General features: G+C 35.1%; 3 protein-coding genes across 4 annotated transcripts; 2 read left to right on the forward strand and 1 right to left on the reverse strand.

The window, feature by feature from the left end:
• Nucleotides 1-18,752: 18,752 nt before the first annotated feature.
• Nucleotides 18,753-20,204, forward strand: LOC140882940 (uncharacterized protein At1g76070). Its single transcript, XM_073289203.1, has one exon. The coding sequence runs from the start codon at nucleotides 18,890-18,892 to the stop codon at nucleotides 19,589-19,591; it is 702 nt and encodes a 233-aa protein (XP_073145304.1). The 5' UTR covers nucleotides 18,753-18,889; the 3' UTR covers nucleotides 19,592-20,204.
• Nucleotides 20,205-40,854: 20,650 nt separating this feature from the next.
• On the forward strand, nucleotides 40,855-44,309 carry LOC140881959 (probable prolyl 4-hydroxylase 3). Its single transcript, XM_073287655.1, has 8 exons — nucleotides 40,855-41,252; nucleotides 41,330-41,426; nucleotides 42,140-42,237; nucleotides 42,381-42,478; nucleotides 43,206-43,335; nucleotides 43,430-43,617; nucleotides 43,741-43,826; nucleotides 43,953-44,309. The coding sequence occupies exons 1-7, from the start codon at nucleotides 41,059-41,061 to the stop codon at nucleotides 43,812-43,814; spliced, it is 879 nt and encodes a 292-aa protein (XP_073143756.1). The 5' UTR covers nucleotides 40,855-41,058; the 3' UTR covers nucleotides 43,815-43,826; nucleotides 43,953-44,309.
• Nucleotides 44,310-47,502: 3,193 nt separating this feature from the next.
• Nucleotides 47,503-51,380, reverse strand: LOC140883496 (uncharacterized). Of its 2 annotated transcripts, XM_073289990.1 has the most exons (9): nucleotides 51,279-51,380; nucleotides 50,956-51,082; nucleotides 50,136-50,216; nucleotides 49,933-50,021; nucleotides 49,378-49,452; nucleotides 49,001-49,062; nucleotides 48,859-48,927; nucleotides 48,303-48,479; nucleotides 47,503-47,859 (listed from the first exon to the last, which is right to left on the reverse strand). In XM_073289990.1, the coding sequence occupies exons 2-9, from the start codon at nucleotides 51,076-51,078 to the stop codon at nucleotides 47,783-47,785; spliced, it is 753 nt and encodes a 250-aa protein (XP_073146091.1). In that variant the 5' UTR covers nucleotides 51,079-51,082; nucleotides 51,279-51,380; the 3' UTR covers nucleotides 47,503-47,782. The 2 variants fall into 2 exon arrangements, with proteins under 2 accessions (XP_073146091.1, XP_073146092.1); XM_073289991.1 differs by lacking the exon at nucleotides 49,378-49,452.
• Nucleotides 51,381-72,089: the final 20,709 nt, after the last annotated feature.

Consider the following 72,089-nt stretch of genomic DNA (forward strand, 5'->3'; position numbering starts at 1 on the left):
AGAATCCTTGATTTCAGCGGGCAGGACGACCCTTTTATGTTAGACGTTTTGGGGGCTGTATTGTGAGTGGCCTGGGTGTAGCCGTTTCACCTAGTGCTAGCATACTCCTTATAGTCGCACCAAAGTCTAGAGGATGGAGATACGTAGCACCACCTCGATCGGGAGAGTCGGTGAGTTGTTTACGTGATCTCATCCTCGGGATCCCAAAAGCAAAAGCAGCAATGTTGTGATTATCTGGACTTGATAATCCAAGAGTTTTAAAGACATTCATTTCATTTTGATTTGTCTTGAAATGGCATGGTTGATATTTGAATATCTGAAAGTTGATGTATTTCGATTTAAAATGCTTATTTGATATTGAATGCTAGTCTCTTTTACTGGGAATATTATTCTCACCGGATTATCCAGCTGTTGTCTTGTTTTTGTATGTGTGCTTGGCAACAGGTGGGGCAGGACCGAGTCAGAGATCGCATGACTAGGTGGATGAGTTGATAGAGTGAGGCCTTGTTGTTGTAGAAGTTGAATTTGTATTTGAACTCGTATCGTATTGTATTTTGGATTGTAGAACTTAGAATTGATGCATGTTCTACACTGTTTACGTAATTGAATGCCTCGTAGTTGGAAAAATATTAGTTGGATCATGTTCGAGTCCTTATGGGTATGATATTACACTTTTGGAGTCATTTTTGAAGCAGAAATAGCAGGCCATGCGCGCCCGCGCAGCCTGGAAGGCGTGCCCGCGCGTCCTGCACTCTCTCGGAGGCCCGGACAGGGCGTTATGCGCGCCCGCCCCTCGTTTGGCGCTCCCGCGCGTCCCTCCCTGTAAAAAAAATTATTTCTTTTCGCGACGTGTTTTTGCGTCGCCAAATGTAGGATCTTGCGTCGCTAATTATGCTGGATTATTTCATTATTTGTTTATTGTTTATTGCGAGATTAGATGATTAGAACCGAGGTATCACAGTCCTTCTTCTTGATTCTCCTCTCCCGAACCTTTCTCTCTCAATCTTAAACGTTTAATCCATCAACAAAAATATCGCAGATATGTGTTTACTCCGGCAATGTTGAAGATCAGCATTGACGTGGCTGGAAGGGAATTGCCCATCTTTGCTCTCAAACTGAAATTTTCACAGATTTGCAGGTTAGATTTTAGATTTGAAATTTTTTAAATTTTGGGCAAATAAATTATTGTCACAGCTTGATGTATATCTTACAAATTTAAAATGTTGAATTGATGGAATTGTTTGAGATTTTTTATGATTATAGAGGTGGTGTTGAGTTTTCGTGCATTGCGTTAGTTTTACAGATTAGCTTACCAATATAAATTTTTACGTCTATTGCTGGGAATGCAGTTCATTTGATGAGCATTTGTAATAGATTAGCTGATAATTCGTATTGTTCTCGATTATAATGTTTTAATTCTTAATTTGGAGGTTTTAGTGTGGTACTATTACATTTATAATAATGTGATTGAAATTATTAGAATTAAAATCTAGTATTCTGAAAATTTGTTATTTTGTACTGTTTATGTGTAATATATTATGAAAGAATGTATTATGCTTCGATTTACTGTATTGAAGAGCATTCCCCTTTTGTAGTTTGAGAAAGGAATCTGGAAGTGGTCCTTGCAATCTTTCATTTTTGGGTTGCTGTAAATTCAAAAGGCAGTTAGTTGTTTGTCTTTTCAATATTCAGTGGTTGTATCTTGATGGATGTTTTTGCGAGTCTGTGCAAAAAATGTGCAGAAATATCTCCAAAATCTATTATTCTTCAATACGTAGCTCCATTGCATAAGATGTTTGTGTCTTTGAATGATGATGATGACATTTTTAATATGATTCATATTCATATGTGTGTAAAGCTTACGACGATTGAATTGAAAGCAGAGAAAAGAAATAAACATTTCAATAACTTGAATGATGGGAGGTAAAATACATTTCTTATTATTAGACGTATTTTTATTCTCCTATTTTGATATGTTTAATAACATGTTTAATAAAAAAAATAAAGGTAAAATATTGTAGATTGCTTTGTATAAATTATCAATTAGCTGTTTGAAACCAAGATTAATTTTTAAAGATTTAAAATTTGTTTTTGTGGTTATTGTTCTTTTTTATCTTATTAATTGTATATGAAACTGGTAAGGGTTGATGAGGAAGACACGCAGTCGAAGAGTGATAACGAGATTGAACATGCCCCTTGCTCCAATACTATAGATGTCTGGATTAATTGCATTCGTGGTGTATGACAAACATTCAAGGGTGCTGGTGAATTTAGGAAATGTTTGAAAAAAATTTCTGTTGCTACAAGAATTTCATTTGTATATGTAAAAAATGACAACGAGACGGTTATTGTGATTTGTAGTGAAAAGAGCTGTGATTGGAGAATTTATGTTTCAAAACATAAAAGAGACAATCTTTTTGTCATTAGAAAATGTAAACTGCAACATAGTTATGGTGAGAACAATCTACGTAGCAGAGGGTATCCTAGAGCCGATGCCTATTGGATAGCGAATGTTGTGAAAGAAAAATTGAGAGGAGAGCCCTCTTATCGTCCGTTTACAATGCAGATGGACTTGCAAAGAAATTTTGGGGTAGAGTTAGAATACCGCAAAGTGTGGAAGGGTAAGGAGTTGGCGATGCATGAAATTCATGGCAGAGATGAAGGATGCTATGATATATTAAGATGGTACTGTGATGCTGTTAAAAAGTCTAATCCTGGTAGTGTTGTAGAGTGTGAGACTGAACATTTGACTAAAAAATTCAGACGGTTGTTCATTTGTTTTCATGCATGTGCCGTTAACTTTGTTAGTACTTGTAGGCCATTGATATTTTTGGATGATACTCATATAAAGAATAAGTATAAAGGATGTATCTTAGTTGCTGTGTTGAAATATGCGAACGATGATCTCTTCACAATTGCTTATGACATAGTAGATGCGGAGAATGATGCGAACTGGGATTGGTTTTGTAAGGCCCGGGATTTATTGATTTAATCCGAGATTATTTAATTTTAATCCGATGATATTTAATTTGAGAATTTTTAGAGTTTAGATTTAAATTCTAATATTCTTAAATTATTTAGGATTGAAATTGAATTTAAAAGAGGGCCGAGGACTATTTTGAAAATAATGAAGTTTGAAGGGCCAAAGTGCAATTTCTGCATGTAGTGGAGGACACATTGAGTTCTTATGTGTATGCACGTGTATTTACATCTTTTTCATCAGACTTATCAAATTTCTCAACTTCAAGAATCTAAACCTTCATCTTCTTATGTGTATGTACGTGTATTAACATATATAAACTCAGTATTATGTCATTTATGAAACTCGATAGTCTAATAAAACAGAGACATAAATAAGAAAAAGATAAAAAGATTATTTCAAACCACGAATTTTCAAAATGTTAGCATACTACATATAAGTTAGCAGACCTTGGAAAAAAAATCATAATTGAAAAAATTAACATAAACCCATGGAAGATATTATCAAAAAATTAACATAAACTCATGGAAGATGTGATTAGGGGTGGGCACGGGTCGGGTAGTTCGGGTTTCGGGTAGTTCGGGTCGGGTACCCGATTAGTCGGGTAGTATTTTATACTACCCGAAACTGAACCGATAACATCGGGTACCCGACTCTTCGGGTAACCGATTAAGTCGGGTTCGGGTCGGGTTCGGGTTCGGGTAACCTAGTTTTTTAAAAAAAACAAAAAAATTAATTTTTAAAAAATAAAAATAATCAAAATAAATACAAACTTTCTCTCATGAAAGAATAAGGACACAGTCCCTTCCCTCATTCACCAAATCATGCATATTTTGTACTAAAATAATGGGCCTCATAATAAAAGTCCAAACCAATAGCCCAATTAATTTTTATATTTTTAAATAAAGTAATAAAAATCGGATAGTCGGGTACCCGATCGGGTAATTCGGGTAGCAGTTTGCTACCCGAAACCGAACCGACTTAATAATAGTCGGGTTCGGTTACTACCCGAACCCGATTAAAAAACCGAACAACCCGATTTTCGTATCCGATCGGGTTCGGGTCGGGTCGGGACCCGAACTACCCGATCCGATTGCCCACCCCTAGATGTGATCAATTAGAAGTCAAGTATGCTCCAGATGTAACTTCTCACATATTATACTTCACCATTCTTAAAATTGTGAGTTTAGATACATTAGCACACATCATATTCTTCAATATCTTCTTCAAAGATTGACAAACATATATTTTAGACAACAATTCGAGAAACCTGAAATTAAATTTAACTCAAAATCATAAATAAGAAGTTTGAGTCAAAGTGTGAAACTAATTAATTACACAATAATAAAACATAAATCACAAAATACTTGTGGAATATCATCTGAATCTCCTATGAAGAAAGTAATTGTGTTTAATTAATTTGTATTTAATTAATGTAAATATCAGTCAGTGTGAAATTATGTTGAGATAAGAAACAAAACCAAAAAATACTTGACTATAACAGCGATGACATCAAAGAGATGAAGATTGCTAAGAAAATGCCTCTCATCAGATTCTTGTACAGCAGGATCATCTCAACGAACCATTTGTTATTTCCTGAAGAAAATATTGACCAAGTAATAATAATATAATAAATTACAAATGCGTTAAAAATATAAGAGGATGCACATTTGCTCATACCACTTTGATTAAAACTCAAAATATTTTTCGGTCAACCACGTCGGCGTGGTACCTGAAATTTCACAGTAACTATAATTGTGAGTTTTCTATAAAATTTTGATACCAAAACGAAGCTTACGACATGAAGAACAAAACTCATCAATCAATTTTGAGTTTTCGGCAACTTACAGCGGTGAAAATCGACGGTGAAGCGGCGGCGGGTTTCCGAAGATCGCGATAAAACCGTGCGAAATTGGTATCAAAAGATAGATCTCGTCGAGAGCTTTCCAACGGTATATTTATTTTTGAATTTCGGCGACCGGTGAAGGTAGAACGGTGGCAAGAAGGACCGGCAATGGTAAGAAGAAGAATTAGACGCGAAGAGGAAGAAGATCGGGAGAGAGACAACGGTGGGGTGGGTAGTGTAGAATTTAGAAATGGGGAGAGAAGACGTGAAAGCGGTTTGCTTGGAACGTGATGAGATGAGAGTGGATAAGCCGTCGGTTGAAATGAAAGGCATCGAGCAGAAGTTTGGAAGAGAAGCGTGTAAGAGATCGTGATGAAGAATGCGTGATATATATAAAATGTAAAAGTAATTTCAAAAGAGAAGGATAAAATGGGAAATAATAAAGTTGGTGTCCTCACGGTAGTTTTTATGTACCTCTCATCTTTTATAAAATAATAATAAAGATTTTATATTTAATACACATGCTGATAAACGTTGGTTAATAAAAAAAAACATCTCGTCAAGTTTTAATTCTTTAAAAATCAAGTTTTCCTGGCTTCCTCGAGGTATACAATTGTCCCGACGAATATGAAGGGAATATATAGTTGTAAGGTAGATAAAAATCTCGGGATATATGTCTGTATACTATAACTTAACACCTAAAGTCGATATCATGCATTTTAAATTTAATTTTCAAATCATTCATGTAAAAATCTTTTGTTCAATTTGAATCTTTCGATCCTCCAAATACAACCTTAAAGATTTCGAAAGGAATAAGAAATCTCAAGCAAAATCATATAATGAAAATCAAGAATATCATTTTTTTTAAATTTTTTTTGAAACTGAATAGCATGGTTCTTATATATGCGTTGAAATAATATATAGCCCTTATGAAACATCATGACCCAATTAATCAAATAATAGAAGACCATCACTTCTGATAATATATGATAAATATCTAAATATTGTTATATCATGAAATAATAATATCTGATAAATATCTAATTATTATATCATAAAATAATAATATAGCATAAAGAAAATTTAGAAACTATCTTCGTTATAGTTCATCTGTTACTATTATTAAGAACATGCATAACATAGATAAATTTGGTGTCTTGCTCTAGGCAGTTTTGTTTTCTAATTTTATCATTTCAAATTATAGTATGATCTCTCGTTAATTTTTACAATTTCATTTTAACATTTCGACTTGTAATATGATTCATCGTTTACGATTATGATATTATTCTTATTTGAACATGAATCAAATCAATTATAAAAAAGACTATATAAGTCCCTGCCCGCTCGCACTCTCTTCTCCTGCTGCTGTCCTCCGTCCCGGTTACAGCATTCCTTTCTATTGCGCCTAAAATATCGATTTCTGCTAATATTTCACGTGTGCGGATGCACTACTATATAATATAGCAATCCCATAGATATGATTTCCGTTAGGTACGAACTTTGAGCTTACATCCTAACCTTTTAATTTTAATTTGTAAGGGAAAGAGAGTTGCACATAAACAGATTTAGGTGTTGTCACAGAGTGTTGGCAAAACCTCCAAAAATACTTTGAGTAATATGCAGCGGAAAATAATTAAAGCGTGAATAAAATAAACTAGCAACCACTAAATAGACTCAGATTTTTAAGCAAGAGTATAAAATACTCTTGCAGTGCCTCATAGCAAAACTTTCACTAGAAAACGATCAAAGAGTTTTACAAATCCTAAAACTAGTGATTATTTCAAAAACAATTTTCTCAAACATATGAGAAAATAAAGAATAAAAACAACTCCTAAAAATTCTATGTAAGATAGAATAAATAAACGAAGCAAGGAGTTGGCCCTAGATGCCAAAATACGATCCACGAGAGTAACACAATTCTTCAGTCTTCAGTGCTCTCAAATCTTCAAGACACATAGGTGATCACTACCATAAACGAGCAATAAAAGAACTTCAAAATTCTTCTTAAATTGTACATACGTAAAGCTCTTATAAAAACTCTCACGGTCGATCTCTCTCCGTGTATCTAAGTGCACGTTCACATATATAAAGCCTAGAATCCTTCTTCAATATGTTTCCTTGTAGTCGTAGGATTCTTGATTTATGTTGATCTCTATTCCTTCTTGATCAAATCAAATCTACAATATAAGTAATAGATAAGTTAGACATGAGATAAATAAATATGATAATCAAGTATAATAATATCTCAAATCTACTTAAATGAGAAAATAAATAATTTAAACATGTTATCTCTTAGTTACTTCATGTCCAAGAAAGACAAAAGACTTTAAATAAAATATTTTTAGACTTAAGAAATTTTGGGAACAAAATATTCCTTTAAATCTTCCCCTTTTTGCTTTTCTGGACAAAACACCTTTAATTCAAAAAACAATTCAACTCAACTCCCCCTTGATCAAAACTCCCCCTGAATGTAAGAACGAATTCTCCCCCTAAGTATACGCATAGGTGCTGTCACAGGATGTTGGCAACATCTGGTTACAACACTTCATATCAGCAATCAAGTATAAACAGGAGACAAACAAATAAGACATTCAAAACACATTCAGATCACAAAGAAGAGAAAATAGTTTTTATTAGGAGCAAAGCAAAACAACTTATAAAACAAAAACCAAAAAACTTAAACAAAACAAAAAAAAAAACATCTAAAACCAAATTAAAACTGATTTCTCTCAGATGAGCCATCATCATTAGCAGTAGCTTCACCACTTTATTCTCTACCATCATCTCCCCTTTTTGTCCAAAAGAGGAAACTCCACCAAGTAAATTCTTGTAGTGAGCTTTCAACCCTTTATAATAGGCTAGATCAGCCTTAGCCTTTGTGATCTTTTGATCAGCATGCAGAATTTGAGCTTGAATAAAGGTTGTATCCAGGTTCTTTGTAGTAGAGGGAGGAACAAAAACATCTGTGGCAAGTGAGATGTTGGCAAAATCTGCCTCAACACCTACAGCAACATCTGATTCAGACCAAGGTAGGTCTATTTTCATGTTTCCTCGCAGCAGTGCAGGTGCAATCTTCAGCACTTCACCAGCTTCAGTGAGTGGCTCATCATCATCATTCTCAATCTCTTGATAATTGAGCATTGAATAGATCAGAGAGGGATATGGTAGCTTCAATGTAGGTTGAGCAAAATTTGCAAAGGTCATGAATATGTCAAACACCAGTCTGCCATAATTGAATGCAACTCCAGTTCCATTAGCATACAAGACACGAGCTTGATGCTTGGTGACAACTGTGGAATTTCCAGAGGGAGTCTTGGGTCTTTACAGCTGTTTTATGCAAAACAGCGTATAGGGATGTGAGCTTGGCAGCAGCGAGCTTGTGAGGATGAGCTGGAAAGCTTGTGACCAGTCCACCAGTGATGACAGAATTCATCACATCCAAAGTCTGAAGCTCAGCATCATCAACAGAAGATGTCCTCAGAAAGCCATTAATAAAAGCTGGACTAAACTGGAAAATCTGGCCTCTCATGTACACTATCACATATATCACATATCTTGGATCATTCATGGGTTCAGTGAGATTGCAATATAACTCTCGAACAATCTTCTTATTATACGGACCGACAGTAGTAACAGTGGAAATCAGGTTCCTTACTTCAAAAAAATTTACCATATTCTGAGCTCCATAGATCTCAGAATCAATGTTGTGCTCTTCCAGAAACTCTCGGTCAACGTACATATTCCAGGTATCTGCAATATCCTTGGAATAGAAAAATGGAGAGTAGGCCTTACTCAACTTGTAATCTTCTCCCATGGTGTTGTCCAAGGTGTCGGCAACACCTTACTCAACATCTTCATCTTCTTCTTCAGAGTCATCAAAATCTGACTCTTATTCTAGGTCTTTGTCAGCATCTGATTCTTCACTCGAATCAGAGCTGGAGCTATCAGATTGATTGGGACAATTATCGGCAAATTCCTGCAGCATCTCTTCATCGGGTTCACCATCGGATTCATGAGCAGGAACAGAACCTATGGGCTTATCACCTTTTGACTTCTTCATTACAGCCAGGAATTTTGCAATAGAACCTACCTCATCATCAGAAAACACAAGAGGAGCAGCAGTAGACGTCTCCTCTACAACAGGAACAGATGCCGAAGCATCTTTCTCAGTAGCAACAGGCGACGGATACTCTGACTCTATCGAATCATCTTCAGAGGAAGATTCCTCCTTTGATTGGTCTTCTGTCTCAAAAGGAACAGGGATGGTTGGAATAGATGGTTCCATTACACTCGCTTTTCCCCTTCTGCAATGTACGAGCTCATAGTCCTCATCCGAGCTCGCATCACCAGAGGAGAATTCGATGTCCACAGAGAGGGTCTCAAAGGTTGTCCCTTCTCACTGAATCTCTTTGAAGCTGTATAATCGAGATTGTAACCAGCCTGTCTTTTGGCTCGGCGAGTCAAGGGTTTCGTGGAAAACACCTTGTTTAGTACAGACATATCTGGCAGATTCTCCACATCAAGTGTGTTGCCAGGATCTCCAGGTGCGATGACATCCAGAGGCACATGTTCCTTAACAATTGGAACCAACACTTTCTCTAACACAGGGTGCTGTGATGGGGTGTTGTAACACCTTGATCAGCATCTCCTGTGAATCTCATCTCAGAACGAATGTCATGGGAATCAAATTGATTTCCTGCCATTAAAATTTGCGAGAAATAATAATACGGAGAGAATTTTAGGGCAATATGAAAACAGGGGTGATGAGTAAGTAGAGAAAACACGAAGGCTCAAGCAAAGAAATAATGTATTTCCAAAATCAGATAAACACTCAATTATAATACTCAAACAATCCTTCTCTCACTCAGATTTACACCCCCTAACGGTAACAAAATCCTCCCAATGGTAATAAATGCAAATGGTAACAAATCCGAATTAGATTAGGAAACAAATTTTACAATTTTTGGCAATAATCTAGGCCCAAATATTTCACCAAATATTTTCACAAAAAACCCTCATCAAAGTTTAACACCACTAAAACAAAATTAATCGCAATCAAATTCAAAAATTCAATGGATAGGGCAAAAATTCAAAATTTTGTTCGATCAGAATTTCTAACTTTTCAGCTAAAAATATTCACACAAAAATATGCATGACCTAAAAATGTCTAAAACAGAATGTGACATAAAAATAAAATGCAATCATATGCAAAAATATATGTTGACGAGTGAGATGTTTTCCACGATGTTGGCAACATCTTCCAGCAACACTTCAGGATTCAGAATAAATTTTGGTATCCAATTCATTATTGCAGAAGTGGTAACTTGCACACTAAAGGGACGATCTTCAACGGACCCCTTTAGGTAGCTTTTTCAATTTGCTTCCGATTGTTCAATAAAATTTGATGATTGAATTGATTATTTTTAACCTTTTTGTTAATTTGAGTTTCTGAAATTGCAAATTCACTTTTCACTTGGGACAAGATCATGGAATACACGAATATCCCTCCACTACTTTGTGATTTAGTCAGAACTCTTCTTCAATTAAATCTCATTAAATTGTAAAACATTTTTCAAAGAATCCTGAGTGAAAACTAGTCAATGGTTACAAAGTATCAATCACTTCACAAAACAGAATGAATGCATAAATGCAATATGCCTAAGATCCTAAAAATGCACATGCATGAAAAGGTGTTGTCACAGGGTGTTGGCAAAACTTCTGACAACATCTCAGTTCTGTCTATAATGCACACATACTGAGATACTTTCATAGACTGGAGAATCTCTCGAAATCCAAAGCTTTTGTGAATATATCAGCTAATTGGTTATTGGTTCCAACAAACTCAATTAAGATCATGATTTTTTCGACCAAATCTCGAATGAAGTGATGTCTAATATCAATGTGTTTGGTTCGAGGGTGTTGTACTGGATTTTTGGATATATCAATGGCACTAGAATTATCACAATGCACTATAGGAGTATCATTTTAATTCCATAATCATTCAGCATTTGATTCATCCATAGGAGTTGTGAGCAACAACTACCTACAGCAACATATTCAGACTCGTCAGTAGAAAGTGAGACACAATTTTATTTCTTACTATACCATGATACTAAGTTATTTTTTAAGTAGAAATATCCTCCCGAAGTGCCCTTTCTTTCATCTAAATCCCCAGCCCAATCAGCATCACTAAACCCTACCAAATTTGAATTGGTTTCTTTAGTGTACCACAAACTCAAATTCAAAGTACCCGCCACATATTTCAGTATACGTTTCACGGCCTTTAAGTGAGTAACTTTTGGGTTATACAGACATCTAGCACACAAACAAACACTATACATGATATCACGTCTAGTAACACTCAAATATAAAAGACTACCAATCATGCTTCTATAGAGGGTGTTGTCAACACCTTCGGCAACATCCTCTCTAGACAATTTTTCATTAGACCTCATAGGTGTACGCATGTGTTCAGTGCTGTCATGCAGAAACTTTTTCACCAAATTTTTAGCATACTTGCTTTGACACAAAAATATATCATCATGCATTTGTTTCACTTGCAATCCCAAGAAATAATTTAACTCACCAACCATGCTTATCTCAAATGTAGAAGACATGCACTTCATAAAATCATCAACAAGTTTATCATTTGAAGCACAAAAGATTATATCATCTATATAAACTTGGAAAATTAAGATATTACCTTGCGATTTTTGCACAAATAAAGTCTTATCAACTTCACCTCTTTTGAAACCAATATTGATCAAGTATTCGGTCAATCTTCCATACCATGCACGTGGTGTTTGCTTCAATCCGTACAATGCTTTTTTCAACTTATACACATAATCAAGATGATTTGGATCCTCAAACCCTTTAGGTTGTTTCACATGAACTTCCTCATTTAAGATCTCATTCAAAAAAGCATTTTTTACATCCATTTGAAAAAGTTTCATTCTCATATTACATAAAATAGCAAGCAAAAGTCGGACTGACTCAATACGGGCTACAGGAGCAAAGGTTTCATCAAAATCCACCCCCTCAACCTGTGTATACCCTTGAGCTACCAAACTAGCTTTATTTCTTATGATGTTTCCAGACTCATCGGTTTTATTTTTGAAAATTCATTTAGTTCCTATAACATTACCATGAGCAGGACACGGTACTAAATACCAAACATTATTCCTAACAAATTGTTCTAATTCTTCATGCATAGCATTGACCCAAAATCTATATTTGAAAGCTTCTTCGACCTTTTTGGGTTCAATGTTTGACACAAAGCAAGAAAATCTTACCTGAGAATGCGTAGAGCTCATGCACATCAAACCTGCCATCTTTCGGTTATCTACCTTTTTTTTCTTTCGGGTTTGCATATCTCCAAGCACATCTCCAATGACTTGTGAGGTTGGATGGTTCTTCTGAATTTTACTTGGAATACTCTTTTCAGTTTCAATTACCTTGCTGTCCTCATCATTATTCTCATCAGTAAGCTGTTCAGATTTTGTTTTTGGAATTTCAGAAGGTGTTGTCGGAGGTGTTGTAACACCTTGAACAACATCTAAATTTTCAGAATTATCAAGCAAATCATCAACTTCATCCTCGGCAGTTTTCTTCTTTAGATATGCAAAATCATCAAATACAACATTAATAGACTCAAAAATAGTTTTAGTTCTCAAGTTATACATCTTATAGGCTCGGCTATTTGACGAATATCCCAAGAACAAACACTTATCACTCTTTGCATAAAACTTAGCAAGATGATATCTATCATTCAAAATGTAACATACACATCCAAAAATATGAAAATATTTAAGGTTTGGCCTCTTTCCCATGAGGATTTCATAGGATGTCATAGTATTATCATTCCTCAAATATACTCTATTTGAAATATGACATGCAGTATTCAAGGCTTCAGCCCAAAAATATTTTGTTATATTTTTTGAACTTAACAACACCCTTGCCATCTCTTGCAAAGTTCTATTTTTCCTTTCAGAAATTCCATTTTGTTGTGGAATTGGGAGCAAAAAATTCATGAGAAATACCTTTCTTATTACACAAACTTGAAAAAAAAAGAGTTTTCGAACTCCTTACCATGATCAGTGCAAATCCTAATTACCTTCAGATTATGAATATTGATAATCTTATTGAGCAGTTTCTTGAAGGTATCAAATGTGTCTGATTTTTCTCTCAAAAAATTTACCCAAGTATATCTCGAAAAATCATCAACACAAAAAAAAGAATATTTCTTACCACCGAAGCTTTCAACATCCATTGGACCCATTATGTCCATATGGATAAGCTCAAGACAGCGTGTTGTCATAGATATTGGCAACACCTTGTGTGACACCCTAGCCTGCTTCCCTTTTTTTCATGATTCACACACAAATGGAATGCCAGATTTCAAGTTAGGCATACCTCTAACAGCATCTAACTTAGTCAAATTCTTTAGTGTCTTTAAATTTGCATGACCCAATTTTTTATGTCATAGGTCAAATTATGTCACTTTTGTGTGCCCACAAGACATCTCTTCTTCAAGTTGATAGAAATTGTCAGATGATCTAGTACCTGTCATAACACACAAATTTGAACTATAAAAAACTTTGCATACTTTCTTATCAAATTGCACATGCAAATTATTATCACAAAGTTGACTAATACTTATTAGATTTGCGGTAAGCCCTTCAACATGAAGCACATTACAAAGCTTAGGCAAACCAGCAACATTCAGTGTTCCTTTTCCAACAATGTTTCCCTTTGAACCTCCTCCATAGGTTACTTTACAACTTTTCTGTTCAACATAATCTGTGAGAAACTTCTTGAAACCTGTCATATGACGTGAACTACCGCTATCAAAGTACCAAGCACCTGAAACATTAGTTCTCAAAGCAGTATAAATCATACAACAGTGAATATCAGCTTTTGGTACCCTAACCTTTCTTACAGTAGATCTGTTTCTGTAGATGTTATGGGAGGGTGTTATCAACACCTTAAGCAACACCTTCGATGCAGATCTCTGTCTGTAATCTTCCTGCAACTTAAAATAGTATGGTTTGATATGACCAGGTCTATGACAGTAGTGACAATTATACTTACCTTTCCTTCTAGGCTTTGAAGGAACAGTAGGCGGTGGCTTTGGTTTTAGAGGATCAGTTGGTGTGGCATTTTTGGTTGAGCTTTCTGTATAGCTGCTTTCCTTGACAAAAACAAGGCCTTTTGAAATTTTACCAACCTCAAATTTTCTTTTTTCAAAACCTAAACCAGTCGTACCATCTCTTCCCATCATGAGTAAAGAATCAAGATTGGTAGTGCTTGAATTAAACTTGGTCAATGTGGCTTTTGTTTTTCTGAGTTCTTCCTTCAATTGGCACAATTCCAGATCTTTCTTACTCAGCACAACTTCAAGTCTTGACACAGCAGCCTTTAGCTCAATATTTTCTTTTGAAAGAATAGTGTTCAACTTATTTCTTTCAATCCAGTCAGCATAAAGCTCTTCATACATCATCCGAGCTTCTTCCATAGACAATGTTTCATCACCTGCATCAGAGGTACAAACTTTCTCATCATTAGATGAATTAAAACAAACTGACCTTTGGGATTGACTTGAAACTTCTTTTTGCTTTTCAATAGGGCAGACAAGGCAGTATGACTTTCTTCATCTTCATGTTCTTCATCTTCATCAGACTCTTCATCACTCAAGGATGTATTCATTCCTTTCCTAAGCATGTTAGCACACTTGTTGTCATAATGTCCAAAACCTTGACAAGCATGACATTGTACCGTGTCTAACTTATTTGAAACTGACTTCTTCTTCCCTTCCAACATCAGTCAAGGCTTAGGAGTATCAGTAGGCTTCCTTGGTGACTGTTCTGGTCCAGTAATTCTCAAAGGCTTATTAAAAAACATTGGAGTCTTAAGCTTTTGATCCGATTTCTTAACCTCCTTCATTCTTTTCAAATATTCATTGAATTTCTTGGTTATAAGTGAAATCGTATCCTCTTCAAGATCAGATTGAAGAACATTTTGACGAAATTGAACAAACTACTTATACGATTCATCAGAAGTCTGTAAGGCAATTGATTTTCCTTTATCCTTCTTTTATGCAGTTTTATTCATCTCAAATACTTGAAGGATGCTCATCAATTTTTTCAACTTCATCTTCGAGGTATCCTTAACTTCTTCAAGAGCCCAAATCTTTCCATTAAATCTCTCGGGTAGTGGCCTAAGCACTTTGTTCACAAGTCTTTCATTGACAATCGGCTCTCCAAGATTGAAAGCTTCAGTGACCACCTCTCGAAGTCTTTGATCATATTCAGAAATAGTTTCATTTTCGCTCATACGAAGATTTTCAAATTTTGAGTTAAGTAGCCTCATCCTTGTTCTTTTGACACTCTCGGATCCTTCACAATGCTCTTGTAGAGTATCTCATGCATCCTTAGCAGTAACACAATCAGCAATAAGGTTGAACATCCTTATGTCCACGCTGGAAAAATATGGTGTTAATAACTTTAGCATTAAACTTGAAATTTGTGTCTTCTCGGTTGTCCATGCAGTTTCCGGATTTAAGATATATTCGCCCTCTTTGTCCAATGCCTTAGGTGCACTCCAACCAGTAAGAACTCTCTGTCATGCACGTTCATCCATAGCTTTGATAGTAAAGCGCATCATTGTCTTTCACAAGGCATAATTCGTGACATCAAGAACCGGAGGCTTCAAAAACAAATTGGATGAGTAGATGAGTTCATATTATTCCCTGTAATAAAATAAACAAACCAAGATCAGTTCTTAGTGTATCAAGAATATGACTCTGATGCCACTTGTAAGGGAAAGGGGGTTGCACATAAACAGATTTAGGTGTTGTCACAGAGTGTTGGCAACACCTCCAAAAACACTGAGTAATATGAAGCGGAAAATAATTAAAGCGTGAATAAAATAAACTAGCAAACACTAAATAGACTCAGATTTTTAAGTAAGAGTATAAAATACTCTTGCAGTGCCTCAGGGCAAAACTTTCATTAAAAAACGATCAAAGAGTTTTACAAACCCTAAAACTAGTAATTATTTCAAAAATAATTTTCTCAAACATATGAGAAAATAAAGAATAAAAACAACTTCTAAAAATTCTATGCAAGATAGAATAAATAAACGAAGCAACGAGTTGGCCCTAGATGCCAAAATATGATCCACGAGAGCAACACAATTCTTCAGTCTTCAGTGCTCTCAAATCTTTAAGGCACATAGGTGATCACGACCATAAACGAGCTATAGAAGAACTTCAGAATTCTTCTAAAATTTTAGGTACGTAAAGCTCTTAGAAAAACTCTCACGGTCGATCTCTCTCAGTGTATCTAAGTGCACGATTACCTTCAAATATATAAAGCAAAGAATTCTTCTTCAATATGTTTCCTTATAGTCGTGGGATTCTTGATTTATGTTGATCTCTATTCCTTCTTGATCAAATTAAATCTACAATATAAAGAATAGATAAGTTAGACATGAGATAAATAAATATTATAATCAAGTATAATAATATCTCAAATCTACTTAAATCAGGAAATAAATAATTTAAACATGTTATCTCTTAGTTTCTTCATGTCAAGAAAGGCAAAAGACTTTAAATAAAATCTTTTTAGACTTAAAAAATTTTAGGAACAAAATATTTCTTTCATAATTCAAACCTAGCAACAGTATTGATAGCTAATTGCACAGGACTCCAGTGAAAAATATTAAATGCATAAAATATTCTAAAAAATATTAATAGGTTAATATCTCTTTCATTTAAAAAAATCAAGAATTAATTTTTAAAAGGAAAAATCAAGCATATTTAACTAAAAGATTTTCTAAGTTTAAGCATATTTACCTCATTTGCAAAGAGTTCTATGTCTGGGTTTTAAAAACGTAAGGTTCAAAATGTAAGTAATTTTATAAACAGAGTTTAATTTTTAGTTTTTTTTTTTTGGATTTTTAGAGGGGCTGGTAATGAAATTTGTCCACTCTACGTATGTCATATTTTTCACATATTTTCATAAATAATAAGAGTAAAAACCTGAAACAATCGTCAAAAAATTAATATAAATATCAACTAAAAGATTATATCATTTATTTAAATTAATTTCGGTAATCCCAAGACATCCAAATTAGTACGTTCTTGTAAATATATCGCAAGTATATTTTATTTTTAATAAATAATATGTAAATCTCGATTTGATTAAGCCCGAAATCTTAAACCTTTGACTAATTATTATTATTATTTAATGATGATTACTAAAATCACGTGTAGGTTTGAAACTAAAACGAAGCCATTTACTATTTCTTGTTTTGTTCAGTCGTACTTTTCATTTGACCAATACTCTGTACTTGTCTGTTTTTTTACGTTTCATTTTCTTGAAAAGGTCAATTATGGATCCTTGTTTGATGCTTTCCAATGTTCTTTTATTATTGTCGGTGTTTTTCACGCCTACTGCGTATGTATAAAGTTGGAATAATAATAATAGTAGTAATAATGATCTAAATACAGTAATTTTTGTTGTTTTCAAACTAATGAGTTTTTTAATTTAAAATTGTAAAATATAGATAAATATAGGATTGAATTTAAAATATACATAAAGATAATAGTGCAATTTTTTTTAAAAGAATGATATCTTAGGCAATAAAAAAATAATTTCATCAATAGATTATTAATTTATTGTTGATATTGATATTATTATTATTATTGAAATAAAATCCTATCCTTGCCCACATAAATGCTACTCACTTGGCACACGCCTCCATTTTCGTGTGAATAAATTAATTGTTACTTATAAAATGTAGCTTAACTTTGTAGACTCAAATTTTATATCCGTGTGAATGAAATTAATAATTATAAAAAGATAGTTTTGCATAGCAGAAGTCCTCGAACGAGTTAATAGTGTCGGGCCGTCGGCCCGTAATAACTTGAAATGTAAGAATAAATGTGAATAATTTGACACCGCTTCATTAGTGTCTAGCCTATCAATCATTTAGACACCGCTTGATTCGATGAGAAGATCAATAGTACATAAAATAAGATAATGATTAATCATACTTATTTTAACTATTAACGTCCAAATAAATATGCGTAATTAATCAATGTCTTATCTTCTACATCAAACGATAATTGGTACTTTAAACTTTCATTTTTTGGGTATTTTGGTTTAAGCGATGATAGTTAAAAATTTTCGATATCGTAACATCATTTTCAATGTTAAGTCAACATTTTCTCGTGTCATCTAAACAACTGAACCAAAATAACCGAAAATTAATTTTTAAACTATCAAAATTAAAATTTAAATACTTATGTATCAAACCAAAAATTGAACAATTTAATATGAAAAAGAAAAATAAAAATAAAAAGGAAAACTATTTCCCTCTCTTTCTTCGCAATCGATCCGCATGTAAAATAGAATAGACTCATCAATATATATTTCATCATAAAGACTCAAATGAAACAACACGATAAACCAATTTTATGAGATTAAAATTATATTAAAATATTAATTTTTTGCAGATATAAATGAAATTGATCCATTATATCCATAAACTGTTTCACAAAAAATCTATTCATATAGTTATATACAATTTGAATTTCAACACCCATTACACGTATCATACACGCAAATACACACCAACACGTGTGGGTGTGTTAAATGTGTGTATATCTATATATCTATATACTATTAATAAATGGAGAGAGCCTAATAATAAATATTTTTGGTGAGAATTTTTTAATATTCCAAATATATCCTTAATTTGTTGTGGCTTTTGTTTTTTTAATTTACATTTGATTTACTTTTTTAATTTATTTATTTAATTTTTTTTTCTTTATTGAAAGAATGTTTGAATTTATTTTGCCACAATTATAAATAATTCAACATTATATAATTATATTTCTTTATTAAAAAAAATCGTAATCTTTAATATTTTATGTACAAAAATCGCGTGGATATCTATATATTTTTATAAAGAGATATCTAGTGTGTTGTGTGTTGTGTGTCTTCTATATAAGTTATAACCCAGAGAGATTAACAAGAATCCAAAACATAACTAATTCCATGGAGAAGCCAATTACTGTGAAACCCAAGAGCAAAATCCTAAACTTGGTTTCCAAAGCGGCGCAGGTTTCCTTCCAAAATCTGCCGTTCAGTCCCGGCCGACGAACCCATCACAACAAGGGATTTTCCGGCCCGATTATGACCTCCATGATCCCGCCCGAAGCCCGGGGCAGATCCAAGAATTTCGAAACCCAAGAACCCACCTCGCCAAAGGTCTCATGCATGGGACAGATCAAGCACAGGAAGAAGATCAGTTGCAAGAAGAAGCCCGAGAGAGCGGGTAAGCCCAAGGTTGTTGAACTGAAGAAGAAGCCGTCCGGGGTCTGGAAGCTTTTCGGGCCTGGGAGGAAATCCGATGCGTCCATCAATTACAATCCGCCGCCGCAGCAGAACCGCCCGTCGTCGGCGGAGGGAGCGCCGAGCCTCGGGCAGATGAGGAAGTTCGCGAGCAGCCGCGACACGTTCGCGAATTTCGATTGGTCGGCTGCGCAGATTGCGCCGGAGAAGAACTCCCGGAGGGACTGCGACTATTCCGATGAAGAGAGGGGTTACAGCGACGGCGAGGATAATGAAGTCATTATCCCTTTCTCGGCGCCTATTTTGATGGCCGGCGTGGCGGTGGAGCCGAGGAAGGAGATTAATTTGTGGAAGAGGAGGACCATGGCTCGGCCTAAGCCTCTTCAATTAAACAAAATTAGATGAAATTAAATCAAGGGAAAAATTCTCCAAAGAAGGTAAATTTGTTAGAAATTTTTTTGTTCAATTTATTTATTGTATATAAGGTTGAATATGTGAATTACAAAAAAATTAAAATAAAATAATGTGCAATGTACATCATGTATGAAAATTTTGTCCTAGAATTCTTACTATATATCGTTATCACCGTGTTTGAGTTGTTTTAGGGTTTAAAATCAAGAGTATCAATCGTTAAATTAAGTTTTATAGATTTTGGGAAGCTGGGGTTGCTTGAAGTAAAAAATGAATGAATTTATCCTATTAAGGCGATATAAATGCAATTTGCTTTTATCAGCATTTAATTTTTCAAATAAAGAGATTACACATCATATCAGGGAAAATTATCATTTTGATCCTGTATGTTGGCTTCTTTTTGGTTTTGGTCCTGTATGTTGGCTTGTTTTGGAAAAAATCCTGTAACTCGATTTTTTTTTGGATTTAGTCCTATATGTTGGCTTATTTTTGTTTTGATTCTGTAAGTTGATTTGTTTTTTTGATTTTCGTCATGTATGTTATCATGTTTTGGAATTTAGAAGTTGATTTTTAATTATTTTTGTAATAAATATTTTTTATTCTTTCATGTTTTATCTGCTTATTGGTTTGAGATAATTACAACTAACTAATAAAAAAAATATTTTTTTACGCTTAAACTTTTTTTAATCTAAATAATTTAATAAAATCTAAAATATGTTAATTTAATGTATTAAATGTAACATATTTTTGTTCTTTTAAAAAGTAACAAACAAACATTCATTTATATTGTTCTCAAATGTAACTTCGATTTTTTTATTTATTTGGCACTAAGTGTGGATGTTCATATAAATAAGTTTCAATCTAAATTAACAAAATTAGCTAAAAAACTAAAAATATATTTAAAACATACTTTCGTTCTTTTAAAAAGTAACACTCTAATATATTTTTTTATCGTTCTCAACTATGGTTGACTTTTTTTTTCTGCTTTTCTCGAAAGCAGAGTTTTTTAGGTATGTTTCACTTTTATCACGCTTAATCGCCGCTTAAGCGTGCTTTTTAGAACACTGCAAATAAGTAAAATTTTGCTGCTCCCTCCAGTTTCGGCGACGGAGAAAAATTACAAAAAAAAAATCAAGTTATTGTACCTTTTAGAACATAATTATTATTTTAAAAAATAATTAGAAGGTCAACATCTAAATTTTAAACCTAATTTATTTAATTATAAAATCATAAAAAAATACTTATTATAAAAGCTTAAGCGGTGAAGTTGGAAAGTCAACTTTTAAATTCTAAATTTAATTTTTTATTTTAAAATAAAAAACATAGGCGCTTACTCTAACTTAATCGAGCTTAATTTGGTCAAAACCGTATCTTTTCCATGACCAAAATTAAAAAACAAGTCAACTAATAGGACCAAAATCAAAAAGTAAGTCAATTTATAGGACCAAAACCAAAACAATCAACATGTAGGACTAAATCCAAAATAAAAACAAAGTTACATGATCTTTTCCAAAACAAGCCAATATACAAGACCAAAACCAAAATGAAGCCAACATACAGGACTAAAATGCTAATTTTCCCCATTATATCATGCCAACATTAATATGACTACCATTCTCAAAAAAGAAAAAAAAAGACATTAATATGACTACCGCATAAACATTTTCAAGTATATAAATTTCTTTATCCGAGAAAAAAAAATATTTTTGTTGTTGTTATTTGTTGTTTTTTTATTTTTGGTTTCTTTAACGATGAATTTATGTTTTCAGTTCTGTAACAGCTTGTATGTTTTTTATTTCATTTTTGTTCATGTTACGGTGAATTTCAATTTTAATCTTGTAACTTATATATGATTTCATTTTTTTATAATTTAAATCATATTTTCTTTCATTTTCGTTCTTTTTATGCTCGAAAAATATGATAACATCTGATTAAAAAACAATTAAAAATGAAAATAACATACAGATTAAGTAATCAAAAAATGAAAATAATATACAAGTTACAGAACTACAAATAAAAATTCATCGTAACATTAAAAAATAAAAATAAAACACGCAAGTAACATGATTGAAAATACAAAATCACAGTTAACATGATCAATAATAAAACATTTGCAAATAACTGGATCAAAAATCTAGTTTTCCCCTTTATCTGATATCAAATAAAATGATAAATAATTTCTAAGAATTTAAAATGTCAGCTAAGATTTTCTAAATTAAAATTGACAATCTTTGGAAAATTTCTATGATATTAAAATTATTTATGAGTGAAGGAGCAATTTGGTGAAGTTTTTATTAATATATGCATTGAATTTGGCCTCGTCAAATTAAAGCGGCAATTTCGCAATCAGTGTGGGTTGTGATTGGTTGGCTTTATCATTTTCTTGCCACCTTCCATGATTTGAGGAGCTTTCACCATATTGATTATTAAAGATTTTTTTTTTTCATGATATAGGAATATTCGTGCATGTGGACGTCAATTATTCGCGTGATAAATTTTTTAAATTTAATTAATTATTTTCAAATTATTATCATTGATTTTAAATAAGAATAAATTTTATTTATTTACAATACGTCGATGTATTCGAAAGTAGAGATAAGGATATAGAATATTTGTTATCATTTAACAAATGATAACACTAGATATGATAATTGTAGAAGTGTAATAGATTTTTATAATAATTTTTATTAAAGGAAATAAAGGGTACTATTGTTGTATACTTGTATTTTACTTAAAAGGGCCACTATGATGATAAATATGTAGTAAATCTACAATATACTTGTATTTTACTTAAAAGGGCCACTATGATGATAAATATGTAGGAAATTTTGGGTGTAGACGACGTGTAAATAACTAAGAGGGTGTTTGGCTAAACTTATTAAAAAGAGCTTATAAGCTTTTAGAGCTTAAAAGCTGTTTTACGAGCTTATAAGCTGTTAGAACTTATTTTAAAAATAAGTTGTTAAAGTGTTTGGGTAAACTTATTTTAAACAACTTAAAGATGTTGATATGTTTGGTATTATAAGATCTTTTATTGTCAAAATTACCAAGAAGGGTATAAATTCTATGAAAATAATGTTTCGAGTTATACATATACAAAAATAGTTTTAGAATAAACCTATATTAAAAAATAATTATTTTTAATATTTTACTTTTAGAAAAATTTATGTGATTTGTAATTTTTTTAAAAATAATTTTTAATATTTAATGAGTGGAGGATAAGATGGAGATTTATTAAAATATTCAAGGATATTTTAGAGAGATGGAATATTAAAATAAGATCTTTTTTAAAAAAGTACCTCCCCCCTTACTTTTTTTAAAACAGCTTATAAGCTGTCAAACAACTTATTTTGACAGCTTATAAGCTGTTTTTAAAAAATTTTACCAAACAAATTTTCAGAGCTTAAAAGCTCTAAAACAGCTTATAAGCTGTTTGAAAGAGCTTTTAAGCTCTGCCAAACACTCTCTAAATTTGGGGTGAGTCTATGTGTAATGATTCTTACCGATATCACATACTAATCAGAAATTTAGGTATGCAATTCACTTAATTAAACAGTAAATCAGAATTAAACTGCGAAAGCCAAAAATATTATACAATCCCAAGGAAAGGAATCTGCAAATACCCAAATAGTTATACAACCAAATCGAATACTGTATCAACCAATACAATAAATAAAACCCTAGGCGAAGCTCCAGCTGGTCATCCACTGCCTAACTCCTCTTGGATCCACCCGTCTCATCCAATCGCAAACCTGCCCTATGGAAAAGGGTGTCCAGATACACAAAGTACGAGACGTGAGCATAAAATGCTCAGCACGAGAGTATGAGTATACATGCATGCAAGTGTACCTCCTACTGACTAGAGGCCAAGAATCAGATAATAAAGACAGACCGGGCCCTGGTATGTAGCACGTTGTACCGTCGTTTCAAGAGGTGGCTCACATACCGAAAATCAGTGGATACTCCGGACCCAAATCGATGGAAGTCCATCCACTAACAGGATAGGGTAAAATCCTACTAATAGACATCTCAAAAGAGATAGCTCAATATGCAAATGTATGCAGCATATAATCATGTCATATAAATCATGCAGTCACATAATACATGCATACTCAGTCAGGATATCTCGAACAGTAGTTTCGTACCTCAAATACTAGGCAAGATCTACCAGCTCTAGGTCCACGCTTATAATCCGCACTACACTGTCAAATGATACTAATATCATTATAGTGCTCTAAAAGCCTTAACTAAGCTATTGCATACTCCTAAATATTTTTAGGAAGCAAAAGCTATACCTGCGTCCGTCGTCAGCCCGTTGTTGTCGCTTGCCTCAAAACTAGGCCACAGCTCCGCTACGACGCCTGGATCGCTACTCCACTTTCGGATTCCCAATGGGACGCCTAGAATTCCCTAAATCTAAGTTATAAGACAAAGAAATCGAGAGAAGAGAGGTGATTGGTTCGTCTGAAAATGAATCTCGGCACCTCTATTTAAAGACGGAGTTCGGGCCGTTCGAACTGGCTTCGGAGCCTCAAGAACATGTTCGGGCCATCCGAACTCGACTTCGGAGCGTCCGAAGTCCCATCAATGCGTCAGCCATGATGTCATCCTGCTGACGTAATACTAACTCCGATCGGGCCGTCCGAACCTGCCGACGGAGCGTTCGAACACGTTCGGAGCCTCCGATCCTGGCTTCGGATTGTCCGATCACGTTCGGAGCCTCCGATCTTCCCTTCGGAGCGTCCGAACTCAAGGTTTCTAATTGCGATTAGTTCTTTAATATCTTTATTTGGTTACGGGCTACTACATTCTCTCCCACTTAAGATATTTCGTCCTCGAAATCAGATCTTAAGTACTGAATGTAAAACAACATGCAGAAACATTCTTTATTCAAATCAAACGTTTACAGAGTTCACAATTGAATACAACATGACAATAAAATCAAAATAACTCAGGATGTTCTGAACGCATCCTGCTTTCTAGCTCCCAAGTGGCTTCTTCAGTGCCTCGGCGCTGCCACTGAACTAAAACCAGAGGAATATCTTTATTCCGCAAGACCTTATCCTTAAGATCCAGGATACGAATAGGTCTCTCGACATAAGTCAAATCTGTATCCACCTGAACTTCATACGGCTGCAGAATATGAGACTGATCCGCCACATACCGTCGCAACAGAGATACGTGGAACACGTCATGAATACTGGATAGATACGGTGGCAAGGCTAGACGATAAGCCAAATCGCCAATGCTTTCCAAGATCTCAAACGGACCGATAAATCTAGAAGAGAACTTTCCCTTGAGGCCAAATCTGAGAATCCTGCGGAAAGGTGAAACTCTCAGAAACACTTTATCCCCAACATCAAACTGCAAAGGCCTACGCTTAGTATTAGCATAGCTGGCCTGACGATCCTGCGCAGTCTTAATTCGTTTTTCGATCTGATCAACAACATCTGCTGTCTGCTGGACTAACTCCGGTCTCTCAGCCTGTCTCTCCCCCACTTCTTCCCAGAAGAGTGGAGTATGACAACGTCTCAAAAGGTGTCATCCCAATGCTAGTATGATAGTTGTTGTACGCGAACTCAATCAATGGAAAATGATCCTGCCAGGCTGAACCAAAGTCCATAGAGCACGCTCGAAGAATATACTCCAAAGTACAGATAGTACGCTCTGACTGTCCATCAGTCTCCGGATGATAGGCAGTACTCAAACTGAGAGTAGTTCCCATCGCATGCTGAACACTCCCTCAGAATCTAGAAGTAAACCTGAGGTCTCGATCGCTGACAATGCTTACAGGTACTCCATGAAGTCGAACGATCTCCTGAATGTACAATCGAGCCATACGATCCACAGAGTACTCTCGGCTATAGACAATGAAATGCGCTGACTTGGTGAGTCGGTCCACCACAACCCAGATAGCATCACAATTCCTCGAGGATACCGGAAAATGGGTCACAAAATCCATCGTGATAAGCTCCCATTTCCACTCAGGAATAGGCAGACTGTGAAGAAAACCTCCAGGTCGTCGGTGTTCTGCCTTGACCTGCTGAAAAACCAAGCATCTCGAAACATACTGATACACGCTGCGTTTCATTTCCTTCCACCAAAACCGAGTAGGTAGATCCTTGTACATCTTGTTGCTTCCTGAGTGAATACTCAACTTAGTGCGATGTTCCTGAGACAAGATCTCCTCTCGCAACTCTTCATCCTTCGGGATCACAAGCCTACCAGACAAACACAGAAATCCATCTGACTGATAGTGAAATCCAGATGTACTACCCTCATTGGCTAGACGAGCCAAACGCTGGTTCTTCGAATCAGACATCTGAGCATCCCGAATCCGTGAATACAAAGCTGGCTCAGATAATATCGCAAACATCTGGATACTCTGCATACCTTTCTTGTGCTTGAAGGTATACCCTGAAGAACAACACTCTCCGATCGCACTAGACATCGAATAAGTCTGAAGTGCGGATAGTCGCACCTTGCGACTCAAGGCATCAGTGGTGAGATTAGCAGCTCCCGGATGGTACTTAATCTAGCAATCATAGTCCTTAAGCAAGTCCATCCAACATCTGTGCCTCATGTTTAACCCCGCCAGAGTGAACAAATATTTGAGACTCTTGTGGTCGATGAAAATCTCAAATTTCTCGCCATACAGATAATGACGCCAGATTTTTAAGGCGAACACAATAGCTGCCAACTCCAAATCATAAACTGGATAATTGTCTTCGTGCAACTTCAATTGTCTAGAAGCGTATGCGATCACATGCCCATTCTGAGTCAGAACACAACCTAACCCCTAAAGAAAAGCATCTGTGTACGCCACATACCCTCCAGATCCTGACGGTAATGCCAACACTGGCGCAAAAGTCAACCGACGTCGAAGCTCACAAAAATTTTCCCGAATTCTATTCTTTTGTATTTATATAAAGGAATGTTTGGATATAATATTATCCCAGATTCTATTCTTTTGTATTTATATAAATAAATTATATTGTAAATCAATTAGGATTATTTTGCTCTTAGACATAATCATTTACTATCAAATGGTTGATTCCTTTGAAATATATATATATATATATATATATATATATATATATATATATGACTGTACACTTCCAATATTATATATACAAGATTTTTTCTCATCACCTCATACTTTACATTTCTCACAAAATGTGTTTTGCAGTAGCCTTGTAAAAATGCTTGATGGCAAGTTCTTGATTGCAAAGATTTTTTGGAGCGAGAGCAGTGTATCTGACATTGAAACGAGCTTTACATAGTTGATTCCCAACGTCTACTGAGACTCTCATTGTTTCAAAATTATTTGATTTCTCTATAGTTTTTCTGTTTTGAATACTATATTTGCATACTTTACTTTTGCTAGTTTTCCTATAATGACGGCATTTTTCGTCGTTATTCTGTCGCTAAATCAAATTAACGACAAAATAAGGACGGAATTATTGGTGTCCCAGAAAACCTTGTCGCCAAGGTGTATACTGACACCAATCTATTTCTGTCGTAAATTAACGACAGAATTTAGAATTTTGTTGCTAAGAGGGTGCGACGGAAAGCAGTATTCTGTCATTAAAATTTAGGGACGGATCGGATTGGTTTTTGTCATTAAATGTTAACGAAGGAATTTTTAGTGTTGTCCCTAATTTAACGACAGATTTTATTTTTTGTCCTAAAAAATAACGACAAACTTTAGAATTTTGTCCTAATATATAACGACGAAATTTATATTTCCGTCCTTATAATTAACGACATAATAGATAATTCCGTCGCTATTTCGAATACCTACCCTACCCCATTTCCCAGTATTATCGCCCCCATTCAAAAAAAAAAATCTAAATCCAAATTCATACGCTTCTCATCACATCAATTAAAGAATCCATAAATACAAACAGTAGTCAAGGTATTCATTCAATCACTAAACATATTAAAACTCTGCATTCATTTTCTAATATATCCACAAAAGTTTCATTCTAGATATTGATTCGGTCATGACAATATAAATCGTCAATTTTAATTTCGCAAAAAACACACAAAAAATAACTTGATATATATATCAAACCGACCATTTTTTGTGATTACATGGACAACGCATCATTTCACCACTCATAACTTCAGGGTACATTTTAGCAAAATTAACGAACTCTTCAACACCATTAAAGAATTCGTTACGCACGTACCCATTGTCTAGCCTATTGTACATCCAAACTCTTGAATCGTTCATAGTTTATTTAAAATTCCTAGCACAACTGCAAAACAATATCGACTTTATATAGATAATTTAGATATTTTTAAAATATCAACATTATAAAATCAAAAGTTATTAATTCAAAATTTAATGTTAAAAAAAATTCAAAATTTCAAATTTATATTAAACTAAACATCTATACTCAATATGTTCCATAAATTGCAAAACGAGTAATGCATAATATCAATTTAGAAAAATTAAATATATCACAAGATATTTACATCTGATAATTTGCATCAAGGAAATTGAGTTTTTTTAAGCATTAAATATTAATATATTTGATGATATTCTCGTCCTTAATTAGGAGACACATGGTCGGCACCCCCAAATTAAATAAAAATATCTGTTTCAATCAAAACAAAAAAACTTCGATTTAATTAAAAGACTCACTCGAGAATATTATATATTTTTAAATTAATTGTGTACTTTTTTGATATTTTAGATGAAAACTCTGGCCTCATCATATTATTGTCTTTGTAAGTTGATTATTTTAAGGATCCCGATGAATTTTGAGCTTTTGAAAGATATAAAATACATAGTATATTATATGACATAAATAAAAATAGTTTTTTTTCCCAAAAAGCAAACAATATGCAAGATTTGAACAGCAAAAATTTTTTGATAAATTAAGACAGGATCCAAAAGAGTTGCAGTACCATGCTTCCATTAAATTATTGCAGTTTGTTTATAAAATGAAAAATTACTCATGCATCAGTGTATTTCATATGCCATAAAAAGGCCAAAACAGAGAAAAAAAATGCTGGAGATGTTATTCTATGTAGTTCTACTAAGTAATCATTTCATTATAACACTTACATGAAACATGAAATAAAAAGCATGAGATATAAGATTTAAGTCTTTAAAAAAATAAACAAGCAAAAACAGAACAACTGAGAAAAAACTAGGGCCCTTTGATTTCAACTTGCAAAAAAATATCAAGTTTGAACATTGAAAGACTGAGTCTTATTCATTTCCCAATTTCATGTCCTTAGATACATTATAGTTGCTCTAAATTCTGCCTGAAATGACACAACTTTTCAGTATAGTCCACTATTTCGGGTTATCTGTGATAATCCCACCTGGCCCTCCCCTCCCTCAAGTATCACAATTCACAATACTACTGCTCAAATCCATAACTATCACGTTATGACGTTAACTGAAAAGCGGTTGTAAACAACGGTAAGAGCAGCCATTAAACAACGGATTTCAATAACGTACAATTTCAAATTCCAAAATTAAATGATGTCCATCGACCCAACTAGTAACTACGAACGTTGCAAAAAATCAAGAAACATATAGAATAATAAAAAAACAATCAAAAGGTTACAAACCTCGTGTACTGAATTAGTCACAAAGGCAACCTCTCGTACTGCCTTTGATAGGAAGCGAAAGCTGCAGCAATAACCTATTGAGGAAACCGTAGAAAAATCAAGTTTTAGAATCAAGGAACAAAAGGATTAATTGTAGGGAAAAAAGGGATCTCGAAGATTTAGGCACAAAATCATAGAATTGTTGGAACACGCGTTCTCTGATCACACGGATGTGATACCCGAAGCAGCGGAAGTTTAAAAATTTTATTTTTCGATATGGAACGATTCCATATCGTGGGTATCAAATCCTAACGATTAAAATTGTTGCAAGTAAAATAATAAACACAGTTAAATTTTTTACCTCTTCAAGCAAAGGCTTGATTATGGACTCTAACAGAATTTAATCTGCTCTTCTTGTAAATCTCGGGAACCGATGACTATCACGATCAACCTCCGGAATTAAGTCCACGAATAGAAAACTAAAACCCTCTGATTGATTGCACTAGAAATCAATCAGATGTTTATCGTAGAGAATAAACAGATTTGATCTGTTAATTCAGAAAGTGATTTTCAGAAAAATCACAGACCGAATTTTTCTCAAAAGGGAGTAGAGGATTTTCGAAAAATCCTCTTGAAAATATTTTGTGTAATTCGAAAATCTCAAGGATGGAATGCCTCCAATTTTCGAACACTACACCTATATTTATAGATAATTTTTAGACTAGATTAAGTTATAATTATATTAGGACTCTAACTCCTTAGGGCCCATAATCCATAACTTAAGCCCAACAAGCCAAGCCCGTTATTATAGAAATTAATATAAAATTCATCATGACTCCGATTGATAAACCGATTTCACCAATGTGCACAGAAACCATTTCTGCACCTTTTAAAGTCAAGATAATTTTTCTGAATCCGAATTCAGTGATTTCCAAAAATGTCCATCCCTTTGTCATTTTAGAAAATTCCACTCCCTTTAGTTAAGAAGTCCAACTTCTCTTTCATTAAATTTAACTCTTTAAATTTAACTATCTCAACGGGGTTTAATAATCTATTACTTGTGTGACCCTCAATGGTTCAGGGATACAGCTAGCCGTGGGCTCACAACTCCTTGTGACTCGGAACAACAATTTCCGACTTACCCATCGAATCATGGTAAGAGCGTCTAGCAACATCGCCCCATGATTCCCTAGGTATCACAGATAGTGCCTGTAAGAACCAGTAGATTTTGGTTAGCGTACAGTACGGTCCCTTCATCCATATATCCCGATCGAATCAACAACCATTGGTGCATCGAGAGTCGTTCGAGATTCGATAACTATGCAATGCATCTTGAAGATCAAATAGTGACATCGCATGTGCTACTAGGAAAACCGAGTAACCTAAAACACATCATGTACTCTGGCCAGAGATTCGTCACACTAATATCTCCTCAGATCGCATAGGATATCCACACTCGCAAGTATGTGGTGAATCCTTGACAACAAAACATCGACTTCTATATGTGTCGTAACTATACCCAATCCCGACACCTGATGACCCCAATAGAGTCGGTAAACGAGTCAAAGTACAGTACTAGCATATAGAGTCTCAATGATGTTTTAAGTAGTAAGGACTAATGGTGTACAACCAAAACCGCGGACTTATCCACTCAAATAATAATAACCACTTGGAAAGTCCGAATAGGGTAGTTCGATCATTCATCATATGAATATCCATTTGCATGCTTTGAACATCTCCATGGCCATTACCAATGAAACGTGGTACTTGGCATCACAAATGCTAGTCTCAATCTCGAGCAATCCTTATCTTTATTAGCGGACGACTCAATTGACTAGGAACTATTTAGAATATACAGTGACTATAAGATGTGTTTCATAATAGTGATCTCTCTTTATTCACTATCTCATTTTACTTACACTATAGTATATTCAAGGTCTTTATCAAAATAATAATAGTATATTACAATATAACAATATGAAGAAAGACAAAGAAAATGCCATTAATGAATGTAAATTATATTAAACAAAAATTTTTTATACATAGAGTCATAAAAGCCCTTAGCCACAAGTTGGCTAACCGGGCACCCACTCTTTCAATCTCCCACTTGCCCTAAAGCCAACTAGTCATACTACGTAATCTCATTGCTTCGCGATGTTTGTCAAACAATGGTCCTGGCAAGGGCTTAGTAAGTGGATCAGCGATATTGTCTGTAGAGGCCACTCTCTCGACAGTGATGTCTCCTCTTTCCACAATCTCCCGGATGATGTGGTATTTCCTCAGTACGTGTTTGGATCTTTGATGAGACCTTGGTTCTTTTGCCTGAGCAACGGCACCAGTGTTGTCGCAGTACACCGAAACTGGACCAACAGCTTCAGGAATTACGCCCAACTCTTGGACAAAATTCCTCATTCAAACGGCCTCTTTAGCAGCAGCTGATGCTGCAATGTATTCTGCCTCAGTGGTGGAATCCGCTGTGGTGTCCTGCTTGGAACTCTTTCAAGAGACAGCACCGCCATTGAGCATGAATACAAATCCAGAGGTTGACTTCGAGTCATCCACGTCGCTTTGGAAGCTAGAGTCGGTATAGCCTTTCAATTTTAATTTTTTTCCTCCATAAACCATGAATATATTCTTAGTCTTTCTCAAGTACTTAAGAATATCCTTCACGGTTTTCCAATGCATTTGACTGGGGTTGGCCTGATATCTGCTCGTGACACTCAGAGCAAAGGCTACATCCGGTCTGGTAGATATCATCCCATACATAATACTACCTATGGCTGACGCATATGGTATGTGTGTCATTTTCTCTATCTCTTCGTCAGTCTTGGGACACATAGACTTGGATAGAGAAACTTCATGACACATAGGTAGATGTCCTCTCTTGGACTCATCCATAGAAAACCTTTTCAATATGGTGTCGATGTAGGTTGCTTGAGTGAGTCTTATCATTCTCTTAGATCTATCTCTATAGATCTGTATCCCTAGAATATAGGAGGCCTCACCCAAATCCTTCATCGAGAATCTATCTGATAACCATATCTTTGTTGATTGCAGCATCCCTACGTCATTCCCAATGAGTAGGATGTCATCAACATAAAGCACTAAGAACGTCACCACATCCTTAACTACTTTCTTGTACACGAACGGTTCCTCCGGGTTTTTGATGAAACCAAAGTCCTTTATTGTTTCATCAAATTTCTGGTTTCAACTTCTTGATGCTTGTTTGAGACCATAAATTGATCTCTGAAGCTTGCATACCTTATGCTCGCTTCCCATGGATGTGAATCCCTCGGGCTGCATCATATAGATTTATTTCTTAATGTTTCCATTAAGAAATGCAGTCTTCACATCCATTTGCCATATCTCATAGTCATACCATGTTGCTATGGCAATAAGGATTCTTATGGACTTGAACATTGTGACTGGTGAAAAGGTTTCATCATAGTCAACTCCTTGTCTTTGAGTATAACCTTTTGCTACCAATCGTGCCTTGTAGGTTAGTACCTTACCATCAGACCCAAGTTTTCTCTTGTATATCCATTTACACTCTATTGAAACAATTCCATCGGGAGGATCTACTAAAGACCAAACTTGGTTTGTATGCATCGAGTCTATTTCTGACTGCATAGCTTCAAGCCATAAATACGAATCCGCATCAAAAATTGCTTCCTTGAAGTTTCTTGGATCACATCCAATGTCGGGTTCACTTTGATCCCCTTCAAGAAGAAGACCATATCGAATAGGAGGTCTAGAAGTCCTCTCGGATCTCCTAGGTGTAGGCGTGTTCACTGAAGGTTCTTGAGGTGTGTGATCGTTATTTTATATCTCGGGTTATTCTCGAATTTCTTCGAGTTCCATAATCTTATATTTCTTATCTAATAAGAACTCCTTCTCCATGAAGGTGGCATTCCTCGAAACAAACACTTTTGTTTCAGTAGGATGATAGAAATAATATCCGATTGAATTCTTCGGATATTCTACAAAATAACATAAGGTGGATCGACTATCCAACTTATCTCCCACTGTCTGCTTCACGTAAGCAGGACATCCCCAAATTCTCAAGTACGAATACTTAGGAGCTTTGCCATTCCATAACTCGTATGGAGTTTTATTCACTGCTTTGGTGTGAACATTTTTCAACAACAACACCGCCGTTTCAAGTGCATAGCCCCAAAACGAAGGAGGGAGCTCAGTGAAGCTCATCATAGATCGAACCATGTTCAATAAAGTTTGATTGCTACGCTCCGAGACACCATTCAGCTGAGGTGTCATAGGAGGATTCCACTGAGAGAGAATCTCATTCTCTTTTAGATAGCTCAAAAACTCGGTACTTAAGTATTCTCCACCTCGATCCGATCGAAGTACTTTAATACTTCTACCTTGTTTGTTTTCTACTTCAGCCTTGAATTCTTTGAAAATTTCAAATGATTCAGACTTATATTTCATTAAATATAAATACCCATACCTAGAATAATCATCAGTAAAGGTAATGAAGTAGGTGTGACCAAATTTAGTACCGATACTAAATAGTCCGCAAACATCTGTATGGATCAAATCCAACAGATTTTGACTACGCTCAGGCTTTCCTTTGAAAGGAGATTTAGTCATTTTTCCTTTTAGGCAGGACTCACAAGTAGGTAGAGAATTAATATCAGACATATTAAACATGCCCTCTCCCACTAGCTTGTTCATACTCCTTGAGAAAATATGACCTAGCCTAGCATGCCAAAGGTTTGCCGGGTTTTGACTATCGATTTTTCTTTTGTTTGTTGTTACCGATTTATCAACATAATCAACTGGAACGTCTTTTAATTTTAAGTTATGTAGATCGTTTTTAAATTATCCATTTCAAATCAAACATTCATTCTTGTAAATATTGCAAATCCCATTCGCAAATTTTCAAGAAATATCTTCTCTATCAAGAATAGAAAAAGAAATAATGTTTTAATGAAATCTTGGTACAAATAAAAACATCTCTCTCAAAATATAGCTTAAAATTGTTTTTGAAAAATTAAACAAATGTTTCCCATAGCTTTTGGATTCAACTCTGGAACCATTCCCGAGCCTTAACTGGGTCTCACCATCCTAATCTTACGACTTCTTGTCATCATCTGCAACTCATTACAAATGTGAGATCTACATCTGGTATCCAATACCCAAGAAATAATATTAAGTGAAACATTTATAAAATATATCATTTGTAGTTCGTAACTACTCGATATACATTCTTTGCAGTTGCACTTCCAGTAACCGGGTTTCTTGCAGTGATGGCAAACTTATTTAGACTTGTCCATCTTTGCATGTAACATTTGGTCTTGAGATCATGGTCCTACCATTTCTCTAGTTCGGCCAACCTTTCCGAAGTACCATCAGCCGGGGCTGTTTTTCGAAGGAGCCTTTTCTAACACTTAGAAAATCTTTTTCGAACTCAGGACAATCTTAACTTATGGAACCATTCTGTATAGTTTGCGCCAGAAAGTTTGTTTTGTTCGAGAATTGAAACATGTGGATTACGAATATTCATCATAATGATATACTGAGATGAAACAGACAATAATCGATGATTGCTTAATTAATTTACTAAGACATAAAATATGGCGAAATTTATTTTATGAATTTCACTCCCACTATTTTAACGATTTCACTACCCTCTAGTGAAAACGGAAAACTGGTTTCCTTAGTGGGAACATGGAGTCCAATTGACAAACTATAGTCCCGAATAATATCAGCCAACCATAATTTTCAAAAGGTAGAGCCCAATTGCTTCCAAAGCAATCCCCATGTTTTTACCTCATGTCCAATAAGGGTCCAATAATATGACGCCATTTATTGTGACATATCAAGATAACCCATCAATATTAAGTTGTGATGGATGGTTGTCATGTGGATCCCCAATAATATGAGTCAATCCCATGGGAGTTCCACCCAACTTACAACATGTGTCGATCCAATGTACAGCTTTCCGACGAACGGGCCCCCCCAATAATATGAATCGGACCGTGCCCGCGGGTAGCATCTCATACATTGATCGTTGATGGAAGGTAGGAACATTTAAACAATATTTAAATTCCCTTTTGTTAATCTTGATATCAATTTTAAATCATATTTAAAATGAGGGATTTTTAATTTTGAAAAATTTGTCTCATCAATCAACATTTGTATGCTTGTGGGATTCATGCAATTTAGTTCTAAACATGCATACAACAATAATATCATATATTATATTTAGGATGATCGACTCCAATACTAATCGATCCGTGGTTTCCAATCACGAGTCTAAATCCAATCATAGGTGATATGCAAGTATGCAATGCAATCCTATTACATTGAGCTTCCAATTTACATTTCTTCGGTCTTTATTGTCTGCTGGGCCCACCTTTGTCTTCAAATCTTTATCTCCCACTAAGTCTAATAAATTTACAATAAATTTCGATGACAAGTAGGGGATACATATTTAAGGGTAGGAACGGGCCATAAACCAGGCCCACTTTTTATTACAAATGACAATTCAAATTGGGCCATAAACCAAGCCCATTAATAAAACCCAACAACAATAAAACCAAATGTAAATAACCTAACATACACCTACAAACTTGGTCATGGAAAAACGATCATCCTTTTATCCAATAATTAATTCAATAATTAAATAATTGGATAACATGCAATGACATCATATTTAAAAAGATAAAATCAAATTTTATTTTATCCTTTCATAAGATCATATCTTATCATCATATTTAAAAAGATAAAATCAAATTTTATCTTATCCTTTCATAAGATCATATCTTATCATCAATTGTACCAAAATAATTAATTTTATAAAATCTAATTTAACGGATAAAATTTTTAAATTTTAAAAAAATTCAAATTTATCCAAAAATCAATTTTAAAAATTTCGGACTCAAACAATTTGATTCGATGTCTCGTGGACCAATCAAAAACAATTTTTGATCGAACCAAAAACTAAAATTTCAAAAATTTATAAAATCAAATTTTAAAATTTTCGGACTGCCCGGGACATTCCCGGGCAGCCCCGCCTCCACGTGGGACAGGGCTGCCCACGTGGACGGCGCTGCCCCTAGGCAGCGACAATCGCTGCCCGATTGCCCTTGTTTCCCTTCAAATTTAATTTTAAAAATTTTTCGTTTTGTTTCAAAAACCGAGGCTAAAAATTTTGTACAATCGATTAATTTTAATCGTTTGATCAAAGTTTATGATCTGGATTTGATACCACTGTTGGAACACGCGTTCTCTGATCAAACGGATGTGATACCCGAAGCAGCGAAAATTTAAAAATTTTATTTTTCGATATGGAACGATTTCATATCGTGGGTATCAAATCCTAACGATTAAAATTGTTGCAAGTAAAATAATAAACACAGTTAAATTTGTTACCTCTTCAAGCAAAGGCTTGATTATGGACTCCAACAGAATTAATCTGCTCTTCTTGTAAATCCCGAGAACCGATGACTATCACGATCAACCTTCGGAATTAAGTCCACGAATAGAAAACTAAAACCCTCTGATTGATTGCACTAGAAATCAATCAGATGTTTATCGTAGAGAATAAACAGATTTGATCTGTTAATTCAGAAAGTGATTTTCAGAAAAATCACAGACCGAATTTTTCTCAAAAGGGAGTAGAGGATTTTTGAAAAATCCCCTTGAAAATATTTTGTGTAATTCGAAAATCTCAAGGATGGAATGCCTCCAATTTTCGAACACTACACCTATATTTATAGATAATTTCTAGACTAGATTAAGTTATAATTATATTAGGACTCTAACTCCTTAGGGCCCATAATCCATAACTTAAGCCCAACAAGCCAAGCCCGTTATTATAGAAATTAATATAAAATTCATCATGACTTCGATTGATAAACCGATTTCACCAATGTGCACAGAAACCATTTCTGCACCTTTTAAAGTCAAGATAATTTTTCTGAATCCGAATTCAGTGATTTCCAAAAATGTTCATCCCTATGTCATTTTAGAAAATTTCACTCCCTTTAGTTAAGAAGTCCAACTTCTCTTTCATTAAATTTAACTCTTTAAATTTAACTATCTCAACGGGGTTTAATAATCTATTACTTGTGTGACCCTCAATGGTTCAGGGATACAGCTAGCCGTGGACTTACAACTCCTTGTGACTCGGAACAACAATTTCCGACTTACCCATCGAATCATGGTAAGAGCGTCTAGCAACATCGCCCCATGATTCCCTAGGTATCACAGATAGTGCCTGCAAGAACCAGTAGATTTTGGTTAGAGTACAGTACGGTCCCTTTCATCCATATATCCCGATCGAATCAATAACCATTGGTGCATCGAGAGTCGTTCGAGATTCGATAACTATGCAATGCATCTTAAAGATCAAATAGTGACATCGCATGTGCTACTAGGAAAACCGAGTAACCTAAAACACATCATGTACTCTGGCCAGAGATTCGTCACACTAATATCTCCTCAGATCGCATAGGATATCCACACTCGCAAGTATGTGGTGAATCCTTGACAACAAAACATCGACTCCTATATGTGTCGTAACTATACCCAATCCCGACACCTGATGACCCCAATAGAGTCGGTAAACGAGTCAAAGTACGGTACTAGCATATAGAGTCTCAATGATGTTTTAAGTAGTAAGGACTAATGGTGTACAACCAAAACCGCGGACTTATCCACTCAAATAATAATAACCACTTGGAAAGTCCGAATAGGGTAGTTCGATCATTCATCATATGAATATCCATTTGCATGCTTTGAACATCTCCATGGCCATTACCAATGAAACGTGGTACTTGGCATCACAAATGCTAGTCTCAATCTCGAGCGATCCTTATCCTTATTAGCGGACGGCTCAATTGACTAGGAACTGTTTAGAATATACAGTGACTATAAGATGTGTTTCATAATAGTGATCTCTCTTTATTCACTATCTCATCTTACTTACACTATAGTATATTCAAGGTCTTTATCAAAACAAAAATAGTATATCACAATATAACAATATGAAGAAAGACAAAGAAAATGTCATTAATGAATGTAAATTATATTACATAGAGTCATAAAAGCCCTTAGCCACAAGTTGGCTAATCGGGCACCCACTCTTTCAAGAATTTTACAAGACAAAATGGAGAAAAAATTAAAGCAATTAGACGAATTTACCTGAAAATCGAAAAGGGGCAAAAGAACACGAGCGAGAAAGGAGAGAAGCTAGATCGGCCAGGAGTGAAATTATCGGCGCCAAGTATTTAGAGGGAGATTTTAATTAGGGGAATAGTAAAATCTAATTACGATATATATATATATATAATTCTGTCACTAAACAACGACAAAATATTATATTTGTCAGTAATTAACGACAAATGTCTTCTTCTGTTACTAAAATTAAAGATTTGCGACAAATATTTTATTTTTGTCCGTAATTAACGACGATATTTAATAAATCTGTTGTTAAAATAAAGATTTGAATATAAATTTCAAAAGTTTATAAATTTAACGACTAATTTTATATTTGTCTTTGATTAACGACAAATTTAAATATTCTATCCTTAATTCGCGACAACATTTAATAAATCTGTCGTTACAATAAATATTAGAATATAAAATTTTAAAATATTATAAATTTAACGACAAATGCAATATCTGTCATTGTTTAACGATAGATTTAACATATCTGTCATTAAGTAACGACAATTGTAAAAATTTCGTCACTAAAATTATCTAATGACAAAATAGTATATATCGTCGCTAAATTGCGACAGAAATTTTATTTCCATCTTTATTTGTAATTGTTTTTGTAGTGACTCTTGTTCTTAGATGAACTTCTACTGATTTTGCTTAACCAAGTTTGAGCACATCACCAAAACTCAAAGCATGTCAAATGAGACATACTCTTGAGAAAATTGTCAAATGTAGTGTCTAAACTGATCTATTTTGACTTTTAATCATTTAAGTAATATATAACGAGTCTCGGTCATATAACTTATGTATTTTTTTTTAATACAATACAATATTTCGTTGAAATGATTTCACGGGTGAAAGAAGAAAAAAAACGTACTCCGAGGACTAATTTGATAATTTCCCGGGTTTTGAATGAATAATAATATAATAGGGAAAATTAGCATTTTGGTCCAGTATGTTGGCTTTTTTTTTGTTTTGGTCCTGTATGTTGGCTTGTTTTGAAAAAGATCATGTAACTCGATTTTTTTTTTTTTGTATTTAGTCCTATATGTTGGCTTATTTTGCTTTTGATCCTGTAAGTTGGTTTGCTTTTTGGTTTTCGTCCTGTATCTTAATATGTTTTGGAATTTAGAAGTTGATCTCTAATTATTTTTGTAATAAATATTTTTTATTCTTTCATGTTTTATCTGTTTATTGGTTTGAGATAATTACAACTAACTAATAAAAAAATATTTTTTTACGCTTAAACTTTTTTTAATCTAAATAATTTAATAAAATCTAAAATATGTTAATTTAAGTGCAAATTGCTCAAAAATCTCCAATGCAAACATGTTTTGCTCTGCACTCCCTAACCATTTTTTTGTACCACAATTTTTGTTAATTTGTACCACATCTTGTATGGTTTTGTACCACATCTTGTATTGTTTTGTACCACATTTTATGATTAGGGACCCTAAAGCAAAACATGTTTGCATTTGAGGATTTTTTAGCAAATTGCCCTTAATTTAATGTATTAAATGTAACATACTTTTGTTCTTTTAAAAATTAACAAACAAACATTCATTTATATCGTTCTCAACTGTAACTTCGATTTTTTTATTTATTTGGCACTAAGTGTTCGCCCACTTGGCACCTATTAATGATCATATAAATAAGCTCCAACCTAAATTAACAAAATTAGCTAAAAAACTAAAAATATATTTAAAACATACTTTTGTTTTTTTAAAAAGTAACACTCTAATATATATTTTTATCGTTCTCAACTATGGTTGACTTTTTTTGTTTCGCTTTTATCGAAAGCAGAGCTTTTTAGGTATGTTTCACTTTTATCACGCTTAATCACCGCTTAAACGTGCTTTTTAGAACACTGCAAATAAGCAAAATTTTGCTGCTCCCTCCAGTTTCGACGACGGAGGAAAAATACAAAAAAAAAAAAAAAAAAGTTATTGTACCTTTTAGAACATAATTATTATTTTAAAAAATAATTAGAAGGTCAACATCTAAATTTTAAACCTAATTTATTTAATTATAAAATCATAAAAAAATATTTATTATAAAAGTTTAAGCGGTGAAGTTGGAAAGTCAACTTCTAAATTTTAAATTTATTATTTTAAAATAAAAAACATAGGCGCTTATTCTAACTTAACCGAGCTTAATTTGGTCAAAACCGTATCTTTTTCATGACAAAATAAAAAAACAAGTCAACTAATATGACCAAATCCAAAAAAAATCCAAATTCCTGTATTTTTTTTCAAAACATAATTTTGTATAGTACCAAAATCAAAAATTAAATCAACTTATAGGACCAAAACCAAAACAATCAACATGCAGGACTAAATCCAAAATAAAAACAAAATTACAGGATCTTTTCTAAAACAAGCCAATATATAGGACCAAAACCAAAATAAGCCAACATACAATACTAAAATGCCAATTTTCCCTAATATAATAATATTGGCAGCAAGAAATAAAAAAATTTGCACCGGTTTCTCAAAACCAGCATTTACAAAACCTTGTTCCTTCTACTTTCCAAATCCTTCCTTCCTTCCTCACTGAGAATCAATCTCCGTTCAATCCAAACCCAAAACCCTAATTCCATTGATCCTGTTCCATCAAAATTTTCATCAGATTAAAATCAAGATTTCCCTTTGGTTGGATCGAATTCATACACCGATAATTCAATTAAAATTTTATCTAAAATGGCCAAGGGGAGGGCCAGTCGGCATCAGGGGAAACGATCATCGACGGTGGTTTTGGTGCTTTCTATGCTATTAATGCTGTCCGTGGTTCTATTAATGCTGCTGGGTCTCGGAATTTTATCTCTCCCCATCGGTTCCGACGACTCCCCGCTCGTCGCCGATCGTATCAAATTTAAGCGTGTGACGATCGAAATGTAGTTTATTTTGTATTTTGGGCGCCTTTCTTTTTTTGGTTCAATCTGGTGTTGAATTGTTGTTTTTTTGGTTGTAGGGGCAAAGATGAGTGGGGAGGATTAGGGAAGAGAGGAGAACAGTGGACGGAGGTTCTTTCTTGGGAGCCCAGGGCTTTCATATATCATAATTTCTTGGTCAGTTTTGGTTGTGTTCCTGTCGTTTGTCTTTTTATTTTCTTCTGGATAATGTGAATTAACTATGGACTTCAATTGTGATGTTACCATTTTTTTCAAAGTTTATCACTTGATTAGAACTGTTTGGTCCTCCTCCTGAATTTTGTCGTTCTATGCATATTGACTCGAGCATGGGATAGTAGACAAGAGAACCAAACTAACTTCATTTCTGGTTCCCGTTCGAATTAATCAAGATCAAATGGTTGTGTTTCTTGCCACATTATAATCTTAGTTCATCTAAAGTGTCACACCAGCAGTATTTAGCCTAGATTTCTCTGTTAGTGTGAACTGATTATTTTATCTGAAGAATGATAAATCATGGAGCTTGTGCGCCCCAAACCCTGTAGCATTTTTGTTTAAAATACTGATAAGAGTATTAGTGAAAGTGCAGCTTCTGTTTCATCTAATCAAATTTCTATGTTGTGGGCACCCATGGTGGCGAAGTGACATTTATATTTTTCCACATAATTTGGAAACAGTGTGTATGAATTCAAATATGGTTGTGCTGGCAAATGACGTAAAATCGGAGCTTTTGGTTTGTTTCGAAAGATGATTTGGTAGACTTTTTATTTTTGCCAAAAATTTTGAGATTCGTTTATCTCTTGTGATGCTGTTTGTAATTTAGTTTAATTAATAATATAACTGTATGTGGTTACTTAATCATGTTCTGGCAGAGTAAAGAGGAATGTGAGTACCTGATAAATCTTGCAAGACCTCACATGAAAAAGTCAACAGTTGTTGATAGCAAAACTGGCAAGAGTAAAGACAGCAGGTATATTTCTTTGTGCCCTTTCCTCTATACATCTTGATTTCTTTTATTTTATTGAAATTAATATTAGTCTACTCTTGACAACTTTTGTTTTCTATCTTATTCTTATCTTGAATATCCAAAGCTGTAACCGTCTTGTCTTTCAGGGTTCGTACAAGTTCTGGAATGTTTTTGAGGAGAGGGCAAGATAAAATCATCAGAACTATTGAAAAAAGAATAGCAGACTACGCATTTATCCCTGCAGGTATGGGAACTTAAAATATTTTTTTGCTGCATCATTTCAGTGTTTTCATTTTCCAAGGTTTATTTGATGGCAAAGTTCCTCTCTCCCGATGTCACATATTTCTATGAAAAAACTCAAGAAATTTAAATCAAGAAGCGTTAATTTGGTTGGATGTCTAAAGTTTGTACGAGAAGGAATCTCATCCTCCCTCAGTTAGTGTATTTCTGTATTTTTTAATTTCATAATTTTCTTTACTGTCGTAAAAAATAGATGGATGTCTTTCTTAGATAAGATGCTTGATCTTAGGCAATCAAATACACAAATTTATTGATTGTTAAAACTCCACAAATTTGTTTAATTGCCTGTGATTTACTCCCAGTTATAAATCTTCTTGATCAAAAGGCATAATCTTACATGGTGGCTGATAAATTTGTGCTTGACTATGGAAAAACAATACCCCCACGTATGGTAGAATACTGGTACTATTACTTTGTTGTTGCTTTGACTTGAATAGAGATTGTTTACCTATGATGATTGTGGTGAGCACGGCCAGCTTTGGGATGAAACCACTTCCAGGGATAAATGACTTTAATTTGTTTATTTTCTCGTGTGTGTCATTGATGCCTGTCTTTTAGTTCGTCCTATATTTTCTTTCTTTCTCTCCCTTCAATACGAGGGATCCAATATGAACCAAATGAAGACAAATGCTAGTCTTTCCTCCCCACTCAGATTTGCACTGTCTTTGCAGAACATGGAGAAGGTCTACAAGTGCTGCACTACGAAGTTGGACAAAAATATGAACCCCATTATGATTACTTTATTGATGAATTTAATACGAAAAACGGGGGTCAGCGGGTAGCTACTGTTCTTATGTATTTGTAAGGATTTTACTCCCTTTAAAATATTTTCACTCACATTAACTTTCACTGAGGTGAGATAGTGTGACTTCCGATCTCTGTCTTTTCATCGCAGGTCAGATGTTGAAGATGGGGGTGAGACAATTTTTCCTGCTGCAAAGGGCAATTTTAGTGCTGCACCAGGATGGAATGAGAGGTCAGAATGTGCTCAGAGGGGCCTTGCTGTGAAACCAAAAATGGGTGATGCATTGCTTTTCTGGAGTATGCGCCCGGATGCCACTTTAGATCCATCAAGCTTGCATGGCAAGTGTCATTTATCCCCACTTGCGAATATATATCCATTTTTCATTGTCAATCTTCCACCATATTCTCTACCTCTCCGTCAATGTAAAAACGAATCTTTTTTTACATTTCTAATTATTCCAGGAGGTTGCCCTGTTATCAAAGGGAACAAGTGGTCATCTACGAAGTGGATGCATGTTGATGAATATAAGGTCTAACGAATTTCTTCGGTAAGAGATGTACACGACAATGACTTTAGACTTTCTTCTTAATGTACATGGCGATAGCCTTTCAGATCAGATGTGGTAGCATCAGAATTGATTTTAATTGCCTGATGAAATATGAAATGTTTTCAGGAGCTGAAGATACTGAGGTTTATTTCTGGTCGAAGTCGAATCAACGACTGTTTACAGTTTGTTTTAACTGGTATAACATAAGAGGTATGCATTTGTTATTTTCTAGCTAGCAGTTGATAGGGCGGGAATTTTGTTTCGAGGAACAAATAAAAGTTTGGCATGATAGACTCGTTACCAAGTTGGTCCGATTGAAGAAAAAGAGAATGACGTTTGTAATTAGGATCCGAGTGTAGCTTTATTCTAATATAATGTAAATTTTTCTGTAATCTGTATGGTGTTTTGAATGTCTTCAATTTTTTTGCCCCTAAATTTGGGGCCACATTTGTCGCTTCTGATTCTAACAAAGTCTTTGCAATATATGTGGATGCATATCTAATCTAGTGGCGTCTCATAATTGTTTCATGCATTTGAAGCAAATACTAGATATTTCATGAGTACGTCTCTCAGGAGACGGTGAGATGGATAGACTTGATTCATATTTTTAGTGAGAAGTAATAATTTTGGCATAAATAAATGTTTTTTTTATGAGTTGGGTTGGATTGGAGATTCGTCTCACAAAATTTTTTGTGACATGTAAATAATGTCACACGAATTTTTGTGATATTTTATTTCATACCATTCCCATGTTCTTATTGTGTGTACTTGTGTTTGTTCAGTTGGTTTTTTATAGATGGTTATTTTTTGTGGCGCTTGTATTTGTTTCATGCATTTGAACCAAATACCAAATCTTTTATTTCGTATTGCGTCAGTGGGCGCGTTCAGTTGGGTCCCTTATAATTTTTTTTTAAAATTAAGATAGTTTTTATGTAAAACTACGAACAATTGTATTGAAAATATCGATTTATCGATCCTAATAAAAGGAGGTGATTCATGTATATACCGTGCCAATGTACTTCACGTTCCTTACTACATTACTTCCCATTTCCAAACCAATATATAAGCTCATATATTACTACCCAAAAAAAAGAAAAGAAATAGAACGTTAAACTTTCATACAGTTTCATTTCTCCATTAGTTTATATTGAGTCCTCTTAGTTCAAGTGCCATATTTTAAAATAAAAATATATATCTTCTCTCTGTGAAAATTTTCGGTTTGATTACCTCGCGAGCTGTACCTTACAAGTTATTATCATTATTTTTTCTTGATCGTTAACAATAAATGAATAAATTTCAACTTACATAAAATTCAAAATATAACTGCAATAAAATTGAAATCGCATCTAAACGGTTGGGTTTTATTTTTAACTTGAGTAATGTTATAGGTACAACAAAATCGAAATTTATTTTTAATTATTGTGAATATCATTGTACATTATATTTATTGTACCTTATTATTATTTTTTTAACTTTTACCAAAACCGGAATCTTATATTTAAACAACAAAATTATCGATTTTAGGTGGAGGAAAATCCGAAAATGTGGGAGGGATTTGAGATTGTGCCGCATGATAGATGTTTTGTCAATTGTCATTACAGGGGTGCCAACAAATAGGGCCAGCTCGCGAGCCTCAAATTCATGCCAAACTCCCAACATATTCGAACTTATTTTCGAGTCAAACACGAACCTAAATAACTTTATTTGATAATTCATGTACTTTAATAATTTATTAATACAATTATATTATATATTAAATAAATATATTTCAAATCTTTATTTTCGAGTGGCTCGCGAATATGTTCGGATTATATCCGATCTCAAACTTGAGCTTTGATTCAAACCGAGTTAGAACAATATTTAAATGTTCAAATTTCAAATTGAACTCAAATTCAAATATATCTAATTCAAATTGAATTTGTGTCAATTGTCTTCCCGCGAAATGGGCTCGTCAACCATCATCTTAAATATATATAATCAACCATAAGCTCGATTCCGACGGGTAGGATATCCTTGGACGACTAAAGAAACTCGTTGCTGTGTTTTATTTTATTTTATTTTATTTTTTTTTTATTTTTGTGATGTGGGAATCCGCAGTTGCTATCTTTCGGTGCGCTCTGGGTAAACCTTCGGACTAACGCAATAGTCTGCAAACTACGCTAGTCAGGTAAACCACACTGGGCAAACTCGTTACTGTGTTTTAGCTTTTAGGCCAAGTGTTCATTTTTTTTTTTCCGAGTTATTTGCACCAAATACCCCTGTGAAATATTGAAAATGCACACTTCTCCCTTGTGAAATTTTAATAGGCATCTTCAACACTGATCTTTTATAAAATTAGCACACGTGCCCCTTCATATGAACGATTATTGCACACGCGCCCCCCATGCGACTGTGTCAATATTTTGATTTTTTTTTGCACCAAATACCCTTGTGAAGTATTAAAATTGCATATTTGACCCCTCGAAAGTATAATTTTTAAATTTTTTCAATCCATAAGATTCAATTATAAAATATTTATCAAACATTTACATTTTATAAATTTTTATTTTTATTTTAAATTTATTATTCTTAATTAATTTGTTTCTAAAAAAAATATTATTATTTTATCTTGATATCATTATTTTATTAAACTTACTTCGTGCTTCCAATTTTTCTATTAAATATGCATTAATAAACAAAGATTTAAATACGTAAAAGTACCAAAATATTAAACTAATTAAAATGATAAATTCAAACATATTACTTTTTCGATTTAAGACTATATAATATTGAACCAAAATCTAAATTTTTGAAAAAATGCATTACACAATTGGTAATAAATAATAAATAAAATAAAATGATTATATAATGATATAATTTACTATTAATTCTATATTTAATTGAATAAAATAATATTTTTAATTAAATAACTATGAAAATATTAGTTATTTTATCTTAATATTAGTTAAACAAAAAAAAATATTTTAATAATAAATTTTATCATTATATAACCACTTTATTTTTTTATTATTTACTGCAAATTGTGCAATACATATTCTTGAAAAATTTAGATTTTTGTTCAAACATATATAGTCTTAATTGAAAAAATAATATGCATGAACTTATCATGTTGTTCAATATTATGATACGTTTAGGTATTTAAATCCTTTTTATGAATGCATGTTTAATGAAAAAATTAAAAATATGAAGTGATTTAATAAAATTAGGATATCAAAATAAAATAATAATATTTTTTTTAGAAACAAATTAATTAATAATAATAAATTTAAAATAAAAATTAAAATTCATAAAATGAAAATGTTTGATAAATATTTTATAATTAGATCTTATGGGTTAAATAGATTTAAAAATTATACTCTCTTGTGGTCAAATATGTAATTTTAATATTTCACAGAGCTATTTGATGCAAAAAAAATCAAAATATTGACTCAATAGCATGAGGTGAAGATGTCTATTAAAATTTCACAGGAAAGAAATGTTTATTTTCAATATTTCATAGGGATATTTAATGCAAATAACTTTTTTTTCCACCCTAAAACACAGTATCAAGTTTCTATAGTCGCTTTAAGATACCCTACACCCTAGGGTGTGGAAATCAAGATTATATATATATATATATATATATATATATAAAATAAAATCTAATCGCATTCCTAAAGATGACCAAAAAACGAAATAAAGAAAAAGAAATCAATGAAATATCAAGCATAAGCTTATGCTGGTATACAAAGTTAAAGAATGTACTGCTTAATTTAAACAACTTACCTCGTCATAAACTAACCTAACAATGAAATGAAAGGAAATTTGAAAAACAAATGGAAAGAAAACAAAAAACCTCAACCATTTAATCTCTAGTTATAGTGAATCAAATAACATCCTAACTTACAGATGGAGCAGCCACCCTTCAACCCAATGCACGACATATTTTATTTCACACATAAGCCACAAACTCCACCTCAAGCACTTGTATGAACCGGCCCATTTGATCGGAATCCACCGCCCCTGCCACGAGTGCCCCTTCCCCGGCCACGGCCTGACGATAAATTTAATAAAATTAAGTTGGTATGGAGTTATTAAGAGCATAATAACCCATGCGGGTGGTTGTTTGTTTAAATTCCAATAACGTGCCATGATGTGAGATAGTTGTAAGGGACCCTAATTAATTTGAAACATCATGTTGGATGACAATGATCCATCATAGCAAAAGGCCAGATCTTTAGGGTGGCCAGAACGGCACAAGAAAATAGTTGAGATTGGCCAGAACGGCACAAGAAAGCAATTAAAAATAGGGAATGCAGCCAAATGATAGTCCGAGGAATTTGGTACAGCAGTATCGACAAGTCAGGTTGGAGGCGCTGAAAGAAACAAGTATGAATACCTCCAAACACCAATCAAGACATAGATAACTGCAGGATGTGTCTAATGGAATTATATTCAGTTCAAATAAAAGTATTAAACACGAGAAATGCATAATACCGCGATGTGCATCTTGATAGTAGTTTCCAGAATCATACTGGGCATCCACCTGCGGGCCATTGTACCCTCCTCTTCCACGACCATGGAAATTGCGAGCTCTTCCACGACCCCTGACCATGTACCCACGATTTTGTTCATAGCCTCCATCATTGTACTCAACAGATGCAAAACCATTTCCTAGTAAGCAATGAAATAACTACATCAAAGGCATATTAGAAGTTCTATTCATTCCGTCCACATAAAGTTCGCAGTACTGCAAAACTGCCAGAACGCAGGTGAAATTTGTTTCCAAAAATCGTTTTCCATATCCAAATATGTAAAACATGCTTGGCATCATAATTGTTTTAAGAAAATAGAAAGGGTTACATGGAAAAAGAGAAGAATTAAATTTTCAAGAAACCTAAATAAATGTAAAAAAAAGAAAAGAAAAAAACAAGATGTTGCAAATCCATTTTGAAATTTTGTAGGAAGAAAATCACTTCTTGAAGAAAATAATAAGATAACAAAACAATAAGGGGCAATCCACGGTCATTAAAAAGATTAATCAGAATAAAACCATGTGGAGGTCTAGGCCTTCCCCTCCCTCTAGCAATTTGACCTCTCCCTCGAGCATGTGGTGATCCCTCTGCAGATATATAACCCGTTAATCTGAAGTCATGAAAGAATTATCAACAAGTACTGGTAAAATGGGTGATCACCTCCATCATAGTCGAGTTCAGTAGCCACCTTCACCTGATCAATTGGTATTGGTTGTTGGTAACTGCATCAAACTAAGGCCAATCAGTAATCCCATTTAAACAAAAACAATTACATAAGGAGCACAAAAAATGCCAGGTGCCAACAGATCAAAACATAAATTGTAAACCAACACCATCAGATATTTCTTAAATACAATCACAAATATGGAGTAACAAAAAGTATAAACATTTTACAAGTAAAAGAAGAATTAGGCTTTTTAACTTGTAGAACAAATAATTTTGTTCTACAAGATAATCAACTGGCTAAACAGTGATTATAATTTGACAAAATGGACAAAAGATAGGATTAAACAGTCATAAAAACCAAAATTACTTGCCCGATATTTTCCTTGTCCAACTGTTTCTTTGAGAGAGTAATAGTGACCATAGAGACTTTCCTTGTTGTTTCCAGACTGCAGCATACACAGGAATGTCACACAGGCCAGTGGTATTGACACACTCAGAGCAAAATTGAGTGGAAAATTCAATTCAGAAGTTTAAAATTTTGAAACATATAGGTATATCTGAATACAATTTCCAGGTGTTTTTCTAAATTCCCACATAATAACCCGACATTATGCTATCGTTTTCATTTTTTATCTCAAAAACTCAGACTCGCCAAATCTCCAACATTATCATGACATACAATTCCATCATATCTCAATAGAGTAAAGTAAACTTTAAATTCTAAAATACAGTAAAATTAAAAGGACAAATATATATGCTATAATATCACTAACTCAAGCATGTCATGCAATGTGACTTTACAATAAACATTGTTTCTTTCAAGAAACAAAATGAATATTCTTCAATATAGTTTCCATTTCCCAAAGTACCTTTAAGAGAATTATTTTTCAGAAAACACTGGAAACAAAACAAAATATAGCCCTTACGTCTGGAGGCCTTCTTCCAATGGTTCCCATGTGTCGATTATGTCAACAGATTGAATCGCTATAATTTGGTGAAGACCAACTATTCTCCTCTACATTGCAAGAAACACGTGTTTAATATCTCCAGTTGAAACACGTGTTTAATATCTCCAGTAAAAGAAGAATTGGTGGTTAGTTAAACACTACAATAATCATCATAAAGAAACCTTGATTAACTCCACAATTGTCACAGTTTTGTTGATGGCTCTGCCCATTGCCTTGAACACTATTTCATCTGAACCCTTTTCCTACAATACATAATATTACAAGTCAGAAACGGTATGTCCTATACATGCCCTGCATGGCAGGTAAAAAAAACATTCATATGATTGAACATAAATGAATAACATAAATTCCATGAAACACCAAATATCTTGCACTCAGATAATCCTTCAACGTATGTCTGTCCTTAGAGAGAGAGGAAGCAATCTTGGTCATCTACATACCACACAAAATTCAACAGCCAACAAGAAGTACCCGGACACATTCCTCATGCTGCACTCGCGTCATCTCAGTCTCATCAATACAGGATTTTGAATTTAACATAAACAGTTGAACATCGACAAGGATAACTTTTAAAATATGTATGACCCGTGAACATTCTACTTTACTTCTCACTTTCCCCTAGATTAGGAACACAGTTCCTTAACAAGGAACTATGCACAATTACCTAAGCTGGGCAAGTTCCAGGATGACATCGCCTTATCATATTATCAAACTCAATCAAGCATACCCTTTAAAGAATAAATCCCTAAACTGCGAAAATATGTATCAAATACTTCTACTCTACTTATTCTCTCAACACAATACTATAAACAGCAAACCGAGCCATAAAATAAAACTGTGTACAATCATCTCATTCAATCATATACAAATAAAACTGTACCTACTATTTTCAAATGCTGTTTACCGGCCATTCATCATATCTAAAAACCGAAAAAAAATAACAAGAGATAACGATCACATAACTACGAGAAAAAATAAAACCTGAAGCAAGTTCATGGCGTAAGAGATGTAGCTTCTCATCCTGCCTTGACTTGTAATCCGAATCTCATTCTCTCCAATCGATGTTTCCTCCCTGGGTTTCTGCACCTTATGGTACCGATCCATGTCCCTAAAAAAACAATTAAAATCAAAATCAAAACTTTAGCAAAAAACCACAAATAAACGAAAATAAAACGAGAATTCGTCAAAAAAAAAAAAAAAAACTGTAACATCAGGAGAAAATAAGAGCGAAAAAGTTGGATATTGATTACATAAACAATTTCTTCCTTGAATAAAAGAATTACACAGCAACTAAAATCAATTACCCGAAAATGGCTGCAAGATAAGATATTGAAATCCAGAAAGAAAAGCCCTCTTCTTGCTTTACGCCCTAATTAGGTCACTGCGAGCGCGGGGTATTTATATCCTGGTGCCCTAGTTCGTTGGGAAGCCTAAATTTTCAAAATATTATAATTTATTATTATTAAAGAATTTGATAATTAATTTTAATTAATTAATTATTAAATAAAATGAATGAAATAAATGATAAAATATAATTAATTTTAAAAAAAAATCAAAACATCAGTCCATTTTATATTACTTAATTTTCCTAAATTTAATTAAAATTGATCAAAATTTTTTCTTAAAATAACATTTTTTAAAATATTCAAACACATCTTTAATTATTTATATTTTTAAATTCAATATGATATTTATCGAAATTTTTAGATACTTCATTACACTTAATCATTGTTCTAAAAAGCGGCCCACCGCCTCGCTTTCTTGCTATGCTACACCTCTAGGCGTTGCCCGTCTAATCTCCCGCTTAGCGCAGACATAAATCCGTAGGCGGTTACTATTTTTTATAAAATAAAAAATCAAAATCAAAAACTAAAAGAGAGAGACGCGACGCGAGAAACAAACATAGAAGGAACGAAGAAGCGTAGAAAAGAAAGCCAAGCAAAAAATTAAATCTCAGATTATGTATGAAGACTTGATATCTATTAATATTTATGTTGTTGTTATTATTATTATTAAAATTTTATAAGAGTTTCGTACAAAAACTGAAAAACATAAGACATAAAAATTATATTTTATAGAAAATTCATGAATATCTCAAGGTATTTATTATTTAGGTTTTAAAAAAAACCGTTTAGGCGCCGCCTAGGCGGCTAAGCGCTAGGCGGTGGTTCGTTGCATGCCTACCCACCTAGTGCTTTTTAAAACATTGCACTTAATAAAGAATCTGAAAAAATAATTAATTTGACAATATAAATTATTATGTTGATATAAATATTTGAACTGTTTCGTGTAAAAGAATCATTAGTGATAATAATATATATACATATAATCATGACACACGCTATGTGTGTCCACGAAATATAAAAATAAATTCAAAATATTTTTATAAAACCATAAAACAATATAAGCGAGTGTGATTTTTGGTTGTTTTTTTTCTTTTTGATGATTTTGTTTGAGAAGAAGGAGCGAGATTGATTGTTGGGGATCAGATGTGTGTGTAGAGGGGGGGTGAATACACATGATAAGTGTATTTAGTATGCATTATTTTATAGCATTTTGTGTTTAGTTTGCATGCATTTAAGTTATTTTTCGTTAGTTTTATTAGTGTTTTATGTTATGTGTTTGCATTAGACTCACTTGGTTGAATTTTGTAGGAAATTAATCAAAATTTGGGATTTCTGTGCATTAAAGCTCACGCGCGCGCAGAATAAGACTCCAGAGGCTGCCAAGGTAAAGCCGCGCGCGCGCGAGTTGATTGAGAATTCGCTGTTTTTTAACACTACGCGCGCGCGAGACGTCCTAGGCGCGCGCGCGCGTGTCCGCATGACCTAAGTTTCGAGATTTTTAGTTTGAATTGGATTCCAATTGGCGCGGCCCTATAAATAGAATTTTTATGCCCTTTTTCCGGACTTTTGGATCTTTTGGGAGCACAGGCGGCGGCTAGGAGCGAGTTCTTCAGATTTTCTGCTATTCTAGTATTTTTATTTTATGTTTTTAATTTTGGATTATTGAATTATGTTTATTAGTGAGTAGTTTCTTTATTTCGATCAAGGCCACGTGATTGGGCCAGACAGTTTATGTAAAAACTTAATTTATTTATTTGAGATTTTAAGACTTAATTGAGTTTATTGATTATCAGATTTATCTTTGCCTTACAAATTTCTTGGCCAGTTATTTGTTTGCTTGTTAATCGATTCCAATTTGTACAGAGGAGGTTTCGAATTCGATCACTTTGGTTTTCAACATAGTGTAAAACTGACTAGAAATAGAATTTGGTTTCATTATGCGGTTTAGGTATTTACTGAATTTTCACAGTGTTTATGCATTTGGATTTGATTAGAATTATGAAATATTAATCTGTCAAATTTGAATAGGTTTGATTGTTCTAGAAATAGTCTTTCGAACAATTTAGGAAAATTCTCGTAAATTATAATTAAGTCTGATATCTTAGATAGATTGCTTGTTGTGTGAATTGTCTGGTACCTACGTGTGTCCTTGATCGAAGTTTTTCCCAAATTTTAAGTAATCCAAAATATTCCAGCTTTATTTTAATTAATTTGAGTTTTATTGCAATTTTAGTTATTAGTTTAAAAACCTGAAATCGCTCTTTTTAATTAGCCTAGATTAAGTAGAAATAAATATATTTTGGTAATCATATTTTTACAGTCCCTGTGGGTTCGACATCTGGACCGTTGTCCACTTTATTATAATTTGACCTGGTTCGCTTGCCAGTAGAATTTTATTCATACCGAAATAGCCGGTCAAGTTTTTGGCGCCGTTGCCGGGGACTGTCTTTGATATCAAAATTTTTATTTCTCTTGAGATTAGACATTACTTATCTTCTGAATTTCTGATTATAATTTTTTGGCGATTCTCAGGTACCCTTTGTTGTGCATGCGTAACACTCGATCGAGGGTACTACTACCACTTGATTTGGAAATCGAGCGCACGCTTAGCAGGATCCGAAAAGCCAAGAAATCTATCAATCTAGAATAGAGTCAGAATCTGAATCTGAAGTAGAGATGGCAGATAATCGCACTGTATGGGATATCATCCGTCCGCCAACTGAAGGTTATGGATCTAGTATAGTTCGCCCCGCTGTTGAGGCAAACAATTTCGAGCTGAAGCCCTCTACTATTCAGCTGATTCAATTGCAAGCTAGATTCGGGGGCTCATCTGTAGAAGATCCCTACGCTCATCTGGAGCATTTTCTGTCAATCTGCGACACGTTCAAAGTGAATGGGGTAACATCTGATGCAGTACGACTGCGGTTATTCCCATTCTCTCTACAAGGAGAAGCTGCTGAATGGCTAGATGATCTGCCTGCTGGATCTATTACTACATGGAATCAACTTGTTCAGACCTTTCTGAATAAATATTTTCCTCCCACAAAAATGGCGAAACTGTTCTCTGATATCATCTCATTCAGGCAGAAGGAAGCTGAATCTTTAAATGCTGCTTGGACTCGATTCAAAAAGATGTTGAGGATGTGCCCTCAACATAATCTCACTCTGAGCCAACAGACTCAGACTTTTTACAATGGGGCTGATCAATCTGTCCGATCCATGTTGGATGCTGCTGCTAACGGAAGCTTATTCAGGAAGACACCGGCAGAAGCATGGGAAATTATTGGAAATATGGCTGAAAGCAACATTGGATGGCCAGATGCTAAAAAGGACAGAAAAGCTGGAGTTTTAGAGGTCGATGCACTAACATCACTTAATGCGAAGATCGATGCACTTACTCATCAGATGGCAGTTATGCAGACATCTCCAGCCAACCAAGTGCAAGTCCAACAGTCTGACGAACAACAAGTATTTGAAGTTGATGCAGCAAACTTCATGGAAAACCAAGGGAGACAGCAGTACAATCCATACAGCAATACTTACAATCCTGGCTGGAAGAACCATCCAAACCTCTCATGGAAAACTGCAGATCCTACAGCTAATACATCAAAGCCAGTAGAAAAGAAGCTCTCCTTTGAAGAAATTATGATGAAATATGTAGCTGGTACTGAGACCCGTCTACAGAATCAGGAGGCAATGTTACAGAGATTAGAGACACAGATGAGCCAGATAGCTACACAGCTGTCAACTAGACCAGCAGGATCTTTGCCTAGCAATACTGAGAGAAATTCAAAGGATGTTAATGCTATTCTAGCAGTAATTAGATCGCAAGCAGACACTGAAGCAAAGAATCCTGAAGACAAGGAAGCAAGTGACCTAGTCCAAGAAAAGGAGTTGGAGGAAGAACCAAAGCAGTCAGACTCGACGCCTACGGGCAAGAAAGGTAAGTCCTCGCACTCAGTTAGTAATGATAATATTGACTTGAGTAAACTCCCATTTCCCCAGAGAGCAAAGCAACTGCAATTGGATAATCAATTTGCAAAGTTCCTTGAGATTTTCAAAAATCTTCATATTAATATTCCATTTGCAGACGCTTTAGCTCAAATGCCTAGTTATGCAAAATTTTTAAAAGAGATTTTGTCTAACAAAAGAAAACTGGTGGATTTTGAAACTGTGAAGTTGTCGGAGGAGTGTTCTGCCATTTTACAAAATAAACTCCCTCTGAAACTTAAGGATCCCGGTAGCTTTTCAATTCCATGCACTATTGGAAAATCATTTTTTAATAAGGCTTTATGTGATCTAGGTGCAAGTATTAATCTTATGCCTTATTCATGTTTTGAAAAGCTAGGAATTGGGGAAGTTAAGCCAACTAATATCTCCCTACAATTGGCTGATAGATCTATAAAATATCCAAGGGGGATTGTAGAGGATATATTAGTAAAGGTTGATAAGTTTATTTTTCCAGTGGATTTTGTCGTGCTTGATATGGAAGAAGATCGTGAGATACCTCTTATTTTGGGTAGACCATTTTTAGCCACTGGAAAGGCAGTGATTGATGTACACAAGGGGGAGTTGATATTACGTATGAATGATGAGAAAGTAATTTTTAATGTTTTTCATGGCATTCGATATCCTGCAGACAATTCTGATTGTTTCAGAATTGATGTTACTGATGATTTGGTTGAGTGTTCTCTGCAGGAACAGTTGTCGGTAGATCCATTAGAAATTTGTGTGACAGGTGATACTGATGAAGAGCATGTTAGTGAGGCAGTTCAAGAAGTAGCACGATATTTGGATGAAAGTCTACCCTTGGACAGACTCATCAATACCAAGATGGGGGAGCTCGACCATACTCCAAAACCGTTGAAGCCATCCACCGAGGAGCCCCCTACTCTTGAACTTAAACCACTTTCATCTCATTTGAAATATTTGTATTTATCAAAGAACGATAAACTGCCAATAATTTGTTCATCTTATTTGACAGGTTGCGATGAGAAAAAGCTGTTGCGTGTGATTCGAGAACACATAAGATCCATAGGTTGGAGCTTGGCCGATCTCAAGGGGATTAGTCCAACCATGTGCATGCACAAAATATTGATGGAGGCGGAGTATAAGACATCGGCTCAACCACAGAGGCGACTTAACCCAGCCATGCAAGAGGTAGTGAAAAAGGAGGTAATCAAGCTCCTTGATGCAGGTATTATCTACCCTATATCTGATAGTGAATGGGTAAGTCCAACTCAAGTAGTGCCTAAAAAAGGGGGAATGACTGTAATTAAAAATTCCAACAATGAATTAATTCCTACGAGAACTGTTACGGGGTGGCGGGTTTGCATAGACTATAGGAAATTGAATGATGCCACCCGTAAGGATCACTTTCCCCTTCCCTTTATTGATCAGATGGTTGAGCGACTTGCAGGGCATGCGTTTTATTGTTTTTTGGATGGTTATTCTGGATATATGCAAATTCCTATAGCACCTGAGGACCAGCACAAAACCACTTTTACTTGTCCGTATGGTACTTTTGCATATAAACGGATGCCATTTGGGTTGTGTAATGCCCCTGCCACTTTTCAGCGATGTATGATGGCTATTTTTCATGATATGGTTGAAAAGTTCATAGAAGTGTTTATGGATGATTTCTCTGTGGTAGGATCATCTTTTGATGCATGTTTGTTTAATTTGAAAAAAGTGTTGCAGAGATGTGAGGAGAGCAATTTGGTATTGAATTGGAAAAAATGCCACTTCATGGTGAAAGAGGGCATTGTTTTAGGCCACAAGGTATCTGAGTTAGGTGTGGAAGTAGACAAAGCAAAACTTGAAGTAATTGAAAAACTTCCACCTCCCACAAATTTGAAGGGCATTAGGAGTTTTCTTGGGCATGCGGGTTTCTATAGGAGATTTATTAAAGATTTTTCTTCTATTGCTAAACCCCTGACTAATCTGTTAATCAAAGAGGTGCCTTTTAATTTTTCTGCGGAGTGCTTGCAGGCTTTTAAAATCTTGAAGGAGAAATTAACAACTGCTCCGGTGATAGTAGCTCCTGATTGGAATCTGCCATTTGAGTTGATGTGTGACGCAAGTGACACCGCGTTGGGAGCCGTGCTTGGACAAAAAAGGGACAAGGCACTTCATGTGATTTACTACGCCAGTATCACCCTGTCAGCTGCCCAACTGAATTACGCGACTACTGAAAAAGAGCTTCTCGCGGTCGTGTTCGCGTTGGATAAGTTCAGATCTTATTTGGTGGGGAGCAAAGTCATAGTTCACACGGATCACTCGGCCTTGAAGTATTTGATGAGCAAAAAGGATGCAAAACCCAGGTTAATTCGTTGGGTTTTATTGTTACAAGAATTTGATTTAAAAATTGTTGACAGGAAAGGAGCTGAAAATCAAGTTGCGGACCACCTTTCTCGTTTGGAAAATCAAGGCGCTGAAACACAGGTGATCCACGATGATTTTTCAGATGAGCAGTTGTTTGAGGTATCCAACCTACCATGGTATGCAGACATCGTTAACTATCTGTCAAGTAAGTTTCTTCCCGCGCATTTAACTTATCAACAGAAGAAGAAATTCTTCTCTGAGTTGAAATATTTTTTGTGGGAAGATCCATTTTTGTTTAAGATTTGTGCAGATGGTATCATTCGTAGGTGTATTCCAGCAGAAGAGGTAAGATCTATACTTTCACACTGTCACACAGGTCCGACTGGAGGTCACTTCGGTGCAAGTCGCACCGCCGCCAAAGTACTTCAGTCGGGGTTTTATTGGCCTTCATTATTTAAGGATGTTTTTGCATATGTGATTGCTTGTGATGCGTGTCAGAAGGTGGGTAATATTTCTAAGAGACATGAGATGCCCCTCAATAATATTCTTGTCTGTGAAGTTTTTGATGTGTGGGGTATCGATTTCATGGGACCATTTCCTGCGTCCGAGGGGAACAAGTATATTTTGGTTGCGGTCGATTATGTGTCTAAGTGGGTTGAAGCACTGGCTTGTAGAACGAATGACTCTAGGGTGGTTATAAAATTTTTGAAAAAAATCATATTTTCTAGATATGGTACCCCCAGAGCCATAATCAGTGATGGAGGAACCCACTTTTGTAACCAACAATTTGAGAATCTTTTGACAAAATATGGGGTTACTCATAAGGTGGCAACACCTTATCACCCCCAAACTAGTGGGCAAGTTGAAATTTCGAATAGGGAGTTGAAAAGAATTTTGGAGAAAATTGTGAATGCAAACAGGAAAGAATGGTCAAATAAATTAGATGATGCGTTATGGGCCTATCGAACTGCTTTTAAAACACCTATAGGAACTTCTCCATTTAGGTTGTTATATGGTAAAGCATGTCATCTTCCTGTAGAACTTGAGCATAAAGCACTATGGGCTACTAAATTTCTGAATTTTGATGTGCAGGCTACAGGTGAAGAACGATTACTGCAATTGAATGAACTTGACGAGCTTAGGTTGGAGGCCTATGAAAATGCCAGGATCTATAAAGAAAAGACCAAGAAGTGGCATGATCAGCGTATTGTTTCGCGTGAATTCGAGGTAGGCCAAGAGGTTTTACTATATAACTCACGCTTGAAGCTCATGCCAGGGAAGCTTCGTTCGAGATGGACAGGACCGTACACTATCAAACAAGTGATGTCGTATGGTACGGTAGAAATTTTTAGTCCGGCTACAGGAGCATTCAGAGTTAACGGGCATAGGATAAAAATTTATCGAGGTGGTATTGTGGATCAGACACAAACCGCCGTCGACTTGCAAGACCCGGCAAATTAAAAAGGGAGGTAGAGTCGGGCTATAGACTATAAATTTCACGCTGGCTGGGAGGCAACCCAGTATTATTTTTATTATATTATATTTTTTTTAATTTTATTTTATTGTATTTTTTATTTCTCATTTTTCTCGTATTGCAGGTATAATTTCTGCTCAGTTTCACTGCGCGCGCACGAGCCCCTTGCTCGCTCGCGCGCAGGCGTGCGCTCCAGAAACTTTGAGGATCAATCGCGCGCGCGCGAGCAGAATGACCATCCAGTGTCCGCAATTATAGACTCGCGCGCGCGCGAGGAGCGCAGATTAAAGAAAAACGGGCCCTTCCCCCTCTTTTCTTTCATTCCTTTTCTCCTTCTCTTCTACTTTTTTTTTCTCTTAAACCCTAAATCCCCAAATTTTTCTACTCCACTTTCTCCATTAATTCTTGACGTTCTCACTCTCAAATTGCAGATTTGTGGAGTTTTCATCGCGCTTGCATTTGGGGCCTTCAATTTTTTGTAGGAATCCTCTTTTTGTGCACTCTTCCGTGCATCACCAACAACCACCGCCGCCCACCGCCTCTGCTCCGGCCGACCACCACCATGCCTGCCAAGAGAGTCCGTTCATCAGGCCCTATTGTCCCTAGCTCCTCGTCCTCCGCTCAATTCTCCAACAAATTCGTCTCCTTGGAAGCCCAAGAAAGGTACGAGCATGCTCGACTACATCGAAATCTTATTGCTGAGCGTGGGATTACTTTGGATTGTAATGAATCTGTTGCCTTGGGGATTATTCAAAGGAAATGGTCTGTGTTTTTTCGAGCACCCGAACCTGCCATTATTCCGGTGGTTCGGGAATTTTACGCCAATGCCCCTTCCAGGGATGATTCGAAAGCTTTTGTTAGAGGCAAACTCGTATCATATGATGCCGAGACGTTGAATAGATTGTATGATACTCCTGCTGTAGATGATAGTCAATTAAGGCATTTTAAGGTTACTCCAGATTATTCTTTGATGTTAAGCGAGTTGTGTTACACGGGCGTCCATTGGCATGATCCTCTCCGTGTCACTCATTTTCCGGAGAGATTTCTGAAACTTGAGCCGGCGTTGTGGTATGCTTTCATTGCCCGACGATTTCTACCCGTGCTCCATACTGTTGACGTGCAAGCAGATAGGGCTATACTAGTTTACGCTATCACGAAGAGATGGCCGGTTGATGTGGGCAACCTTATCCACGATTCCATTCAGTATTCCATGATGAATCCGACGGTTGGTCTCTATTTTCCCCATACAATCACAGCCCTATGTCGCCAGGCGGGTGTGCCGATTAGTTCCGATGAGGAGTGGCTCCCACCTTTCAAGACCGTCGATGCGAAGCTTGCTATATCTAAACAAGAAAAGCGCAATTTAGAATTTTGTAGCGGTCAGCCTCAAGTGGGGAGTTCTTCTAGAAGTCGACCAACACCTCAAGCATCTCCTCCTCGCCGCACTGCGCAAGACATGGCCATCGAGAGCTCAGCTTTTGATCACTATGCCATGAGTTATTTTCAGGCTACTTCCACTCACTTACATAATGTGGAAGACATTATGCGCAGCATGGCGACGCAATTGGGACTTGATACTTCGGGCTTTCCAGCGGCTCCGCTTTACCCACCTCTATTCCCATTCCAGTCCACCGTACCACCTCCATATGCTCCGGTCGCCCCACAGGATCCCTCCATTCCCGACGAGGCAGACGACGACTAGTCACCAGGGGAGTTTCTTTTATGTTTTGTGCATTCTGTTTTCTGTTTTGCATTGCATGTGTTCTTTGTTTATTTGTTGTTCTTGTGTTTGTGTCTTTCTGAAGCATTGAGGGCAATGCTTTTGATAAGTTTGGGGGGGTGTTTAGTTATTTAGTTATCATGTTTTTTGTCATTCTATTTGTGTTCATTATGTCGTAGTTGCATCCAGTTCGTAAACATGGCATTTCATTTTGTTGCTTGTGTACTGAGTCATGATTGCCAATGATGATTAAGTTTTTGTTGAAAAAATGGATTTTTGAAAATTTTTTGCTCTTGACTGGACATGAAAAACTGTAGGTTAAACCGTGAATATTTTATGCACTCATGTCAAACCAGTGGATTGTAGCGAAAGAATTGATAAAATTTCTGACTGTTTGACCATTGCACGGCAATAGGTGGTTTTTTGATCTTGATTGTGTTTTTGATTTTCGATGATTTCTAGCACTACATTGATGATCTTGAGCGCACCAGTTTTTTTTGAAAAAAAAAATATATATATATATAAAAGAGTCAATTCCATCCGGGTCATAGACGAGGGGATTGATCTTTCAATCCTATCTTAGTTGTGACTAAGTTTGCGAAAAAAAAAAAAATCAATGGGATTGGATAAATTTTTTGAAAATTAACATCTCCATCCGGGTTGTGGTTTCGGAATTGAAATCGATGGCTAAGTTTGCGGATAAAATGGGGGTGTTTTCCTAAAAATAACCAAAATTTTTTTTTAAAAAAAATTACTAACAATTCCATCCGGGCTTGGAGAGTGATTGAAATCCTAATTACTGTTCCATAGCTAAGTCTGCGGGTTCAATGGGATTGATGCTCCATCCGGGCTATAGACGAGGGGGTTGAAATTCTAATCCTATCAAGTTATAGCTAAGTTTGCGGGTAATAATGGGGCTTAACAATAGTCGGGTGCAAAATCCGGCGGTGCGTGTTTATTCTCAAGGGAAGTGTGCTTGTGCTAGAGGATTGTTGAGAGGAGGAGACACTTGAAGAGTGAAACTTACACTGATTTGTCATAGGCCGCTAAGCAGATTTGAGATGAATTCAGTCTAAGTTGCATGAAACTGGAATGAAATTTCACACACACACGTTCACGTTAAATCGAAGATGTCTTATGAAAAGTTGAGAGCAATTCGGTGATTTTTGTTGGTATTTGAACTTCTCAGAGGCTTTGCACATTCATGACTTGTCCTCACTTATGTTTTTGTTTGCATGTTGTTTTTGCATGTCTTGCTCGAGGGCGAGCAAGGTTTAAGTTTGGGGGTGTTGATAAGTGTATTTAGTATGCATTATTTTATAGCATTTTGTGTTTAGTTTGCATGCATTTAAGTTATTTTTCGTTAGTTTTATTAGTGTTTTATGTTATGTGTTTGCATTAGACTCACTTGGTTGAATTTTGTAGGAAATTAATCAAAATTTGGGATTTTTGTGCGTTAAAGCTCGCGCGCGCGCAGAAGAAGACTCCAGAGGCTGCCAAAGTAAAGCCGCGCGCGCGCGCGAGTTGAATGAGAATTCGCTGTTTTTTAACACTACGCGCGCGCGAGACGTCCTAGGCGCGCGCGCGCGTGTTCGCATGACCTAAGTTTCGAGATTTTTAGTTTGAATTGGATTCCAATTGGCGCGGCCCTATAAATAGAATTTTTATGCCCTTTTTCCGGACTTTTGGATCTTTTGGGAGCACAGGCGGCGGCTAGGAGCGAGTTCTTCAGATTTTCTGCTATTCTAGTATTTTTATTTTATGTTTTTAATTTTGGATTATTGAATTATGTTTATTAGTGAGTAGTTTCTTTATTTCGATCAAGGCCACGTGATTGGGCCAGACAGTTTATGTAAAAACTTGATTTATTTATTTGAGATTTTCAGACTTAATTGAGTTTATTGATTATCAGATTTATCTTTGCCTTACAAATTTCTTGGCCAGTTATTTGTTTGCTTGTTAATCGATTCCAATTTGTACAGAGGGGGTTTCGAATTCGATCACTTTGGTTTTCAACATAGTGTAAAACTGACTAGAAATAGAATTCGGTTTCATTATGCGGTTTAGGTGTTTACTGAATTTTCACAGTGTTTATGCATTTGGATTTGATTAGAATTATGAAATATTAATCCGTCAAATTTGAATAGGTTTGATTGTTCTAGAAATAGTCTTTCGAACAATTTAGGAAAATTCCCGTAAATTATAATTAAGTCTGATATCTTAGATAGATTGCTTGTTGTGTGAATTGTCTGGTACCTACGTGTGTCCTTGATCGAAGTTTTTCCCAAATTTTAAGTAATCCAAAATATTTCAGCTTTATTTTAATTAATTTGAGTTTTATTGCAATTTTAGTTATTAGTTTAAAAACCTGAAATCGCTCTTTTTAATTAGCCTAGATTAAGTAGAAATAAATATATTTTGGTAATCATATTTTTACAGTCCCTGTGGGTTCGACATCTGGACCGTTGTCCACTTTATTATAATTTGACCTGGTTCGCTTGCCAGTAGAATTTTATTCATACCGAAATAGCCGGTCAACACACTTTTAAAATATTTGAGCTACAATAGCTCGTTCTTGAAATGTTCGAATACGAACCGAGCACCAATAAATTATATCGATTTTGGTTACAAAACCAAGCAGAAAACACTCGAAATAATCCATCTAAAAACTGATTATGCATTTGAAAAATCGTTTGAAAAGATTGCAAGTTGAGATAGTAAAAATAGTTTGGTTGAAGCATTTTATCAAACACTTTGTGTGTGACATTTTGGTACTTTAAAGAACATATAAAATGCTTCAACAAATCATCCAAAACAACAAGGATAAGTAAATGCGATAAGGTAAAGATGCAAGGATTTGTTTATGGATGTTCGGAGCTCAATCTCCTACGTCACCCCTTCTTCCTGCTCGGAAGGATCCACTAGAAGAATTTGAGCATTACAACGTCTTGTAATCACCCCACTCCAACTTTAGGACTTACCCACTGCCTAAATCGGAACTCCTAGATTCACTCTCGATTGTAGGTCGCAACCTCACAATCCGCATAATGTTTAACGTCTTTATACCAAGACTACAAACACAATCTTTAATGTCTTTGTGTGAAGACTCTCACTCAACTAATTTTTACAAATCATCTCTAATATGTGTGTAAGTGAGTTGGGTTTGGGTGCTGAAGAACTTGACTGGGAAAGCTCAATAAATCTGTTGATGTGTTCTTCACACCTTGGGCTTGCTCTTGATATAGCTAATAATATGTTTTGATGCCCTTTCTTGATGTGAAAAAGCTCTAGCAAGCTGAATGTTCTTTTGGGTGTCCACTCTCTCCCTTCTTCAATCTCTAGATCTTGTATTTATAGCCTCCAATAATGATATATACGTTGGACATAATAATATGAATGTTGGAAAAGGTTGTGTACTGTTTCTGACAACACAACGACCATATTTAAGATTCTGGACAGCTGCTGGTCAGTTGATATCTTCAAGTTGCTTGACATGCTCAGATCGTTTGATATCTTCAAGTTGGTCGGTTGAGAAGAGTTCCAACAGCTGATAGAATCAGGTGACAGTACCTCGGCTGATAAAGAAGCCATGTGACATCATCTCGGCCGGTTGAGAGGCAAAGTGAGAGCATCTCGACTGATTGTGTAAATGATGTCTGTTCAGATGCCTGTAACTCTTTCTGTGTTGACATCTGGGCAAAGTAGTAAACATGAAAATTGTAGCTCTTTGTCTGTTCTTTCCAACGCCACCAGAATCACATAATTCGGAGTTTTTATGAGAATGTTATGCTCGAAATACCAGAGCTGCTCAAATCAGTCGAGGACAAAGTTTGTCGAGGATATGTTGATCAGTCGAGGTCTTGTAGATCTTGATGCGTTGATTTTTGGGCTCAGTGATGAACATAAACATTGTAGCCCTTTGTTTTTTCTTTCCAACGCATCAAGAATAACTCCTTTTGGATTTCATATGAGAGAGATATGCTCAATCTATCAGACTATGTACATCCTCGAGTTCTGTTATCAACCTATGCATAACCAGCAACTTCAACGTGATTTATTGTCTTCTTACGCTCCGATTCAGTCTCTGACTTGTGAAGATGATTTGTAGATCATCTTCTTATATTTCCAATGCATACTGAATCATTACATTTGGATCAAGGAGCTGAGAGATATGGTTGAAACAATCAGCTGCGCCAAAAACTAAGTTGAGCTAAGATTGTATTCCGACAACTTAGAACTTCCAATTTGTCTTCTATCAGCTGCACACTTGGTAAATATGTTAGAAACACAATGACAAGTTTTGTTATCATCAAAATCAAGATTGCTTGCATTTTCGGACCCAACATTGATTGTTTTAGAGTTGAAGGATTTGTACATCATGGCAAGAACAAAATTAGAAAAGAGTTTGTGAAAAAAAAACAAAATAAAAAAAGTGTAAAAAAAAAAAAGCAAATTAAGGGAAACTTTGAAATATTTAAAAAAATTCACCAAAATCAACTATTATTTGGTGTTATTACTTAACATTAGTATATATATATTAAATTAAAAATTTTAAATACGGAATTTGTTTCTATGAATCTCCAAGTTATTGCTCGGAGCTGCAATCCAACACATGGTGGAAATAGACATGGAACCGCTCAATTTACCCTAAAGTTCGGGTGTTTTGGTGGAGAGTGCTACAACATTTCATCAATCATCGTGTCCTAGGGATATGATGAAGTCTTGTTATTATAGTCGTGATTCTACTTGCCATGCAATATTCTGATGTCCCAAGTTGAAGTACACGGAAAATTTGGTCGCCCATTCAATTTTTTGAGCTCTACTCGAGGTAGATACCAAGTTAATTCATATCTATCGAACGGAAAATTTGGTCGCTCATTCAATTCTTCTTTTTGTCGTTTCTTCCCAACCTTTTATTGTTTGGAAGCAAATAAATTTTCTGTTCTCATTGTAGATTTTGAAATGAAAAACTTTGTAATTACTAATAAAATTACAAGTTTGCCGCCAAAAAAAATTAAAATTATTTAGGCAAAAACATTAGATTTTGTTAGCTCAAGAAACAAGAAATTGATTTGGCCCATTACCATTTTACACGAATCAAATAAGGGGAAAAAATGATTGTTGGTTATTGTCTCAGGTAATTTTTATTAGGGATGACAACGGGGCGGGTCTGGGGAGGGTTTGGCTAAACCCGAGACCCGCCCCGCCTCCATTTGGATTCGCCCCGCCCCGCCAATCTGGCGGGTCCAATCCGGGTTAGACCCGTTGGATCCGTCAAAAATTAAATATTTTTAAATTTATTAAATTAAAAAGTTTAAAAATTAACAAAAATCAGTAAATTTATTTTCAATATATATTGATAATATTTAAGACAAAAAAAAAATTCTCACAAATTAAAATTTATCAACTTGTAATTAATTAACAATTATTAGCAAAAAAATATTATAATTATATATTTTTATACTAAAAATATCATAATAAATAAATTCATTTTAATTCAATAATATTATACACTCAAATTATGGATAAAATATTAATTATTTAGTATAAAAATATAATTATATATAATTAATATTACATATCTTTTATATTTATATATATAAATGAATATTTTATATTTATATATATATATAGAAATTTTCAGCTGCCCAACCAATGCTGCCCAACTCGTCCCCGACAACTAAAACCCGGTACCGTGTTTTAGTGATACGAAAAATTTAAAAAAAAAACAACTAAAACCCGGTACCGGGTTTTAATGATCGGGGACGAGGTGGGCAGGAATGGTTGGACAGCTGAAAATATATATATATATATATATATATATATATAATATAATATATATATACTACGGCGGGGCGGGTCCGGGGCGGGTTTGGCCAAACCCGAGACCCGCCCCGGACCCGCTTGTGGACCCGCTTAAGCGGGTCTAGACCCGCCCTGTGACGCCTAGAATTTCTTAATTTAAGTTTCATGCCTAAATTAGTCTTTAACATTTATGATTTTAATTATTTTAATTCTTGTATTAATTGGCTAAATATTATATTTTTTTCTTTCCCGCGCATTAGAATTTATTATTTTTAACTTTTGCGACAATTAGCATTTTAATTCCCGGACTAGTAAAATAAAATTTAATATTTTAAGTTAGGATTTTTAAGCTTGTATTTTTATTTAGTGCGACTTAATTTGTAGTCTTAATTGTTAGTCTGGATTAGCACTTCTTTAAAATTGTGTAGCAATTTTTTCTAACACTCATACACACTCATATACCTATAGATACACCTATACTTACGCTTAGACTCAAAGACTTAACCCTAGCCTTAACATTCACACTCAAATCTCACTCATTTCACACACACACATCACGCCCAAACACCCACACCCCTTTCACGACATTTCTCCCATTTTCTCACCAAGAAACCATCGGCACCTATCTCTTCACCTCCATAGCCACCGCAGCTCCTCCATCTTCCTTTTTTTCTCCGACGGAACATCCCTAGGCGAGCTGGTCGAAGCTGCATCATCTTCCTTGAGCTCATTTTCCAGCTCGAAATCAATTTGACCATCCGATCACACGTTCGGAGCCTCCGATCCTGATCGGAGCGTCCGAACCCTCCGTCCAAACTACCTCAGCCAACCACGTGTCTAGCTTCCAGAGGACGCCTGCCGAAAATAGTTCGGAGCCTCCGATCCACCTTCGGAGCGTTTGAAGCCCCCTCAGTGATGTCATCAATGACAAATTAATTCTGGACAGCTGTCCAAGCAAGATCGGAGCCTCCGATCTGATTTCGGAGCCTCCGAACTGATTTCGGAGCCTCCGAACTCATCATAGCATTTGTTCTATGGCATTGGCTCAGTTCTAGGTTCGGACCTTCCGAACCTCCTTCGGAGCATCTGATCCCTTCGATTCTTCGAAATCTTCTCGGTCATTCACGAGTGTTCTGGATCCATTCTCAGACTCCATTATTCTATCTAGAATTTTCTTAATCATGTTTTACTTAATCTAAACATAATCAATAATTCTGGATACGGATTACCAGAACGTGACTCCAAATGGTGAATGAGGTCCTACAATGGTAATTAATCGGCAGTTAGCAATTGGGTTTATTGGCGACATGATGAGTCATTGAATTCAAAATTCATGAGTGTAAGTGTAATGACCGATCAATGTGAGTGCAAATATAGAAGATATTTTGATTTGGTTTATAAGATTACTTGCTTTTCTAGCTTGTTGAGGCCAAAAAAATGGGTTTTTTGAACTTTAGGAGGAACAATTTAAATTTATGGATAAAAATATAGCCTTGAATGTGGGGTTCATGGTTGGGGATTTTAAAAGACGTACTTATATCAATTGATGCATAAAATTTAATTAATAATCAAACAATAATTATATAAAATAATTAATATAATGTCATTGCTAACATTTACTAATAATAAGTGAGTTTGTGGTAGAAGAATTTAGAACATATTGTGTTTTGACAAATCAATATATAAAGAATAATAACTAATTAATGTAAATAATTAACTATATTGGTATGTGAACATAAAGTTATATTTAAAATACGTAAACTAATATATATTCTCTCAAGGTATTTCTATGGATCCAAATTGATATAGAAACTTGGACTCTTCACTTTCTTTATGTGAAGGAGAATAACATTAGAACTAGCTATTCAGCAATTAAATAGGGTGAATAAATATCATAATTGAAATGAATTTATAAAAACGGTTAAAATTTTAAACACTGATATATTCCATGTTAATGTGACAATTAATTAAGATAAATATTTATTTTTAAAATAAGACTAGTTAATAAAAATAATAAGTTAATTTCCTTAACGTGTAAACTTTATTTTAAAACCTTACTATATGTATAAGAGAACTGAAATTTAGAATAAAATTAATATTATAAATCTTAATTTTATTTTACTAATAGATAAAATAAATTTATAAAGATATGTTTATTTATTATATCGTAAATTTTGTCACGTACAGATATCACAGTGAATATAGGGAAATGGAAATAAATCAATTATATGTACAAAATTATTAGGAAATATTTTATACCTTATGTGTTGAGTTATTTTAGGATAGCTAATATTTTGTCACTAAAGTTAGTCTTGCTAGTTGTATATATATATATTGATAGGTTACACCTAAAAATTCAACTGGGCCTGAGCCCAATCATGAAGGTCCACTCCGAATATTTTTAAGGTCCAAGCTTATTTAAATATTATATATATTTAATTCAAGCAGGCCCTAAATTCTACAAAAGCCCATAAGAGGCTCAAGCCCACAAGGCTCTCCAAATATCTATAAATAGCTCAAGTCACCTCATTATTAAGGTACACACTTTCTTAAGCAATATATCGCTCTACTCTCGATTATTATTCCTTGAGTAATAACTGACTTGAGCGTCGGAGTGCCTTCGCCGGGAACCCTTCCGGCTCCTCTGATTTTGTTTTGTGACGTAGGAACAACCCACTGAAGATCTCCATCGAGAACATACAAGGACTTACTGATACTCCGGACTTTGCGGAAGCAACGTGTCACATACAAGTGATTTTTGGCTACATCAGCTTGGCGCCGTCCGTGGGAAACTGTTCATTACGTCATTGAGAACACATATTACTTCAAAAATGTCTCAAGGAAATATTAACAATGGAAACGCACCGCAGAGTATTACTCTCACCCGTGAAGACTTGACCGCGCTAATGGAAAACATAGCCGCACTCGCAGCAAAAGATGCAGTTGCTCAGTACCTAGAAACTCGCAAGCGCAAAAGCAGCAAGAAAAAGGCTCAGACTGAAGGCTCGTCATCTCTTGACCCTAATAACGGAGACCTAAATAAAGATAAATCTAAAGTGAATGATAAAGATCAAGGGGGGACCAAGAAAAATACTACTCAGAAAGACGGTGAAGCAAGTGTTCACACAGTTCATGACATTTCTGGCGAAAACAAGATCACTAATCCAGCTCGGAAGGATGGATCTCGCACACATGTAACTAGAGAGAATATTTCCGCAATTTTGCCGTCACGCCGAAGCCCCTTCACTGATGACATATTATCTGAAGCATTACCAAAGGGAGTCAAAATCCCCAGCTTACCTGAGTTCGATGGAACGAGTGACCCCCAAGACCATATTGACAAATTCTACGCGAAAGCGGATTTGTATGATATCACAGATGCTGCATACTGCAAAATTTTCCGAACAACATTATCAGGAAGAGCGCTCACATGGTTCAACAAGTTACCCTCCGGATCTATTGCCAATTTGGAGCAACTTACTGACTGCTTCATCCAGCAATTCTCAATTAACAAAAAATACCCAAAAACAGCAGCATATTTGTTCACAGTCATTCAAAAAGAAGGAGAATGTCTGAGGGACTATGTTCGGCGATTTACTCATGCGGTGCACGAAGTCTTACATGTGAACCATGATTTGTTAGCCGGAATAATGCAGCAAAACTTGCGTCATCGGAAGTTCAAGGAATCAATAGCGGGAAGGCCGCCCAAAAACCTAGAGGAATTACTGGAAAGAGCTGAGAAATACATTCGGGTTGAAGAATCTATTGAACCACACTACCTGAATAAAAGAAAGAGAGAAGAAGATAAACCAGATATTAGAAAGCGAGACGAGAAGCGAACAGCACAGAGCCCCCGTCTCCAGAATACACCCCTCAATGCACGTCTGACCGATATACTGGTAGTGGCTGAAAAACAAGGATTGTTACGTCCCCCTCGCCCAATGCAGAATAACCCAAAGCGCCTACGTTCGGAAAAGTATTGTCATTTTCATAAAGATAAAGGCCCTACTACAGAAGATTGCTTCAGTTTGCGAGCAGAAATTGAAAAACTCATAAAGCGCGGACATTTGGGGAATTTCGTGGACAAGTCCCGCGGTGAAAAACGAGACGACAGGCGTCGGGACGAACAACCAAAACATGACTATCAAAAGCGCCATGACGAAATTGGGAAACAGCATGAACGAGCGGATGAAAATTTGCCCTCGGGAGGGGTAATCGCCGTAATCACTGGGGGGCCTGCTTGTGGCGACTCGAACAATGCAAGAAAAGCTCTTCTGCGAGCAGCAAAAGGAACCAACAATTTATCCAGCCCCACATCCTTGTCAATATGTGAAGTTGAAACCATCCAAGATGGATTATCATTCAGTGACAAAGATCTGGAGAACCCTCGGGGTGCCCATAATGATGCTTTAATCATCTCAGCCACAATCTCCAATTTTTGGGTAAAGAAAATTCTAGTGGATTCTGGAAGTTCGGCCGACATAATTTTTCATAATGCATTCGTAAAGTTGGGTATTAGTAATGCACAGTTAACTCCAGTGAACACTCCACTAGTCGGATTTTCCGGAGAAATAGTTGAAGCTTTGGGAGAGGTAATGCTTCCTCTATCCTTGGGTTCTTACCCCAAGCGGTCTACTAAAATGGTGAAATTCCTTGTGGTAAAAGCTTCATCTGCGTACAATGTGATATTGGGACGACCAAGTCTCAATATATTCCAAGCCATCGGATCGACATATCATATGAAGCTGAAGTTTCCGACGCCAGGAGGAGTAGGAGAAGCCCTTGGTGATCATCGTCTAGCTAGAGAGTGTCATGTAGTGACTCTGCGGGGTTCGTCAGAAAATCGGAAAAGACAAGTCTCTAGCGAGGAAAAACCACCAAAACCCAAAAAGCTTTTGCGTGAAAACGGAATTCATTTGGTGGATGAAGAAGCTGAGAGCAAAGAGAGAATAACAGCAACTGAAACTCTGAAACATGTGGCAATCATTCCAACTGATCCCAAGAAAACCCTAAAGATTGGGACCGAATTACCTCCTGAGCTGGAAGAGAAGTTGAAAAATTTTCTTGGTCGCAATCTGGACGTGTTTGCTTGGGGTGATGAGCATCTGCCAGGAATACCTCATGAATATGCGCTTCATCACCTCCGTGTTGATCCGAAAATGAGACCGGTGAAGCAAAAGAAAAGAGCATTTGGTCCAGAGAAAAATCGGCATATAGCCGCGGAAGTGGAGAAACTCTTAGTGGCAAAGTACATCAGGCCAGTTTCATACCCAGATTGGCTTGCAAATGTGGTTTTAGTACCAAAACCTGGAGGAAAGTGGCGTTTGTGTATAGATTTCACTGATCTCAACAAAGCATGCCCCAAAGATCCGTTTCCACTCCCTCGAATTGACTTGTTAGTCGATTCGACAGCAGGATGCGAGCTGCTCACTTTTCTTGATGCATA

This window comes from Henckelia pumila, chromosome 2 (genome assembly GCF_033568475.1).
Source record: "Henckelia pumila isolate YLH828 chromosome 2, ASM3356847v2, whole genome shotgun sequence".
NCBI lineage: Eukaryota > Viridiplantae > Streptophyta > Magnoliopsida > Lamiales > Gesneriaceae > Henckelia > Henckelia pumila.

Excerpts from the sequence above, each read along its gene's own strand:
- LOC140882940 (XM_073289203.1), top strand. The coding sequence starts at position 18,890 with ATGGAGAAGCCAATTACTGTGAAACCCAAGAGCAAAATCCTAAACTTG.
- LOC140883496 (XM_073289990.1), bottom strand. The coding sequence starts at position 51,078 with ATGGATCGGTACCATAAGGTGCAGAAACCCAGGGAGGAAACATCGATT. Across the intron at positions 50,217-50,955 it reads ACGCCATGAACTTGCTTCAG|GAAAAGGGTTCAGATGAAAT; the intron begins GTTTTATTTTTT and ends TATGTATTGTAG. Across the intron at positions 49,453-49,932 it reads TTGGAAGAAGGCCTCCAGAC|TCTGGAAACAACAAGGAAAG; the intron begins GTAAGGGCTATA and ends TGTATGCTGCAG.
- LOC140881959 (XM_073287655.1), top strand. The coding sequence starts at position 41,059 with ATGGCCAAGGGGAGGGCCAGTCGGCATCAGGGGAAACGATCATCGACG. Across the intron at positions 41,427-42,139 it reads TCATATATCATAATTTCTTG|AGTAAAGAGGAATGTGAGTA; the intron begins GTCAGTTTTGGT and ends ATGTTCTGGCAG. Across the intron at positions 43,618-43,740 it reads AGATCCATCAAGCTTGCATG|GAGGTTGCCCTGTTATCAAA; the intron begins GCAAGTGTCATT and ends TAATTATTCCAG.